At 45.9% G+C, this 70916-nt stretch overlaps 4 protein-coding genes across 6 annotated transcripts; 1 reads left to right on the top strand and 3 right to left on the bottom strand.

Moving 5' to 3' along the window:
• Nucleotides 1–4300: 4300 nt before the first annotated feature.
• Nucleotides 4301–13878, bottom strand: LOC117588402. Of its 2 annotated transcripts, none has more exons than XM_034279658.1 (2): nt 13793–13878; nt 4301–5516 (listed from the first exon to the last, which is right to left on the bottom strand). In XM_034279658.1, the coding sequence occupies exon 2, from the start codon at nt 5512–5514 to the stop codon at nt 4354–4356; it is 1161 nt and encodes a 386-aa protein (XP_034135549.1). In that variant the 5' UTR covers nt 5515–5516; nt 13793–13878; the 3' UTR covers nt 4301–4353. The 2 variants fall into 2 exon arrangements, with proteins under 2 accessions (XP_034135549.1, XP_034135548.1); XM_034279657.1 differs by lacking the exon at nt 13793–13878 and adding an exon at nt 5611–5801.
• A 10149-nt stretch (nt 13879–24027) lies between these two features.
• LOC117588616 (segmentation protein Runt) lies at nt 24028–26520 on the bottom strand. 2 transcript variants are annotated; one of them, XM_034280026.1, is made up of 2 exons: nt 25393–26520; nt 24028–25106 (listed from the first exon to the last, which is right to left on the bottom strand). In XM_034280026.1, the coding sequence occupies exons 1-2, from the start codon at nt 26108–26110 to the stop codon at nt 24163–24165; spliced, it is 1662 nt and encodes a 553-aa protein (XP_034135917.1). In that variant the 5' UTR covers nt 26111–26520; the 3' UTR covers nt 24028–24162. The 2 variants fall into 2 exon arrangements, with proteins under 2 accessions (XP_034135917.1, XP_034135918.1); XM_034280027.1 differs by having other exon boundaries at nt 25402–26520.
• A 24880-nt stretch (nt 26521–51400) lies between these two features.
• On the bottom strand, nt 51401–55500 carry LOC117588457 (probable cytochrome P450 6v1). Its single transcript, XM_034279743.1, has 3 exons — nt 54449–55500; nt 52280–53101; nt 51401–51883 (listed from the first exon to the last, which is right to left on the bottom strand). The coding sequence occupies exons 1-3, from the start codon at nt 54914–54916 to the stop codon at nt 51605–51607; spliced, it is 1569 nt and encodes a 522-aa protein (XP_034135634.1). The 5' UTR covers nt 54917–55500; the 3' UTR covers nt 51401–51604.
• Nucleotides 55501–68301: 12801 nt separating this feature from the next.
• Nucleotides 68302–69382, top strand: LOC117588416. The gene is made up of 3 exons (XM_034279685.1): nt 68302–68511; nt 68573–68982; nt 69047–69382. The coding sequence occupies exons 1-2, from the start codon at nt 68445–68447 to the stop codon at nt 68968–68970; spliced, it is 465 nt and encodes a 154-aa protein (XP_034135576.1). The 5' UTR covers nt 68302–68444; the 3' UTR covers nt 68971–68982; nt 69047–69382.
• Nucleotides 69383–70916: the final 1534 nt, after the last annotated feature.

The raw sequence follows: 70916 nt of genomic DNA, 5'->3' as shown, positions 1-70916 counted from the left end.
CTGGTGGCCGGAACTGGGTTTTCTATGCCACGGACAACATGCCGCGCAATTGATTTCCCGTCACTGACTTCTTTTTCGGGAAAACTCGCACTCCAAAGTGCATTACCGGAGGAGTAGGGGAAATTACACTTCAATTAAAGTTGTTGAGGTTGCGTTCGATGTGAGTGTAAATAAGTGGATAAGAGTGTCCACTTTAGGAGTGCAAAATAAACACTGGAAAGGGACTACTCAGGGTATGCATGCAGCAGGGATATCGACAAGAGATGAGAAGATCTGCGAAATACAATTTATAATTTAGTTCTCTATAACTGGTAGTTTTTAGTGGAAATTTATTGATAAATGGAGAAGAATATTTCGTAGTTCTTCTGTAGATTTGTGAGATTTGTCAAGGGTTTACATTCATGGCAAACATTGCCATAATTTCACCCAAGATATTGCTCTATAAATATGGGAAATGAATACTTTTCACTCCCTTCTCAGATGCTGTGGCTGCTCTCGGTTCCTTTCTTTAATAGTTGAGGGTGGGGTGTGGTGCTTTGATAAATTTAAAGTCGCCTCACATCATACTTATCCACAGATGCAGCCACAATAAATGTTCGCCGCCCCCTCCCCGACCTGCCACATGGGGCTGCTGCAGGGGTCCCCTACCCTCACGGCGCCACCCTTTGCTGACACTCTTCAGATTGCGCCAGCAAGGGGCATATCTTCCTGCATGTCTCGGGGCTGACAAGGCTCTCTCTCTCTCTCTCTCATTCGACGTGTCTTCAACAACCAGAGATCCTTTTCTCTGCCGAAGCACACACCCCAATGGCCAACGGCTGCTGCTACCCCCTTATTGCTGCCCCATTCTGTTGCGCTTTGTCAGCCATTCCAAACAACAACAACAACAACAACAAATGCAATCCCATCTCTGCCTCCCTTTTTCGTTGCACTTTTTCATCCTTTTTTGCATGCTTTATGGCGCACAAATTTTGTTTCGTTTCTTTGCTGCTTTTTGCGCTTCCTTGCAGCGGGGTTTCTGCTCTTTCTGCAACATGCTGCAATTGTAACGCCCCCCACACCACTCCTCCTTCCATCCACCCGTTCCACCCTGCTCAGTTCAGGGTCGCCTTTGCCCTGTGCCTGTGTCTGTGCCCATGCCCCAACCAATGCAATTTTTTTGCGGGTATCCGATATAGTTGGGTCAGCGCTTGTGGCCAGACCAGTTCTGGTTGCCAACTCCACCGAATGTGGGCAGATAGTAGAGGGAAGGGGAAGCAAGGGGCTGCTGCTGCTGCTGCTGCTGGGTGTTATTGAGTGCAAATAGCAATTTCGCAACAATTCTTCCGAATCTCCCAAACCATTCACTTACATTCCCTATCCCTCCCACTCTCTCTCTCTCTCTCTCTCTCTCTCTCTTTTCAAGCTGTTCTTTTTTGCTTTCAGCACTTTAGGCCGAGATTCGTCCTAGTACCTACCACGCCCATGCAACATTCTTTGGATCTACTGACTTGACTCTCGTTGTGTTGCACCCTTCCAAAATCCCCCATTTCAGGGCGCAGATTGCTGGGGAGGGGGGGGAGCTGATCCGGGGCTTTCGCACAATGAACTGTCAAAAATGTTGGCCATTTTTTGTTCTGTTTTTTTTTTGGTGTTTTGTTTTGGGTGCAAAAAACATTCCTGCAGTCGATTTTATTGGATTACGGTTTAGATTGCATTGTCGAAAAATTGCAGCAGCAGAGCACTGGAGGAGCAGCAGGCAATCCCTGTGCATAAGTGTGTGTGTGTGTGTGTGTGTGTGTGTATGTGGCTCTTGTTGTTTAGAAAACATGCAAAAAACTTAACGCCACTTGGCCGCTTGTCCTTGTCGTTCTTTTAGCCTTTCTGCCGTTGCCTTCTTTTCGTTTTTTTAGTTGCTTTTTTGGGTGTCCTTTTTGGGTCGCTCACTCTGCCACAATTTGTTGCTGCTGCCACTGCCATTGTTGTTGTGGTTGTAGTTGTTTTTGGGCATGCAACAACAACAAGAGCCACAATAGGCCTGAGCGTTAACGAATTGAAATTTGTTTGTTTGCTGTTTGCTGTTCGATTCCGTGCGCTTCCGTTTTTAAAATGTACGTGCAACAGTGCAACAATCTACGAGTTGTGTGTGTGTGGTGTGTGTGTGTGTGTGTGTGTGGCAGGGATGTGCTTGGGGAATACATTGCAAATACAAGTCTGAGAGAGTGCTCCCCGAACGAGTGAAATGCCCCAAAGAATACGAGCAGCAGCTCTGCTCTCAACATATGAAGAAATTTTCAGATATTTCTTGGCTAATAATCCTAACAAAATTCGGGGCTTAAATTTGAATAAACTGAGAAAAATATTGTTGAAATGGCAGATACATAAATGGTTCAGTTGGGGATTCCTTTCTACCTTGAGAGTTAAAGCGACAATCAATTTATGCTTGAAATTTGATACTTGATAAAAACTTCTTTAATCTTTCGCTAACCTACCCCTTGAGCATCCCTTTTTTTGCAGTGTTTTTAGTGCTTTAATTCACTGTTGTTTTACGTGTCAGTCTGTGGATTTAGTGTGGAGTGTTGACTGCCCTTTCTGCTGCTTTCCTGCTGCTGCTGCTGCCAGGATGTTGCTGGCTGTTGTGACATCTACAGTATCCGTTTCGCCCATGCCTCATTCATTTCTAATGCATTCCAAAGTAGGGAGAGGTGCAGCCGGAAGTGAGTTAGGATCTAAGCAAAACGTTTCATGCCAATCGACCCCAAGCCGATGTTTTCCTTATTAAATTGTGTGTTTTTTTTTGGCTGCAGGCAGCAGCAGCTTTTTTGGTGCGTTTTTTGGCACCTCTCACTTCTTTGAACTTTGGGTAGTAAATATGGGGAGAGGCGTACCAATTATTTCTTTTGGCTTCCTTGTCAAAGGATCTCTCTCTGAAATGTGGACCAAGCAGCGAGGACCGAGGCTAAGCTAATTAAATTTGTTAGCGCCACTTGGTGCGGGCCACCCCCATTGGCATTAGGGGGGGCTGAGCAGGAGTCAAAGGTCAAAGCCAAATGAGATACAGTGCGGCCGAGGGCGGAACATTTTAATTAAAAATTTCCACTAAGCAGCTGGATGGGTGGGGGGGATCAAAAGCTACTGCGGCGCTATCACTGATGCGGCGAGTGGCGACCACAAGCTGCAGGACACGTACGGCCCCCCACTCGCCACTGTGCCCAACCATTCACTGGCCAGCAGCAGCAGCAGCAGCAGCATATGCGTCAGATTAGAGTCATGTGTGTCGTGTGGCTCATGGGTTCGAAAGTGATGTGTGCACAGCGATAATCCTGCAAATTTTCAACTAATTAAATTGTCAAATATTTTTGTTTGTGCCACCAGGGCTGGGCAGGGAAGGGGGCGTGTACACCCACACACACGCAGGGATCTCGCGACTAATTTACAGGGCTAATGATGAAAGGAGAGACTGAAGCCCGGTTGCAGGTACAGACAGCTCTATAGGATATCAATCCTTTCTCTCCTTTCCATCGCCTTTGTGCCGTGCGGTCAGGCCCGAAGCGAAGAAGTTCGAGTCGGTCAAGGAGGTCGAGCGAAAAAGGAGTAAAGCAGTAAAGGAGTGAGAGCCGGCCATAAAACCCTCAGCCCATGCCACATCGCGAAAATTCTGCTTTATTTATGCACTTTGCATTGTGTGGCCAGAACAAACGGCAATTGAGTCCTGGTCTGGTTTGGTTTTTGGTCCGTATTCGGTATCGGAATCGGACTCGGACTCGAGGTTCGGTCTTGGGTTTTTGTTTGCGTTTGTGTTGCAGTTTATGGCGGGGCAACTACAAACGGAAAACGGCAACCCTTTCTATTTCTTTTGCTGTTCTGCTTTCATTGGAAATTGTTCAGTGCTTCTGATTACCCTTGCCCTGTCCGCCCAGCCCCCTCCCCCTGACTGCCTGTCCGGGCCTGTCGTCCTGGTGCGCCCTTTTTGCAACTTGTCAGTCATTCGAACAAAACTAATTTGCATGTCATTCCTTTAGCACTCTTGAAATTCGCGCACGAAATCCACTCCACCGAGGGCCCAGCGTAAAGTAACCCGCAACAGGATTCGATGTGGGAGCGTACTATTGGGCCGCCTCTCGGCTCGACAATTCGCCGAAATAAATACTATTTACAGAGCACTTTGCCACTAGGTCCACCTGCAGGCGGAATGGGCACAAGGCAGGGCCGAGCAGAGCCCCTCAAGAGCCCCTTTTTGGGGTCCGTTTTGGTGTGGATCACTTTATATATTTATTCTTAAGATCTGAACACGCGCAATTTTGATTTTGTTTTTCTTGCTTAACAAACACTGTGTGGGGGGGAGGGAGCTGCTACCTAGCTACCTAGATCTGGCTAGACGGCATCGCCGTCGCCATCCCGCTGCTGCTGCTCGTTTGGCAGCGTCTTCTCATAGCTGTCCATCTGCACCGCAATGTTGCCCAGACGTTCCTGAATCTGAAACAGTACACTGTGGAGAGGATCCAGGGGCAGTGCTGCTGATCCTTCCCCTGCCATCGGCTGCTGTGTGTCCTCCAAGCCGACAAGTTCATTGGCATTGCCGTTGTCAGAAGGCTCCACTTCCTCCTGTTCCTCCTGTTCCTCCTGTTCCTCCTGTTCCTCCTGTTCCTCCTGTTTCTCGGGTGCCTCGAGATCTTCGTTCCCATCAGAATCGTGACCGATTTGGGCAGCATCTTCGTTTACGTTGAATCCATGGGGTTCGGGTAGCACAGGTTCCGGGTCTACCACGACTTCGGCTCGCGCTTGGCCAGCATAAACGTGGCGTCCGCGTCGGTGTACGGGGCCGGCGGCTGCTTGCAGGATCTGGCCACGAATCTCCTCCAAGGCGAATGGACGGCGATTAACGTAACGCAGCAGTTGTCGGAAATTATTAAAAATATGACGATGTCTGGGTCGACGCACTGGATTTCCGAAAATCACATCCATGACGTCTGCATTCTGCTGTAGAACGGGTCTATCACCCGCTCCAATTTGGCCACGCATCTGTCGCAGTACCTGTGCGACATTGCCATCCATACCGCGGAAGGCCACACCGCGGCCCAAGTCGCCCCTGAGGACTCGAACGGCAATATTCATATGCCTAGCGGCGCGAGGGTGCAGCCAAAAGCCCACATCAGGCGGCGCCACCTGATTGTGGTTCAACTGATGGACTCCGGCCTGGCCCCATCCATGCCCCAGGAGCTCGCCATCGCCGCCTCCGATGCGAGCAGCCAACTGAGCGCGAGGTATCGCCGGCAATATGTTCTGCAGATTAAAGTCCATCCGATCACCGCCTCCCTGGAAATGCGTTGGATGGAATATGTGGACAGGCGGTGGCGGTCTCACAAGCGGTGGCAAGGTGAACGGACCAACGGTACGACGTTGACGGTTCATCATGGTATTCATACACTCATTGAGCTCCAGTGAGGCGCTGGGCAGCTGCCCGCGCCGGTCATGATTCAAGCTGGCGGCAAATTCGGCGACAATTTTGTCTCTTTGCTGCTGGTGGGATCCCATGGCTAAAAGAAAGGGAATTAACACTATTAATGGTCAAATATTTATGTAGAAAAGTTTTGAGCAGCAGTTTTCAGCGTTGACTGTGACTATGCTTACCCTTATTGCTCTTGTTAACAAACAATTATTCAAAAAACACAAAGCGATTGGGGTAAGTAGATAAACGCCAGTCGTTGGGCACGACTTAACCTTTTTTTTTAGCTACGAAACCTTTCAATTGGTATCTTTATCAACAAGAAGGAAGTACAAAAAGAAAAGACGATTTGTATCGCCGAATATCTAATTTGAGTTGTACTTTACAGTGACAAAACTATGTATTGATGACAATAACTGGACGGCCAGCATTGTGATATTTAATTTGAAATATTTTCCTGTTTGAGGGGGCAGGAAACTGGGAACATCTTCTTTTTTTTGATTGGTCTTTTTCTTGACCCATCCGTAAAGTGGCATATCACCTGGTGCTTGGCTTTGGGGGTTGCCATGGCAAGGACACGCTTGGCAAAAGGCATTAACGTGCATGGACAGGACATGTTCATAAAAGCAGAAGCAGGAGGGCAGAAGGGCAGGACGGCAGGGACATTCGAGACAGCCGAGTGTGCGAGTGGCCAACACAAATCATATTACAAAACTTTACACGCTTAAAAGCGCATGTAATTGGCTTTTGAAATGGACGCGAAGCCCCCTGCCACATCTGCCACACCTGTCACACCAACCTACCGCCACCCAGCAAAAGGTTAACACGTTCTGGACTCAGGTCTGGTGCCTTACCCCTTCGGACAATGGCCAGAGCTCTGATCCTGGGATGCTAATAACAATAAGTGTCGATGTCCCTTGCCTCCCGCTGTCTATTCTCCCGGTGTCTGTGAAATATGAGCAGCACCCTCGACGGGACCCACAAGCACAAGGACACAACGTTGGACAACCCTCAATGTTTTACACATTTTTTGCTCAGCTCCTTTATTTATTTTTTTTGCATTTCGTGTCCCTTCTTTTTTTCACCTCACTTGGGGCTTATTTTTGTTAAAAAGCTATTCAGGGCCAAGTAAAACATTCGAGAAATGTGCAAAGGAAAATCCAATGGAGAAAATTAAAGAGATAAAGATGCATATTGCAAAGTGATTGAGAGCAGATTGGACCAAGAGTTAATAATGTAGAATAATACGAGAATTTCGCATCGAAAATTGTTTATAAATAGCCAAAGAAGATCTGGAAATATAGGGAAAATCAAGGCAAGGAAAATCCCATCAACAACACAAATTACTTTAACTAGAAATTTAATGAAAAGACAAGAAGTAAAGCGCACATTGGAGTTCCCATAGACATTAAAATAACTTTCTGCATACATAAAGAGTTTGCAAAAACAGTCAAAATACTTTTAGCGATGATAAACGAGTCTTCATAATCATAATGTTTCCCTTTTCTTAAATCAAAGATATGGCAATTTTTGGGAAATAATTTCGACGAGTTTCCATCATTCTTCCCATCAAATCAGTCGTCATTCAAAGTAGGTTTTTGGTTTAATTTTTTGTTTTTTGCAGCCCAACAACAACAATTTAGCATTTCCAACCCTATTATGATTGGTGTTACTGTTTTTGTATTGTTTTTGTTGTTATCGTTTGGTGTTGGCGTTGTTATATCCTTGAAACTTTTTGCACGGTGCTGCTAGGCATGTGCTCGTTGTAGCTAGTGACGTATATTTAACATGCCGCACCGCAACTCCGAACCACCGACACCCATCATAACCCACACACACACAAGCTCCAGCTGCTAGCCTCAGGTATGAGCTCCAGTCTAGCACCAGCACCAGCTCCACCTCCAGCTGTAGCTTCAAACCCCATCGCAGCTCCAGCGCGGGGCTGCCCAAAAAAGCATGCTACGATTTTTGAGTGTTGGCATGTTTGCTGTCAGAAAATTGTCAGAATTGTATGCAACATTGCCTGTGGAAGGAGTGAGCTACTGTTGGGTGTTTGCTGGTTGTAGCTGTTGGTTGGTTGGTTGGTTGGTTGGTTCGCTGTGTGTATCGTGTGGCTATAGCTATTGCTATTGCTATCGCATGCCAGTGAGCTAGATTTTTCATTAGGCTTGATGATTGGAAAAATTGACAGCCGCTTTTCAAAAGCGATAACTTTATAGCGATGCATGTATCTGTGTGTGTGTGTGTGTGTGTGTGTGTGTGTGTGTGTTTGCTCCACAAATGCAACGCCAAATGTTTGGGCAGACAATTGACGAAAATCTATAACAGCAACAATGTACATACATACATACACATGTACATCTATGCATGTGTTTTATTTTGTGTGTGTGTGTGTGTGTGTCTGCTAATGCACATGGCAATAAACTTTAACATGCCAATGCATTTCGAGAGGCGATTCCAAAATGGAAGTAAATCAAAGATGATGATGATTCTGATGGCTCACAGGGGTTGGAGGGAGGTCACTGGGCGGTGCAGCAGCAATAGCAATAAACTTTAATGGGGCAGCCATGTGTACATACTCGTATAAGCAAAACGATAAAGTTGACTTTGATGTTTGGCCTATCGATTGGCAAAAGCTTTTGTGGCATCACCATTGAAAATATCGATATGTCTGCGATGGTTAGGAGTGGCCACTGCTCAAATTCTTAAAAAGTCTTTACAACTTTCGAGCTGTGTATAAAATATTTCCAAGATATTTACTCATTTTTCTTTTGGAGTTTACTTTCCCACCTTATCTTCTGTGGCATATGAGACACATTTTTTGCGCACATTTGCGCCATTCCACCAGCATTCCCCCAATCACATTGCGTATCTGCTGCCTCATTAAGAGCGTCAGCACTTTAGAGGCTAATTAAAAAGCGAAAGAGCACGCAAAGAAAAGGCTTGAAGCTGGTTTTATGTTTATGTTTATGTTTTATACTCGGCATATGACACTTTGTGGTTACAAGACAGACAGTTCCAGTCATCATCAGTTGATTGTCGAGAGGGTGCAGAGGGGGCGGCCCTGAGGAGGTGTCGGTGTGAGAAGAGACAGAATCTTACGAATTCTGTATAATTATTTTGGACTTACAAATATACTACAAAAATGTCACACATACTTATGACACAATGCAGCTAGAGGAGTTGTTGGAGTTGCACAGAACCCCAAAGAGAAGCATGAGGTCAAGGATCGAGAGTTCGGTGGCAAGCGCCCGGTGGCAAAGGTTTTTGATATCCTTATTGTTTTGTGGAATCTTTTTGCAAATAAAAATTAAAAATCTAATAGATATTCCCAGAGCTATTTTTAAATTCCCAATGATCCATTTTGGTATTCTTAAGTCCTGGCCCTGGCCTTGACACACATTTCCCCGTGTAAATGGCTGCCCGAGCCCATACTGGCGGATACACACAGATACAACACTCGTGTCTAGGCCCATCGCACTTACATTTTGTGCCTGTAACTGTTTTCGTTCTGTTGCGTTTTTGTTACCCCGCGATCTCTCGAGTCGAGTCGAGTCGAGTCGCGAGAGGTTATTGTTTGGTATCTAAAACGCGCCGGGGGGTCGTGCACGAAAACAAATAAAAACCAAACGAAAAAACCAGAAGGAGCGACGAGTACATTCATCGTAAGTGCGCTTTGGCAGCCCTGCATATGGCCGATAATGTTATATGCCTCCCCCCACACCCCACTCCAGGGCAGTCCTTCCGGAGTTCTCTAGTCCCATCCCCGTTTGAAGTGGTTGGTTGGGTTGGTACGATTTGGATTTGGATTTGTGATTTCAATGCCACTCAACGGGCCGCTGGGAAAATCGCCTTAAAAAGTCCATTTCGATGGTTCAACCGAAAGCGAAAGGCAGCCCAACCCCTGCCCAACATACATACGAACGTATATGTATCCGTATCTGTATCTACATGGAGATACACTTACATATGTACAATATGATGCGCTGGGTGGGAGAGCTGCGGAAAGGAAAGGGAAGGCCGAGCCATTGGCCATGCCGTGGGGTGGCTTTTTCATTATCATTTGCCGCTGCACATAAATTATTTATTGTTAGCGATTTTCCCAAAAAGATAACACACACACACACACACACACTCCTCTCTGTCTACTAGCAGGAGTCAGTACTCAGGAATGGGAAGGAGAGGTGGATGGCCCAGAAGCCGGGCGGGGAGGGTCGCACATCGGGCAGAGAGATCGACACTGAAACAGTTCTCTTCCTCTATGTGTAATCCTCCTGCTCATCTTCATTATGTTACACACTCTCTACCCAAATCGCTGGCCGGATGTAAATAAATATTTATAAGTTTGTTGCCTTTGCCGCATTATGCGAGACATACAACATAATCAACATAATATTAATATGATTCTGTTCGAGTAAATAGCCCAAAGGCAGGCCAAAATATTTCCACATATAGAGCGGGGCGTGAATAAGGATATGCGGAAGCGCGGAGGTACGGAAGGGGAGGAGCGGGTATGCATATGAATAATGCTACATGAATGCTATATGAACCACACACAAAAAATCAGTCTGGTTTGCAGTTTCGCCCCCACAAAAGGGAAACAAGAATCAAAGTTGGACCCATGAAAAACGGTATTCAATTTACGAAAGAATTGTTTCTATTCAAATCATTCACTCTGAAGAAGGTGAAATGCATTTCTTTAAAGTAACTTAAATACTTTCCACTAGCTGTTTTTTTTTTTGGATTTTTACCATCCAAATTATAGCTAGAAGGCACTCTCCATTCACTCATTCCCTACATCCATTTACAACCTTCCAATTTGAATTTATTTACACTATTTGCATGACTTTTAGTTTCATCCCCAATGCTTATGTTTCTTTAAAGTAAATTTCCATCAATTCTTCTCTGGTACTATGTACTTCAATAATTTTCATCATCATCCATTTGTCTCATTTATTAACCATCACTCCCAACCTCTCATTGAAACCTTTCCCCTGCAGAAATTTACATGTTTGACCTTTGGACTAACAAGTTGCAAATTTGTTTTCATTCATTTCCCAGTCCCAGCAACCCGCGAAAAATACTCGAAAAAATATAAGAGAAAACCAAAATGATTTCTCCACTGGCTCTGGGTGCTGGGTGGGAGTTCAAAAATTGGTAACGTGGGACGTGGCATTAAAAAAGTGCCTACCGTGACCGCCAAACAACGCCACTACATTAGCAGCTGCATCTGGGGTTACAAAAAAACAAGAAAAAAAACCCACATGAAGAGCAATGGCAGGAGCCAGTAGCCCCACTAGAACCAAGTGCCGCAACCCTTCCGTCTGTCCAGGCAAACAATGCCAAATAATTGGACTTTATGCAGAAGCAATACGCCAATTCTCACCCTCTCGCTCGAATGGGTGTGCCGGGTGTATGCCTATCTCTGTCTAGCCACAAGAGCGGAAGTTAACTTGCGTGCCAGGCCCCCCACTCAACCCACTCGACCCACTCGAATGGCCCCACCCGAGCACTCGATCCGCCTCACGGATTGCTGTTGCTGGCGGCTTGGCTCGTTCGGTTGCGGTTCAAATTTAATATTCACTCGCGCAAATAATCCACACAGACCCCGACAGATACACAGACAGTCGGACATACACACACACACACGCACACAAAATGGCGCTGCTAAGCTGACAAGAGGTGGGGGCTTGGGGTTGGGGTTGCTGGAGGCTGATTGCTGGTGGAGTACGGCCAACTGCAAACTGCAACTGCAAGTGAAGTGTTGTCTGTGGCTAGCCAGGAGCTCGGAATTCAGGATTCCATATCAAATGTGTGGATTGTCCATGAGCGAGATGCCAACAGGACAATTGAGAGAGCGAGAGCAAGAGATTTGGGGAGATGGACGTGGCTAGATTATTTATCATTTGTCTGTGGAGATTTCATTTACACAAAAGCCCCTCAAGCAGCCGCCAACAATGAGGAAGTGCATTAAACTTAATTTGCCTTGAACTTGCAGCGGAAAGCATATTGTAAAAAAAACTACACTACGAATTAGTCGAAAGATTATTCAAATTGTGTGGATTCTGTTTGAATAGTCTTCATTTTTCCAAGTATTTGTAGGCCAAGAACTGGCTTGCAAATAGTGCGTATAATGTTGGGAAATCTCTTCGAGATAAACATAGCAAATACAGTTGAGATATGGAACTATATCAGGCCTAATAATTGTGGGGTAAGAAAACATTCCAAGCTGAGGAAAATCCCATTTATGTCCATGGGTTCATATCTGCATTTAACATCCAGTTAAAGCTAATGAAAAGTGTGGAAAATCGAGTGGAAATTGATTTTTAAAATTCCTGAAAATACTTTAAGCAATCTTGCATTTATTCTGAAAGCAATCTGTGCCTCTCTTCCCATCCAACCAATTAGAGACTCCAAGCGCACATTTGTAGCAAATGCATATTACGCATACGCCACATGTGACACCTGACAGAAAGCCAGAGAATGTGAGAGTTGGAGGAGGAGTGAAACAGGTAGAACATTTGGCCATTAGTTGGCCCTAATTAGCCGCAAATTGGTGGCTCCTAGACCGAAGAGTATCTCGGTTCAATGACCAGGAGGCCCCTGCCAAGTCGGGTCGCTGAGCTGGGCCAAGCTGAAAAGTGGTCAGGACGTGTTAGGCCAACAATTAGGGAAAAGGTTGGACTGTAATTTGGTTTGATTTGCCAACTGAGTGACCGAAGCCAGGCCAGAGACCACTGCTCCTGCTGCAGTTTCTCATGGCCAAAAGTTCCTGCCCTGCCCTGCCGCAGCTCCTGCCAAATGCAACTCTAGCAAAACGGAGCAGCCCCACTCCCCGACCAATCTGCCACTGCCACCGCCTGCAATAAAATGCCTTCATGTCACTGTCGCGACTCTTTGTGTTGGCCTGTTGTTAGTGTTTGCTTCGTTTCGCTCGTTTGCTGTTGTTGCTTTTGCTGGTGTCGCTGATGCCTCTCGTACAACTGTCCAAGTGACAGCTGCCGCCGTGACTGTCAGTTCAGCCACCTCCCCGAATGAGCAGCAACAAAAAAAAACAACGTATAAGAAAGCCAGCGGTGAGTGTTGCAACGCGCAGATACCCACGAAAAAGATTCCACACACAAATGAAGCGAATGAGAAATATTAGTTAAATATATTACAAAATCAAGCCACATCCCCGGAGCAATAGATGCCATGGAAGCCATCCTTTATCCTTTATATATCCCATGTCCAACCTTCCACACATTACATGGCGGCACACAAATCCGGAATACCCTTGTGGTTCCCCTTGAGTAGCGTCTATGCAAAAAGGAAAAACAACACAATGGCAAAAAGAAAACCTCCAGCGTGGCTCAACCTCCAACTCGATCTGTTGTCCACCCCCCATCCACGCTCACTCTCTCTCTCTCTCTCTCTCTCTTTCTCTCTCTGCAGCAATGCGCAATCAGTTGCAACGCAATTTGATTTTGTCGCTTCATGGCTCATGCACCACCGCTGCCCCCCGCACGTGACACACCACTGCCACACTCCCGCACCTCAAGCCCATCCCCACTGGTCGTACACTGCACTCCACGGCCATTCCACTCCACCTCTCTTGGCCGCCATAAAGTGCACATGTCGCTTCATGTTCACAGTGACATTCATTCGCCGTCGAAGCGCTTTCTTTTCCACAGCCATAAAAACTTTCTGGCCCTGCATCCTGTCTACTGACCCTCTTCCTCTCCCGCCCATTCTTTCTCTCTGTCTGTTTTTGGGTTGTCTGGCCGCTGCAATTGTTTCACCTTTGATAGCCCCAAAACCTCCCCCCAATGTCCCCGACCCAACCACCCATCCATGGGCATTTTTTGGCCATTTATTTGACGGCTTCAAGTTGCCGACGTTGCTGCGGTTGCAAAAGTGCATTAGCCGCTGCCTGTCATTCATCGGATCAAGTGCTTTACATATGTGGCATGCAAGCCGCTGGCGCAGAGGGAAGGACACGCAGCAGTTTGGGGGGAAGCAAGGATTGGATTTTTGTCGTTGTTGTTGTTGTGCGGTGGCCATAGGCAGCAGTTTTGTTGTGGAAACTAAACTCAAAAATAAATACGACAATTACTCACTTCGTTTTTTTGGTGAATAAACTTCTTCGAGTGCGCTCTCAGGGATGGATTTTTTGGTGAATAATTCCAATGAAAGCCCTAACAAACGCCAAGAGATATCTGAGGCCATGAGAGCCAGCGAGCAGACTCCTCCCTCACAACCCACTCAACTGGCTCACATCTGTGGCATTTAAAAATTTCCGTGGGTACAACTTATAGGGAAATCATCTGGATCAGAAATCAAGCTGATCGTGCTCCAATATTTGTTTTATATTTATATTTTACTCACGTGTGTGCTAATTAACTCTCGATCGACAGCTTGCAGTTTGTGTAGATATTGCAGGAATATTGAATCAATATGTATCAATCTCGTGTTCTAATAACTTTCAAATGAGTTTGAGAATTTCTGAAAAGATGTATGAATTATTTCTCCATTCTACAGCGATGCTAAATATTTGTTAGTTATTGACAAAAAGCTGACCCATGAGTATGGTTGATGGACATAGAAAATAGTAAGAATCAAATATTTGTAGGGTATCTATCTTAATGTCTCGATCTTACTCATTTTTTGCTGAGTTCTGTGTGTCTCGCGGCACATTTTTTGGCTGCAGGGAAACCTTTATTTTGAACGTCTGAAACGTTAACCCCCAGCTCCCAATGGCGCTGGATTTTCTCTTTCCAATCCTGTTGGTGTTTTTGTTTTTGTTGTATATAATTGTTGTTGTTGGTTTTTAGCACTCAATTGATTTTTGCATTGTTCTTATTGTTGTTGCGTTATGGCTTCCCCGTCTGTCACTCCGTCTGTTTGCCTTGGGACAGTCAGTCGCTCCATGCGAGAGCTCCCCCGCTACGTACTTCCTGCAGATATTGTGGCAGTTTTTTTCGCGCTACAATCTCTGGTGTGGTCTGGTCTGCAGCCACCTTTATCCCCCGCCCCGCGCTCTGTCGCTTTCTCTTGGCGCATCGGTTGGGAAATACCCGAAGCATTGCGGTCGCCATATTGCGTTTGCATACACGCCCACATGCCAAACACAGCAAAAGCGGCAGCAGCAGCAGCAGCAGCAGCAGCAGCACAGACACTCACACAGCTACAGGCTATAAACACACACACACACATATGTAGAAAGCCATTGACAAGAGCGTATTGATGGCCATGTTTCATGCGCCGTTGTCAGCCAAATTTAATGCGCGCCGCAAATATGCAATGCCACCCCCTCAGGCCAACTCCCACTCCATCCACCACTGCCCCATTGTCACTCTGCCTCAGTGGGGTTTGTGTCCCCCTTTTGGGGTTCCCCTCTCCATCTACGTTCCATCTGCAGGGGCAGACAACAAGCGCGACTTTTCATTTGGTCATTTAATAAAATGCAGCAATGCCGCCGCCACCAGCCACCAGCCACCAGCCACCACGTGGACACAAAGGGGGGAAGGGGTGCGCACTTGCAACCTCTGCTCCCCCTCGCTTTCTGCTTTATTACAACGCTGGGGCAGCGAAATTGTTGTTGGATTTATGGCGGCATTACATGACATGATTAATGGGCGCCAATAGCAGCAAAGAACATTGGCCCAAGCGGACACAAGGGGTATGGCTAGAGGCAGTCAGTGTGGCAGGGAGGGAGGCCCCTTCTCTACGAAAAACCAGGACAATGGACATGCCAACAAATGTTGACCAGAAGGCGGACTTAAAACGCAGCAGCTCCAACCCAAGCATCCTCATGGCCATCATCGCCATTAGCATCAGGATCGAGCAGCATCCCGGGCACCCAAAATCAGGCATCAAAGCAGCGCCCTGCTGCAACTGGAAACCTGCGAACTGATGGAGAGATATTTGAAAAGAGTTGAGCCGAGGGCAGGCGTGGGTTAATGGGAAACGATGGGCCACACGGGCCAGGTCATTGGGCCTAGAACACTGATTGAAGAAGTCTTTTAATAAACTGGAAACCCTCGCAGCTGAGGCAAACTCAAGTCCAATAATTACACACAAAAATGGACAATTGATTGCAGCGGCCAATAAACCATTTGAACTGCAATAAATTTGCACATTTCCAGTCCCTGGCGTCTTGTGTTTGCTATGCTTCGAAGTGAACATTTTATGGCAGACACTCATCGTATTTTCGCTATGCAAATGCTATCCAATTAGTTTAAACTGAAGAGACAAACTCCTGCTGCAACTCCTCTCTCAAAAAAAAAAAGAAACAAAAAATACTCTCTCACAAATATGACACAGTCTGGCAGGGCGCTCGGCTGCTCTCCTCCAGCCAGGGCTGGCAGCCAATCAACCTCCTCGAACTGAGAAATCGAACTGGGAAATTGGGAACAGGAGACTCAGAGACTGGGAGACTGGGAGACTCCCCAGAGCGGTGCACATCCTCAATCCCCAATTACCTCGTTCCGCCTTCTCCTGTCTCCTGTCTCCTGTCTCTGTCGTTCGCTCGCTTTCGATTCGTTTATTCTGTTGATCCATCAAATTAAAAATGTAATGCTTCAACATTTAAACACCCTAATGCAGTGCCAGAGGTAGTCTCAGGCAGGGGGGGGCTGCTGTGGCCTCTGGAATCTGGAATCTGGGGATCAGGTGGCATGCTACTAATAAGTGCAATCAGTGATGATTCCTCCCTCCACCCAACCACACTGCAGCTCCTTCCTGCAGTTTGCCTTTTGTCTCCCTTTCTCTCTCTCTCTCTCTGGGTTTTTTATTCTGGTTTTATTTTGGCATTCGTCTAATGAACTACCCGGAGCAGGGGGGGTGGGTAGGGAAGGGAGCAGCAGTCAGTAGCAGTCAGGAGCAGTCAGGAGCCAGCAGCCCGTCCGACGCTCAAGTGGCATCAACGTTGTCATGATTTCTGCTTGTTAACATGACTACCGGAGCAGGACGGTCCCTATAGACGATGGACTGCTACCCCAACCCACCACACCCACCACACCCACCACACCCACCGCATCCCTCGCTCTCCCCACTTCCTCATTGGGTTTTCGGTTTTGCTATCTTTCGAATTTCTGAATTCTGAAAATTTAACTCTTAACGTGGCTCGGAGCTCTTTTTTGGAACGGAATGTGTCGACTGTCGACACAGGGGCATGAGGAATAAGGAGGAGATGCGGGGATGTGGAGACGAAGACCCAAACCAAAGGCTGCCATAATTCCTCGTCGACATGTCAACAGTGTGCTCCCTGGCTGGCCCCGGTATCCGCAAGAGGAACTGCAGGGAAAACAGAGTAACAGTTTTCATGGATGGAGCGGGACACTCTCCCCCCATGACAGACAGTTGCAGGGAGGCAGGTATGGAGGGACGGATGGACCGACGTGTTAGTTCATTTTGATTGCTAATTGGTTTGTTAAACAATGGCGTCGGGTGGGGTGAGGTGTGGGGCGGTGGGTTTTAACGAATTGCCCAAAAATTCAACGAGACGAGAAGCTGAATTTTGTGGCAAAGGATGACTCCTGGGATGGGTTTAGGTATATTTACACGTAATTCCATTTAGGATTTCGCTGTACACAGAGGGTTGCTCCAGTTGCTAATGAAGCCTCAGTTGAGTAATCATTTAAATCCATACTACGGCCCAATATTATCTTGCACTTATCGTACCAAATCGGAGTTGTCTGAACTGTCTCCACTTTAGCTCCGAAAGTGTGTTGTCAACCCTCGCTTTGAGTGCTGTTTGCATTCATCTCTAGTTAAGTAACTCCCAGGAGCTGGCTGTTGACTTTGAGTGACCGCAACCCAGATTTCTCATGCCCGAATCCGAGTCGAGTCCCAAAATGCGGCATGCGTCTCGTAAATCTTGCTACAAATTTGGCAACGTGCGAGGCTGCAGAGAGGAGGAGCACAGAGTTGGATGCATTCAATTAAGTGCAAGGCCGTTTAGGTTCGCGTTTTTACAGTTTAATTGTTTTGTTCTAGATGCGAATGCGAATGCGAATTCGGAGTGGAGCTGTGACTGTGGCTGTGGCTCTGGATGCGGTGGCCACGGTTATGGATATGGCTTGCAGGTAAAGTCCGCCGGCCAGGGCACTGTTGCAACAAGTGAGGCAGGCGACCGCATAATCCACAGCAACCACAAAGGCCACACCACCACCACCACGAGCAAGCAGAAACCAGCAAGCAGCAACAACAACCAACACACGGGGCTCAAACACCGATGCGCATTAATAAATTTCTCTGGTGCAAAAAGCGACCAAGCAGCAGCACAAAATATTGAAAAACCGATCTCTACACAATTGTCCATAAAGTGGACAGTAGAACTCCAGCCCAACTTTTTTTGCTATTTGCTTTTTGCTTTTTTGTTGCTGTGTGGTTGTTGGCGTATCGGCATTGTTTTTGCTGTGTTGCGACCACAGTCGGGATTAAAGCGGACAGTTGAGCGGACAGTTGAGCGGTCACGGGGCTCGGAGGCTCCCATTCGCTTATTGTGACAAATCGGCTAACGAAAGCAAAAAGCAAACAGCAGCCGACAGTCGACAGCAACAGCAACAGCAACAGGGCTAACAATGACTCAACTCGTTGATACTGACAACTTTTTAATCACTTAATAAATTCAATAAAATTAAATGCGGTTAAGCGTCCACCAGGACAACGGATAGCCCCCAACTCAAAAGCGAACCCTTTTACCTTTCCCCTGCCAACCATCCAGCCATCCATCCATCCATCATCAGTCTCGTTACAGTCAATCAAGCGTTTGACAAAAGTACCCCAAAGCTGACACCGAACAAAAGACTCGGAAAAAGGATTCGACAGGTGCCAGGCTGGCTCTCTCCCCTAAGCCCCATCAAAGCGATTTCAAATATTTATTTGATCCGGAGTAGTCCCCAAAGTGTTGTCCAATCAATGTTGCAAGCTTGCCAGGAACGGGTCCAGTAAAAGTGTTTTGTAGGGCATTCATTGGTGCGTCTTAGAGCTGCGCTTCAGCGGAGATTGGATTCCCTTTGAAGGACATTTAATTAGCGTGAATTATGTTGTTCGCAGAAATTTTAATTCAACAAATTAAGTGGACAGCACACGCAGCGCCAGGTACACTCTGCAACACAAAGTTGTGTGCAAATTAAACATGAAAGTTGAGTGCAGTTAGCACTCCCCTTTTTTTATTGTATACAAATAATTGTGTACGTAATTACACTTTGTGCAGCTTACATTAAAAACAGCAATATCCACTAAAAGAACTGCCCTTTTCGGAGAGATAACTGTCAAAATTAACAATGCATCAATACAGTTGAAAGTCGCAGAATAAAAGTACAAAATTCAATTAAGTGTGGAAATATTTTAAGTGTAGATGGCACAAAGCTTGCTGCATGGGGATGTGACTCCATTGATGTGACGGATCGTTTTTTGGGGTACATTGGAGCCTACTTTTCTGGAGGGAGAATTAGTTGGGGATTTAGTTGAGGAAATCTCAGCCAAGGGGGATTATGTCGCACCAATAGCTAATTGGCTGGTGCTCTTTCCCCGAGTTAATTTCATTTGGTTTCTACTTTTATTCTCCTCCAATTCCTGCCATTTTAAGAGCATTAGAAGAGCATTTGCCCGCCGCCGTGTGGCTGACGGGGGGGCAGAGACCAGGAAGAAGTCTGGCCGACAGACCTAACAACGGCTAACCGCGAAAGCCCCCAAAGAAGTAGAAGCCAGGGACTGGCAGAAATGGCGGGGGTGGGTGCTCGTCCACCCAGTGGGGCACACACACCTTTCAGCCATCTTTTGTGCGGAGCCCAAGGGTGGCAGAGGAGGGAGCGTGACAACTAACATTGGCATTTAAAATGTAATGCTTAAAGGGCCACTAAAGTTTGCTCAGACAATTGACTTTGGTCGCGTGACTTTTCAGATTTTGCGGACAGCACTTCAATCGCTAACGTCCCCTCTCCCCAGCCCAGCCCTTTTTCGACGGACCACCTACATGGGCCAACCTTTTGGCCACATGCAATCAGCGTTACCAACGCATTTCATTAGCACCTAATTGGAAAAAATCACCAAAAAAAGCCAAAGCCAAAAACAAAAACCAGAGAAGAAAGCGGAAACAGAGCAGGCAGACCAACTGTGGCAAGAGAAGCATTTGGTATCCTAGCAGATCCATTGATGCTCTAGAATCTCTTTTCGTTTATTTATTGTATGGTCATGGTTGCTTATCATCCGGTATCATCTGCAATTGATTGTTGTTAGACATTTTCTTGAGCATCCTCCAACGATTGGATGATCAATGTCAGCGTTACAATTTACGGACAGCGATTCCTCTTTTTTATTAACAACAAATTGAGCAACCATTGCCGCCGTTCCAGATGATATTCTTCCGCATTATGGCTGCAAAAATTCATAATTATGTCACACTATGAGCTAAGAAATAGTGAGTGGTCTTACATTTATGTACATACATTTGATGCTATAATTTGAATGGAAAACAATTTTAGGAATGCGCAAGCGTCTAGGCAAAGCTGGAATACCCTCCAGTCAGCGTATATTCCCATAGAAGAACAAAAAAGAAACAGAGAATCGAAAGCGGCGCTCATTTCGTTTGTAATTTGTTCGCGGAAATTGGAGGGACGGCCAGATTGGTGGGGCGGTACGAGTACCAGTATTGGGCAGCAGTAGGGGGAATGCTCCATTCAGTTCTTTCACCTCTCTCTGTGCACACACACACACACACACACACGCACATTGCTCTTTGTAATTTCTGGCCAACCATTTTCCATTTGCATTGGCCATTTTTATATTTTCGGCTCATTTCGCTTCTCTCCACTGCTCCACCTCCTACTCTCCTGCTTCTTCCCCTCTTGCCGTTTCGTCTCAGTCTCCACCGCCTCATCACCTTCTCCTCCGACGGACTTTAATGCCCTGACATTAACAAAGAGGGGGACACTATGATCGCAGCGCTGCGAATGAAGCCGATCATACCCTTTAAAATGTAAGAACTTTTTTTTTACTTTCCAAAATGTTGCAAATTAAGTCCATGCATTTTCGCTTAAAAAATTGAGTCAGTCTCATGGAACATTTATTTATTTAGTCTTGAATAATAAATTAGAATAATAAATTACTGAGACTCACTGTCTTGTGATTCTTTAACGAATCTTATGAATATATCTCAAATATTTCATATACAAAATACCGCGAAAAAGGGTATTCAGAGATTGAGTTTTTAAAAGAGAATTTTTGATGTTTTTGTTGTGTTTTTTTTTTTGGCTTTGTTTCGTTGCGTTTTCGATTCGTTTTCGTTCCGCGCGGCGCGGTTTTGTTTATCTTTGTATCTGTGTCGAGTATCTGTGTGTGTATTGGATCGTAGATGTGTGTGCGTGTGCCGGCGTAGGCATTTTTTGGCTTTGGCCCGCTGCATGCCCCAAACCGCCAACAATCACACAGTCAACCTCAGTCGATGGCAACAAGAGCAGCAGCAGAGAGCAAATGAAGCAACAAACAGCAAGAACAACAAATAGTCAAATAGTTTTCCACGCGCCGCATTTCACAAAAGAGGCGCCACACCACACCACTGCCACCTCAACCTCCACCTCCACCTCCACCTCCTCACCTACCCGATTTTCGCGCTACATCAACCAAAACAACAACAAAATGTAAAGAAAAACAGCGACGAAATCAAGAGAGAGCCCCCAGCCACCAGCCAAAAAACAACAACAAAACAACCAACTCGTAGCCGGGGCAAAAACATGAAGAAAAGTGTAAAACACATTGTGAAAATGTAAATTTTCCATTGATTAAATGCGAAAATGCAAGTGCCAAAGGAATGGCGGGGTGGGGTGGGGTGGTCTCATGCAAAAAGTTGGACTCAATAGTATTTTTTTGGTATCATTATGGGTGCCAACTATTTGCCCCAACCGAAAATATTCGACATTTTTACCAGTTCAATTGCACATTTTGATTCGATTCAGCAGTCGCCAGAGTCCTTACATTCCTGTTCCTATTGAGCGGGGGAGGGCCAGTCCTTCAAAGAGGACAAGCATCCAATTGAGAAGTGTTCGTGTCCTTCCATGGGAATAGTGAGCGCACTCTACAAATTTTGCGACGACTTCTATCATTATTCTTCAACAAGATTAAGTTTCTTTTAGCTTGATTTCCTTGGGAAAATATGAACTTATTAGAGAGTTCTCGTCCTCGTTGGTATCCAAAGGCAGTGTTCTTTCCATTGCTTCGTATACTTTCAACTTCCAAGTACGACTTTCCTAATCAGGGAACGAGTTTTTTTAAAACTCCTCGCCCACTGGGTACATGCCATTGAGGAGGACCTCACCAAGTGCAACACCCCGTTGCATGTCACCAAATTGAGTGTCAAAATTGCAGTTTTGTGGGTTGCCTTGACCAATCGAAGTGAAGGTCAACCCCGGCCATGTGTCCATGCGGCCTTGAGGAGACAACTCAACCATTCTTTGGCCAACACCTTGGCCAGCGATCCTCTAATGAGGCGTGCAAGATGTCGATGAAGATGCCGATGCCGTTGCCGTTGCCGTTGCCTGGCACTCGACTGTGCGGTTAATGGCCCCGACAAATCGCACTGCGGTTGGGCCGCCATCGAGTCCGAGTGGCACTGTTGGTGCCGATGTCGACATACGAAATGTTGGACCAAAAGTGAGTTGAGTTCGCTGGGCCAATTAATGCGACAATTGTCGAAAAGTACGTGAGTACTCGTATCGTCACACGCTGCGATGGCCGTGTACCACTGCCCATAATCACTAAAAATCCGCATTAATTGCCATCAATTTGGTTTCTGGCTACGTCCTGCGGTTACCCGGATGACCTTCGACGCACATAGGGAGTAGAGGACCACCAGCCGAAGAGGTTCCCTGCCACGGCAGTTAGGCAAACTCTAACCGGCTTATCTGCACTCTGCCGGACAGCACGTTGAATTTTTGGACAGATAACCAAATCGATTCGCTTAACAGAGATCTCTCGTGGAACGTGCCTGGGGGGCTTCACTTTTGGAGTTTCCCCCAAACCACAACAGTAGGGCTTGCTATCAATAAGTACTATAGATAAGTCCCGCTGAAGTGATCTTTCGATCAGAGGTATTCCCACAAACGTAGGTGCTGTCATCAAGTAGTTCTACTTAGTAATTTAATTGGGGAAATTCTCAATTTGTGGCCAATTCTTGACCACATTAAATCACCTTTTCTATCGTATTTTTCCGTTGTCTGCCGTTCGTCTGTGATAAGGCGATTTCTTGCGTGCTAATGGGAGAGGGTAATAAAGAATAAATTTAATACTGATATGGAAAATAAAATATAAAGAATGAGAAAATATTTACAAAAAATAGAAACAAAATGTTAGATTTATGCTGTTGTTGCTGGCCCAACAGTTTTCCAAGATAAAATTTTGTATTACCATTTGTAATTGTAACTAACTATTGTAAACCAAATAGAGGAAATATCGAATGAAACTGTTGAATATCATCAGCAAGTAGTATTAATGAAGACAATTCCCTGAATAAAATATATGGCAAGGCTTTTGCTAATAAAAATAAAAATAAAAAATATATCAGTACTCCTTTTGTTTTGATGGAACAGAAATTCCAGCAAGGTAGTTCTAATTATTAAATGAATATTTTCATTTTCCATTTTCACTGGCGTCGAAAATCATTTGGAATTATTATACATTGACAATATGGAAGCCACATTAAGATGCAACTTTGCAACATATTATTTACTTCACTCTGAAAATTCGGATTTCAATAGATTGATTGAGAAACTATCGCTGAAATATTTGAGAACAATTCCTGAAAAGTAATTAAGGAAAAACTCAGCCAAATGTTTTGTTTTTGTAAATAATTTTTGTGTGTGATTTTTGTTTTTGTTTTTTTTTTTATTTGGTTTTGGGGGAAATTCGTTTGTGTTAGATTTTTTTCTCTCGCTAAAACTTAATTCTAGACAAAAAAATTCTGTTCACTTACATCACTAGATAAACTTAAGAACTATCCAATAGCTAAATTCGAATTATCCACAAAAAAAAATAGATGTTTCCTCAAAAAAAAAAATGTTCTATATCTATGTACAATATTTGTGTGGTTGCTAGGAGGGGCAGGGGCAGGGTCAGGAGTGTATAAAGTGAAAATGAAAAATGATTTACAAATCATAAATGTTTCTTGGGATGAGTCGTTAAGAATTGAACTAAAGTTTTCCTTTCTCTATCGCTAAGTTACTTTTTATCGTTCTTTGCATTTGTTCGGCTTTGGGTTTTGGTTTTGCGTTTTGCTTTTGCGTTTTGCGTTTTGCGTTTGCTTTTCAACAGAGTTTTCGCTTAAGATCTTGTCGCTGGAAGATCTCGGGGAAATTCTTTGCTTTCTTGTTGTTTTTGGTTGTGCAACACCAGTCTGCCAGTCGGTTGGTTTCACGAACTCGGCCTACGATTTTATGAATCGAGCATAAAACTACGTCGGAGCTCGATGCGCCAACTTTCCTCTGTCTGTTGATGTCGGTGATCCTGGTTCTGGTTTCTGGTTTCTGATTTCTGGGTTCCGCTTCCTCCTCCGTTTGCCCGCCGGAGGCCTGCCGTTGACTGCTGTGGGCGTGGTCTAACTTACATCACTATATCACAATTTTTTTGCTTGCCGCTCTGCGCTGCTTCTCCTCTCCCATCCACTGCCCTGTTCACTCCACTCCACTCCACTCCAGTCACATGTTCGTATCACTTTTGTCGTGGATCCTGAGAGGGATCCACCTTCCTGCTGCCACCACTTAGTAGGGCCTCCACACGGTCTTCTGCTGGACAGCGGAATTCTTCAGCTTGGTGGCCGCCGGCAGCGTGGTCTCCGGCGATGCCTGTCGGGTGGTGGCAGCCGCCGCCGCACTCTCGTGGAAGAGGGGCTTGAGGGCGGAGGGCGCCTTGAGGTCGCAGCGCATGCGGAGGGGCACGGAGATGTGCTGGGCGAGCGGAGAGCTGCGGCTGGAGTCGATGGACTTGTCCAGGTCGTACTCTGACTTCACCACATCGATCTGCTCGTCATCGGAGTCGGCATCGGAGGCGGACTGCTCGTGGATGGAGCTCGTCTCGATGGAGGTGTTCAGCTTGAGGAGCACGTGCTGCTGAGTGGGCGAGGAGCTGGAGGGGCGCGACGAGGCCGGACTGATGTGGCTGATGCCGGTGGCGTCTCCGCCGTGGTGCAGGACAGCCGCTGCCGCATTGCGCGCGCGCAGACCCGCGGCGGCGGCAAAGTTGTACGGATGGAAGGCGTGAGGCGTGGACTTGGCATGGTGCTGCTGCTGCTGGGCTGCTGCCGCGGCGGCGGCGGCCACATGATTGAACGGGAACTGGGGCATGGCGTAGGCTGCGGCCGGAGCGGCTCCTGGCGGCGAGGGCATCATGGCAGCCGGTTGGCCAGCGGCCGTTGGGGCCCCGGACGGAGGCGGCGTGATCTGCGACACATGATGGTAGTCGGCGGGTCCCGCAGCACTGGCGCCGCCAGCCACACCACTGGAGGCCGCGTCTCTGGCGCTGGGCGACACAATGCTGGAGCTGCTCGAGGGCGAGGCCTTGGACAGGGCCGGATGGTGCACGGCTGCCTGAGCGGCGGCCTGGTGGCGGAAGTAGTCCGCATAGCCGTAGGTCATGTAGGCGGCATCCAGCCAGGCGGGGTTCAGCATGAAGGGGTTAAAGGCGCCAGGATGTGGATAGCCATAGCCTGGAAAGAGCAGAAAGCAAAGCAAAAAGTCAGTAAAGAAAACACAAGGCAAAAAGTAAAGTTTGTAAAAATGTCCAAAGGGAAGCGGCAGGATGGGAAGGATATTCGTTGGTGGCAGATCTCAACAGAGATGAAATGAAGTCAAAACAAAACCCGAAGGATCTTCGTTGTTGAATTAGAAACTGCTTTTAAAACCAAATGAAAGGAAGTTGTAGGTGTGGGAGTGGGAACTGGATTGGATTGGATTGGATTGAACTGAAAACGTAATGGAAACTAAAAAACTCACTTTGCTTACTTCTTGGCTCCCGCGGCCCGTCGACCGTCACCTTGATGGCCTTGCTGTAGCTGGCTATCTGCACTGGATATGTGGCGATTGTGATGGTCAGCGTGAAGGACTTGCCCCGACCGGAGCGTCCCACGAAGCGCAGATCATTGAACTTGGCCACCTGGTTCTTCATCGTGGTGGTGCAGTTGCGCAGCTCCCCGCAGTAGTTCTCATCGTTACCGCACTTGATCGACACCAGTGTGCCGTCGGGCACGTCGTCCAGGGCGATCACCTTGAAGGCACCCGGCAGCGACTTGTTGGAGCGCCAGTGGTTGGGCAGGGCGCTGCACAGGATCGAGGGTGAGCCGGTCTGGGCCAGCTCGCCGTGGTACTCCTGCAGCATCTCGTGTAGGCTGGCGAACATGTCCGTCATGGAGCTGGGCATTTTGGCGGAGTTGCCGCTGTTGTTCGCCGTGCTATTGGCGGTGCTGCTGCTGCTGCTGTTGGCGGTGGTGTTGGCGGTGGCACTGATGTCGGGCGTGGAGCTGCCGGTGCTGCTGCTGGCCGAGTGGGTGCTGGTGTTGGCCAGCGATGTGCTCTGTGCCATCGAGGAGGAGCCGCTCGAGCCGGAGTTTACCACAGCCGCCGCTGCGGCCGCTGCGGCTGCCGCTGCCAGCACTTGTGTGTGTGCCACAGCGGTGCTGTTGGCCACCATTGTGGGACCATTCGGTAGATGCATCTTATCTTTCGGTTGTTTCTCCAACAAAAAAAAAACTCTGCTCCTGCTGCCGCTTCTGCTGCTGCTGCTGCTGCTGCTGCGGTTGTAATCCAATGTTGTAATCCTTGTGTTTTGTTTTGTTGTGTTGTGTTCGTTGTACGGTACTTTGCACTGCACTTTCTTGCGAGCCGGCAATGTTGCCCGCTCTCGCAAAAACCGTTTTTCACTGGCAAAAAAAAGTTTCGTCGTTTTTGGCTTTGGGGTTTTAGTATTTGCTTAATGCTGCATTTAAGGAAATTGTTGTCTCAAGGCGAAAACTAAGACGCGACGGAGTGTGTGGTGTGTGTGTGTATAAACTCTCGAATCTCTTTCGCTCGATTCTCTTTTTTCTCAAGACTGTCTCTCTGGGGCGTTCTCGACACGGTAAAGTCGCTGAGTGAACTGATTCTCTGCTGCGATCGTTGCCAGTATTTAAAGTGGAATGCGCTTGTCGCCGTTGGCAGCGCTGCCCTCTGCCACGCAGCTCGCTCTCGCCCTCTCCTTCGCTCTCTTCCTACCTATCGCACCCTCTCGCTTGCACTACCTCCACCATGGCACGCCGCTCCGCTCCGCGCCGGCCTGCCTGTCTGACCTGCTCTTTCGCACATGCTGGCATTGTCCTGGCCCGTGTGGTTTGGTTGGTTCGCTCGCTTACCTATACACACAGCAACACGCTGGCCCACAGATACACGCACGCACACGGCCGCGCTCGGTCTAAGGGTGCAGGGAGCGGCGGCAGTCTGGAGACAAAAGGGGCAGGTATCAAGCAACCACCATTGCCGCAACAACAACCACAGTAAAAATTTTCCCATTTTTCCATTGCGGTATACAACTCGCGCACACACACACACACACACACACACAGCTGCAAACACACCACAGCAGAGGAAGGAGATGTCTGAGGCGTGTTGTTGCTGTTGCTGCCACTGCCACTGCCTCTGCTGCCGACTCTGCCACTGCCGCTTGTTACTTGTGGCCAGGGGCGCGCGGCCAAATAAAAAAAATGAAAAAGGCAAAGCAACAACCACATTGGAAGCAAAATAAAAATCTGCAAGAGAGGATGTACGAGCGAGAGAGAGAAAGGAAAATGCGCTCTTTCTCTCACTCCCCGAGCGAGAGAGAGAGAGAGAGAGTGAACGAGCAAGCCCAGACTGGAAAGCAACAAAAAATAAAAGAAAACAAAATCGCAACAAAGAAATGTGGGGGAAATAAAAATCAAACGAAGAAAAACTCAAAAAAATAAATGCAAAAAAGAAAAATCAGGAGAAAATGTTGTGCGCTCTCTTGCCATCCACTCTCTTTCTCTCTCTCTCTCTCTCTCTCTCTCTCTGTCTCTCTGTCGCTCTTTCGTTCGCCAGCCTGTTTGATTTGTGTGTCTCTTTCCGGCAACGGGCGGTCTGGGTGGCTGCTGGAAACAGTTTTTCCTTCGTTTTTCCTTTACGCACGCCACGCCATGCCACGGCCACGGCGGCCAAAGGAGCGCTCTCAGTCCGGCTGAGTTCCTTGCCCAACATGCAACAGTTCCTACTGCGCGCGTGTTGCTGGCACCCCGTCGTGGTGGTGTCCAGGGGCCTTGTGCGCTGTTGGAGGGGGGCCTATTGCCACAGAGGGTGGCACAGGTATGCATCGGTGTCTGTCTGCCAGGGACGGGAGCCCCGGAGGCTGTCAGGGGCGTACTCCTGCCAGTGTCTCTGGTCCTAAGGACTCAATTAGAGGGCGCACCGTCCATGTAGATCAGAAATACTTTAGTGCAAATGTATGTAGATCAATCATCATCTATAGATCATCGGGAAGGCAAATTATCCGCGAGGGTTTCAAATATATTAAAAGCAATCATTGATCCAATTGATCTTCAAATTTATTTGTGACACAAAACTTCCTTGGATAAAATTATTTTAACAAAGATAACAATCTACATGTTAATATCATAAATATGCAGATTTGTTTACTATTTTATAACCATTTACATATCTACTCTTTAGTCTCTTTAGTTGCAATTTGTTTAGTCATCGATCACTGCCCTTAAAAATCCTTCAAATTATACTAAATATTTGCTTAATGTTTAATTGATACTTTATCGATTCTTTGCAAATTGGTTTTATATTTTCAAATCTTGTTCATTTGCGGACAAGATCAAATTTCTGGCCCAACGTGAACCTCCGCCAACACCCATTGTTGTGCAATGTTTTCATATAATTCGATGCAATTTTCTCTTTATTCAAATCCCCAGCTTCGATCTCGGGTATCTGCGAATAGAGCCATCCGATCTGCAGATATCCAACTAACACACATTGTCGTGGCAATGTGTTCCTGAATACTATCTAAATTTACCTTAAACGATCTGCTGTGCACCAGCCCTGGCAGATTGCCCTAATCCTAATGCTGATCGGGGCGATTAGCCGGCGATTAGACATGTAAATATTTGTGTTCTTCAATGGCGCAATCGGGGCCTCTGTCGCAGATCGTTGATTGGATCATGTTCAGCTTAGGATCGAGTGCTGAGCTGATCTCTCATCCCTGATCGCATCCGATTCCATTCGATGGCAACGGAAGTGTCATACTTGGAATCGGAACTGCCCCTTCTCGGCAGGCGGACGCCTCTGTCTGCTGTGCCGGACAAATCAAATGCCTGGACATTCCACAAAAAATATCTGTGGAGCCCCAAAAGAACGTTAAAACGAGGCCAACGCGGTACAACCACAATGAGGAATTGCACTCTGGTGGCTTCCTCCTGGCGAAGGGAAGGAAGAGTGGCGAGTGGCGAGTGGGTGGTGATGCCGTGCTCCTCTGATGTGGTGTGGTTTGGTGTTTGGGGCAGCCACGAGTCAAGATGCTGCGGCTTCGGAGCCAACCAAAATGTCGCGATGTCGCTCTCTGTCTCTGTTTCTCTCTCCCACTCCCACTACCACTCTCTTTCTGTTTCTCTCTGTCAGCACACTTCCAATAAATCGCTGCCTTTCCCGGCAACAGCGGCGTCGACTCCTCTGCTTTTGTACGTGCGCGCCCGCTCGCTGTGAGGGCCAACAGCACAGACGACGGACTTGGCCACAGGTTACTTGCCAGCTTCAGCGTTGAGCGTTAGCGTGCGACAAGGACGCGCTGTCAGAGCGCGAATTTTCCAGCGAAACTGGGCAGCAGCTTCTGGTCATAGTCTGAGTCGAAGTCTGGGTTCCTTGTAGCATGTCCGGGGTGCTGGACCCCGCTGCGTTTTTCCTCGTTTTCCTCAATTTTCGTGGGCCCATTCAGCGCCCGCTGATCGATCGACGAGCGACGAGCGACGATCGACAGAAGCCGGAGAGCGCGCGCGTCCATCGCGACAGGAGGAAGGATCATGTCGCGATTGCGCTTCCTTCCACCTACCTGTATGTACCTCACGGCCTCTGCCATTACGCGCAGCTGTACCAGGAGCCCACTCCTACCCTTTTTTATGGATTTTTTGAACGCCCCACACTAAAGCAAAAAATTACTAAGTGATCGGTAAAACTTCGAGCAGGTATTGGCTGGTCCCAGGTCTCGAAACCACACCAAAGCGCAATCTCGCGACCTCCACGTAATCCTTTACTTACGAAAGTCAATCGCCGGGATTAGCCAGCACGCCCCGCAAATATTTTGGCCGATTAGCCGCCCCGCCATCGTAAACCCGTGCCGATCCGCGCACAAAAAATATCCCATAGTTTGCTACCTGTTTCTGGTAGGATTTCGCGTTTTATTTTTTGTGCATTTGGGGGAGAGAGGGCGGTCGGGATTAGACGGGTAGGTTCAGGGATCACCGCGAATGGATTAGCGGAGCAGTCGTTTAAGGTCTCGTTTTATTGGACTTTAATTGAAGCGATACAAGGCTCCGATGGGGAGTGGGAGCTGAAGCAAGAAGACGGTAGAGCTAAACGATTGATTGTCAGAGGACTTTGGACATATTATGATATCTGAAATCATCTTAAATGAAATCTCAAGATCAAATTGCATCGTCCATTACTTATCTTCAAGTTGCCAATTAATTAATTCATGTTTCGTACTGACGTTTGCGTAGACACTTTTAGGATCACTTTAAGGGATATTTGAACATAAAAAAAACACTTCTGCAAAGCGAATATGCTAATTCCATTGCATGATCTCGTTCAAGTTCTGCACAAAACTGAGGATCATCCACCATGAAACCCCATAAAGAGTGTTTATTTACCGCATGAAAGGTCGCATTGGGGAATGGCCTGACCCAAAGCAAAACCTCATCCCCCACAGGTCACACAGTGGCGATCCTCCCCTAGAGCAGAAAGAGTGCATGCCATAATGACACAGAGAGAACGCTCTTGATCCCACCCCAATCCAAGCGAGAGAGAGAGAGAGAGAAGCACAAGATCGCGTGTGCTCCGCCAACCAATGGAGGGATCGCCTCCACCAGTGCGTGATACGGGGTTGATTTATTAATAGAGCGGAGCGTATGGCCGCACTCGAGCGTGAAGAGAGTGATCGATGGATGTGCGTGAGAGAGAGAGAGAGAAGAGTGAGTGAGTGATCCGATGGCTCCGCCTCCCAGTTCCTCAACGCTCCGTTCAGCACAGTAGAGGAGTGCAGCAGCCACAGACCAGCACCGACCGCTGCCGCTAACGAGGCAACACTGATGGCATTTTCCAAAAAGAAAAAGAATCGTAGGAAAAACTCGTGGCGGCAGAGAGGAGCAACATCAATGGAAATTCCAGTGACGCAGGGGAACTGCCTCCACGTGTCCACCCACCTCCAACAGCTGTTGTTCCCCTCTGCGAGAGCCATTTTTTAAAACACCTCAATGCCGACTGCGCAGCCAGCGGGAGTAAAAGTAACAGAAACCGAGCAGAGGCAGTGGCAGTGGCAGAGCAGCGCTGCAGCACCAGCCAGGAACAGGAGCCAAAGCAGCGCAGCAGCAACCAAGCGACAGCGACGACGACGACGACGACGACGGTGACTGTGGCGTTGTGTAAGTGAATTGTGGTTTGTTGTTTTGGTTGGCGCTGCGTCGACGGCGGGCAGCAGAGCGACAGAGCGCGCGCGCTCCTTTTCAATTGTTTCACTCACCCCCGTCCTACGCCATCCTTAAACAGTATCCTGCAACTCTGTGAGTGAGTGAGAGCGAAAAAAAATTCTCACCACACCGCAGCAAACCAAACCACTCTCTCTCTTACCCCCACCTCCACCCACACACACACACACACACACACACACACATACACTCCACTGACACTGGAAAACGAGTGTTTGAGTGATTTTTTTTCGTTCGTTTTTTTGCTGTCTCTTTAGGGGGTGGTTTCGTGGTGGAATCGGCCAGGGTATGGTATGGGGGGAATGAGTGCGTTCCTTTGGTTATATTTTTGTTGTTGTTGTGTGTTTTATGCCTGCGTTTGCTTTGGTGTGCGTTTGCTGGTGTGGTGACACTCCCACAAAATTGTGTTTTTGGTTAGACGCGCCCCCCAGCCATTGGCTGCTCGTACGCCTCTGAAAGGATGGAAACGGTGCTGTGTGGAGAGGGTCAGGTCGGGTCCTACGGATGCGCTACCTCTTTTGTGGCACACTCCATCTCTTTTCCACACTTCCTTGCTTCTTACTCCATCCATCCATCGTCCTGTGGAGCAGCTGTTCCATCTTTTGGAACGTGTGTGGTGTGCCCTACATATTTTCGTAGGTCGTAGGACACATTTCTGTTTGTTCTTCTTTTCCATTTCCATTTCCTCCACATTCTTCTTCTGCTGTTCCTCGTGTTTATTTACTTTATAGCGATCCATAACCATTTTTTTGTTCATAGACGTTTTCTTTGCTGCTCGTGCCGCTTTCCCCTCTCTATCTCACGCCTCAAAGCAGAAAGCATTTCTCTTGGGCCCGCGACAATTAGCTGGAGAGGGAGAAGGATCTAGAGAGGGATCTCTGCAGCTGCCCAGCGTTGAAGTCCTAATGATCATTCTCTAACAATCGAGCTACATGTCATACACAATTTGTAACAAGAATTTCATAAAAAAGAAACGATCTCTAAAGATCGCTCTTTATATTGTTGATGTAGGTAGGGTCTTGTGGGAGGGGTGATCAGGAGGTGTGTTTTATATCCTGCCAAAACAAAGCCCAGTATGGTCATGTTTGTACATGTTTTACCTTTGAGCTGTTCAAAGGACACACTTTTTGGCCCCCAGATGGTTGTAATAAAGTCATATATCATATCAGCGGCTACTTTGAAATTCCTACTGGGCGACACCATTCAAATCATTGAAAATCTAGAAAATATATCAGGTACATAAAGCGTATTATTTTGTATTGATTGGCTTCCACATATTGCGCTTTTGATCGCGTTAGCCACATCTTTTCTGGGAATTTTTTGTAAGATTCAGAGGAGAATACTCTCTCCTTCGCCATCTGCTCTTTATCCGAGAGGAATATATTTTAATTAGCTCAATTTACTATGCTTCCTCCACTCCTTATCGCCACGATCCCGAGCTGCCAGTCACTCTGATATTCCTCTTTCCGGCGCCAACTTCTGAGTTGTAACTTTTGGCTTATATCACATTTATATAGCATATTTATATACAAATGCGAATGCATATGTATGGCTATACATAGCACGCTTCACACACACACATACACACATACACACATGCAGTCACTTGAGTTTTGATGGACAGACAATGTACAGATTAAAGCTGGAAATCCGTTAAGCCCGTCAATGCGCCCTTAATGCGCCGAATGCGACCCTCGTATAGCCCGCGGGATAACAGGAATCTGACAGGGTATCGCCTCGAGTAGAACCAGTTCGCTCATAAGCAGAGCGAGAGCGAGATGGTAAACTAAGTATCAAATTTCATATAATTGGCGGCCATTTTGATCGGTGGCACATCCGTGGACAGATGCCGCACATGCCTGGCTCTTTGCAGTGTAGCGTGTAGAGCGCCTGGAAATTGGGTGGCAATTGGTTAGGTGTTTCCCCTCCTATCTCCTCGTTTCTCCACAATTTTTCCGCAATTTTCTCTCCCCCCTTTTTGTTGCATTTTTCTGCCAGCCTTTCCCCAGCTTTTCCGCCAAAACAGTGGCTCTGTGCGAGGGGAATGGCCATTGATCTTTTGGCTTATCCCTGTTGGGACGCCTCTGGCTGGGGCATTTCCATGACAACTCTTTTATTATTTTTTTTACATCAACAATTTGCACGCTCTTTCTCTGTCGGTCTTTCCCTCCTACTGTCTCTTTCTGGCTGGAAAACCAGAGAGCGCGCGTCTTTGAAAATTGCTCTGGGCTTGTGGGCTGCTTGTTTCATGTTTTCCTTCTGCTTGGCTTTTTTTCCACCCCAAAAAAGCTAGACGCTCAGCGGGCGATGGGCCATGGGCTATGGGCGGCAATGGGTGGTGATGGCGATGGCGATGGGGAGGGGGGTTGAAGAGGGCTTGTTGAGGGCTGCGGCAGCTGCGGCCACAAAACTAGTTTGGCTTTGGCTTTGCCAGAGTGAGACAGAGACAGAGCTTTGCCACAGAGTCTGTGTGAGTGGTGAGAAGGGTGATAGAGTCGAGAGGGGGTGGGGGGGGTAAAACCATATTTTCCACCCACTTTTCTGGTTATTTCTCTGGTTATTTCGGTCGGGCCCGTCTTACCATCGAGGCGGCTGGCTCTTAAGGGTTGCAAATCAAAACGCGGTTTGTTGGTTTGTATTTCTGGCCAAAGTCGTCTCGTAACTTTTTCAAGCACGGAGCATTCTTAGAAAGAGACAGCCACACAGAGAGAGCTATAGTCAAAGGGTGAGTGAGAGAAAGGGGCGGTGGTACACACACACACACACACACACACACACACACAGTGAGTGAAAGAAAGGGGGAAGGTTGGCAGAACACGGGAAAAAAGAAATAAAAAAAAAAAACGCGTCAAAAGGGAACTCGACATTAAAGAGTTTTCAGCGCCATTATTGACACTTGGGTTAACTCCGTGAAACCCCCAGCCAGAGATACTACATTGATGCCCCACTGTACAGTGGAGTCGAGTCCCCAACCCACTTTCTCTCTCTCTCTATCTCTCTCTCTCACTGGCTTTGTCTCTCTGTTGCTCTCTGGAAGTTGTCAACTTGTTTGCATAATTGCCTTGCATTTTTATGTGGAACTTTGCGCAGTTTTTTATGCTGCCTCTCTTTCGCATTGGCTCTCTCTCTCTCTCTCTCTTTCTCTCTCTCTTTTTGAGTGTCTCACTCTTGGGGCTTTTGTGCGGGTGGGGTTGCGGGTTAAACCATTTGTTTGTCGTTGTTTCTGTGTTTGTGTGCAATTTTAGTTTGGGATTTTCGTGGCATTTTTGTGGCCTTTTGTCTGGTTAACCATGGTTGGTTATTGGTCAACACACACACGCACACACACACACACGGTCGCAGCAAGAGTGTGAGGGAGAGCGACACGCACGTACATTGAGCGGGTAAATGTGTGGAACCGCAAAAAAAATATTGACTTAAACCAAACTGCTTGATTAACTCTTTCGTAATTTCAATGCGAAACCATTTAACCAAAGGACAGCCAATTATTAAGAATTATGAAATGACAGATGGAAGATTCACTTTTTGAATGCTCTTGCTGATCTGTTGCTGCTATGGCAGCTTTACGCTATACCCTGCCAAGCATCCAAACTACTCACCAGTAGTAGTAGTAGCATGCTCTTCTCTCTGCCAGAGACCGCAGCCCCCTCATAAACGACAAACATTGCACGACTTTTTTACACCTTAACCGCAAAAGAAAAGGCAAGAGCAAAAAAAAAACAATACAAAAAAATTACCGTAAAACAGATCAAGGCAGGACAAAGGATCATCTAGGATATGATGCAACAATCGCGGCTAAAAAGTCAAGGCGCGAGACAAAGAGCCACAGGGCCGAGCCGTTTGTTGACTTCCATAAAACATTTGCTCCAGTTTTTTGACCAATTTTTAGTGCAGTTTTTTGTGAGCATTCCGTTTTTTCTTTGGCCCAACAAAGGACCCAAGCCCAGGGCGTACATCTAGTTCGGGGAAACTGCGACCCGGCTCGAGGATCCGCTGAGGCAATTACAGCGAAATGCAGAGCAAAAATCTTGACTTTGTTACAGTTTTTTTGTTGTTTGTTTGTTTGTCGCTTGTTTATTGTATCTTGCTGCCAGTGTCCGTTCCGTGGGTGTCTTTGTAGGCCGGAATCCGCAGTGTTTTATGAGCGGCTTGTTAAAAAAAATCATAAAAATTATTTAGATCTAGATCAGGTCGCAGGCCCAGGCCCAAGCCCATGCCTTCGCCTCATTTGAGGCTCATAAATCTCATCTCACGGAAAACTGACCTACAAATTGCACCAAAAAACATAAAGAAACAAAAAAAAACCGAGAAGGGACACAAAAAAAAGAAAACGATATTGGAGAATTCTGAGAACAAAGTGTCCAGCAAGGACTTGCGTAATAATTTGCATGTTTTTTCGTTTCCAACGACTCGAATTTTTTTTTCTCGATTTGCATCGCTGCTACGGTGTAGGGCCACTCGGCTTCATTCATGACAGAGTAGATGCTGGACTCTAAGGACCAATATTGCACTACAAAATTACCTAAGAAGTGTAAAGCGAGAGCATCATAAAAGGCAAGCGGACAAGCGGACAGGACAGCGTTTTGCTTACGTAAGAGCCGGAGCCGGAGTCGTAGTCGTAGTCGGAGTTCGAGTCGGTGGCAGAGGAGGGGATGCCATGCTGTGATTGTGTTCTACTTTTTTGCATGTTCTGCTTGTCCCTTAATAAAACCTCCATAGAAATAGTATTTTTTTTTTCAGTTTAAAAAGTTTGAGAGGAAGATACGAGTTCGCAGGGAGCTGCACGGGATTCGAAGTAATTGAGGCGTGTGGTGTTTTGCGGATCTTTATGATGGATTGATGCCTAAACGACTTCTGCTGACCTCATAAAAATTTCCCAAAAGAAAAACACAGCACCTAGAACGAGAAAACAAGTCCGTGAGGAAGAAAAAAATGAGAGATGCACTAAAAATTGGTCAGGAAACTGGAGCACAGGGTCCTCCTGTGTATCTCAGGGCATAGGCAGCGCAGCACACAAAAGAGGGAGAGAAACAACTGAGCGAGGCTGAGGGAGTGGGTGTGCAATTCATTTGCAAAAATGCCAGCGCCACCTGCTGTTTATTGCCAACATGTCGCGATTTTTTGCTGTCGTCCCCCTATACACATGTTCCGCCCAGATCTGCGAGGGGCGATGTTGGGTTCATTCTAACCCCCAGAAAACGAGAAGCCCGTTAAAGCCAGCAATGCCAAAAACAAATGAAGGAAGCGCACAAAGAGCATAGGCTAATGTTGTGTGTATACGAGTGGAACCAGAGAACATTTTCTGTTGTGTAAATAATTTGAAATTTTATTTGTCAACAAAAAATGACGAAATTGGACCATAAAAAAAGCGCGTAGCAAGCGATCTATGGGGCAATCCGAAGAGCGGCAAATAACAAAATTAGCTGCATTCTGAACAGAGTTTTCATCACTTGACAAAGCAAGTTCTGGTATTATTTAACCCAAAATAGACTCAAATCATTCGCCCCTTTGGCATCCTTGGAACACTTTGAATGATTAGTAGTTAGTCTATTCGATTTGTTGACCACAATCGGTTGGAGCAATGCAAATGCCCGGCGAGGATACATAATCACAGAAGGCGCAACAAATATAAAATATAAAAATAACCCAAAAATATAAACTTTGATAGATTGTATGTTAGGGATTTTGTAAATCGAATGGCCTACGATATCGACGTGTTTCTTTTGTGATTCATTGAAGTATTCCCCACCAACCACCAACCACATGGAAGTACTCCCCCGCGAGTCGTGTTTAAAATCCCCTTTACAGCTACAAAGAATGTAGCGCATAATCGCGAGAAATGTTGATGTTTCTGTAATTTGTTTGGCATTTGTTTTGGGTGCGTGATGCTCATTTGTTGGGGCGTCATAATATATGGTCTCCGATTGCATAAGGCCCTTCAGCCACCAGCCCACTCCAGGTATGGGTAATACCTCTTCGCTTGGGCTGTTTGTATGCTTAGCATGATTGCAGGGCGTGGGAGGGGACTCTAAGTTGGATGGTTTTTGTATGCAAAACGTTTCGTGTTCAGTTCGGTTGCTGTTGTTGTGTTTGTACTACCTTCGGAACACCCTTGTGTTATCCTTTTGGCCGGAATGGGGTCGGCTACGGGGAACGGGGTGGCTGCAAGTGCTCAACACACACACCCAATCCTTTTTCTTGGCCATGTTCGCTGACACTTTCGCGTTTGGGCTTTGTCAGCAACGTCCTTGCCGGCTGTCATTCCATTTTGCATTCACAAGGAGCCCAGAAGAGGGCTGGTTGAGGGAAGAGGACGGGGAAGGGCCAGGCCAGGAGCTAAGGCAACAACACTCAAACGGCACAAAAGGTGATTGCGATTGCGAATTCCGTTGACGTTTTTATGGCGCATTCAGTAAACCAAACAATTGGCAAGCGCGGCAATGGCAAACGGCAACGGCAACTCCTTCGCTCGTCGTCGTCGAATGCAAACAGACAGACAGATAGACAGACGGACGGACGGGCGGAGAAATACACCAAAGCCAACACACAGACACTTACCTTCTATTGTTGAACTCCACACGGAATACACGGACGGGGACGCGGGCTAGGAACTCCGCGACAGTCGAGCATTTTTCCGCCCAAAAGAAACAACAATGGCAAAAGGATTTGCTCAAGCATGAAGCGGGCCACACAACCCACACCAGCACCAGCACCAGCACCCGCACACCCTTCCTTCCATACGTTTTTTGCTTATCCACTTTTCTCTCCAGTCTTCTCTCCTGTCTCCTGTCTACTTTTGTTTTTTGTGCAAATTTTTATGGTTTGTTTAACAAAACGCAACGTTATATAAGCCCAGGAAGGAGCTGAGCTGAGCTGAGCTGAGCTGACTTAGCCAGAAACAGGAAAAGGGCAAATATCAACAGAAACCTCTGAATATGCACACAAGGATGAAAGGGCTGTGCAGGTCTAGCCGTTCTATCGGAAGGAAGAGGTGAAATGTGAGGGTTAAGTGTTAGCGGGAAAGTGTCCTTGACTCCTCGCCAGTTTGTCAGTTCGCCAAAATATCCGGCGAAAGTTGCAACAACAAAAAATTAACTCTAATGGAACTGACTTTCATGGGAAATCTATTATCTAGCCAATGATCATGTAATGTTGGCACAAAAACGAACACCGTTTCTCGTTCTCCTCTGCATTATGTCCAAGGCTTTCCACAAACTAAAAATGGCTACAAATTATATTTCATGGAACTTCCTCTGTGGCAAATTCTTTTGGCATTTCCAGAGACTAACTGCACGGCGGGAAGGGGCATTTTCCACACTTGCCACACTTGAAGACGATAAGGGTTTCGAGGCAGATGATACCGACACGAATACTGGCCCACCGGCAGCTGATGGGCAGCGGACATAAATCCAAGTGCAAGTTGCGCAAAGCCAAGTACAAATAATGTGAATCGGCTGTACAAATCGCGAGATATTTTTATCCCTAATAATATTGTTATCTTCTTGCAGAAGATGCTCTCAATCTTTGTAAAATGATTGGCCATGTACGAGTATGCCAAGCAGATATGTCAACTGTCTGTCCCTCCTCAGCAGGAGCATCATTAACATAGCACCCCCCATTCCCAAACATTCCCATGTCCATGTGTGTCCCATACTCAAGTGGCCACTTGGCTTTGGCACTCGTGTAAATCTACACAAATCGCTCGACAAATTTGCCATAAATCCAAATCATTTGCCCAGATTTCTCATTTCGCAAAAATGTCAAATGCACATTAACCTACACAAACAACAAAAGCGGGAAACTTTGAATGGGATAGTGAGGATGTCGATGTCGATGTCGATGTGGATGAGGCACCCGTCGTCGCACATAACTATATGACGGGGGATGAGAATGAGATTGCCAAACACCAGCAGACACACACAGACACACAGAAAATGGTCAAATGGAAGAGCCGTGCGAATTACAAAATTGAAAATATGACAACACACAACGGAGGGTCCTCAATGGATTGGATGCCGGACCTAGGACCAGGGGTCTGCTACTGTCCGGCTGCTGCTTAGGGCGCTCTTCCTGTGCTGTGCTGTGCTGTGCTGTGCTGTCCTATCCCATTCCATCCTTCCGGCCTGCCAATATTGTCAATGCAGCTTGACAGGCAGCAAGGCGAGGCTGATGCCGAAACAAAATCCGATTCCGATTCCTATTCCTATTCCTATACCAAGCGGAGAGCTGTCAGTCCATCTATATGTATGCTGGCCATCCATCCATCCATCTCTATGGCCAGGCGGCGGCACAGCAGCCCAACAATTGAACATATTTCGCTGACATTTTAATTAATTTGACACTCGTCCGCACGTTTTGGTTTGCAGCCCATAGCTGGCCATTGCCAGGGCTGGATGGATGTGGATGTGGATGTGGCCCAGGATAAGGGTATTACGCGGCATTTGCCACATTTTTTGCCCGCCATTTCCTGGTTCCTGGTTGCAACATTTAATAAAACTTAATCACAAAAATAAATGACAACATCGGCAAGGGAGGACGAGTGCCAATATAAAGCTGTGGAAATACCTAAACGGAGGATTATTCCCCCCTACGAGGGAGTGGCTGATAAAGAGAAAAGTATTCAAGAAGTGATTTAATCGATGGCCTTGAAAATTAATTAATTTATTAAGACATTCAAATTGCGAATGTGAATTGAAATATTTATTTAAAAGGCAATTTGAGAGGTTTTATTATTACTGTAAGAAAGTTCTGTTCGTATTTTCGAGTGTTGATTTCTTAGCCGGATTACAGCATTGTTTTCCATTTGAAAAATATCAATTTGAATGTTTTCAAAACTTCTCTAAACGCTCCTCCCCCCCACACACACACGCAGACAGCCCGATTGAACCCTTTTCAGGATGTGTTTAAAGTGTTTTGTGATCACTTTCGCTGTGATCCCTGAAAACTCGGTCACGGGCGCGTCCAAAGTCAGATAATTAAAACTTAAACCCTTTGGCATGGTCGCGCCTTCCTCAACACATTCGCAGAGGTGTGCGGGAGATCGGTTCTCTCTTCTCGGTGCATTTCAATTTCGCTTTTGGGTTCGGGCGAAGGACAGGCACACACACGCCCACATCGTCACCGAAAACGCACTAAGTCGGGGCCAGGGCCAGGGCCAGGGGCAGGGCCAGGGCCTGGGACGGGCGCAAATGTTAATTACCAACTTTGGATAGCGGAACCAAAGTAAGCCACACTTTCCGGAAAGCCGGACTAAGCCACACGGAGAGAGTCAAAGGATTAGAGCCTGGATCAGGTCGAGAAGTCACAGATCAGCAGCGATCTGTATGTCTGCCTCGCAGCAGCCCCGATATCGAGGCGAAAGGGGTGCGGCTTTGTTTTCAAAATAAACAAATTGCAAATGCACACGAGATCTGATCCGATCCGAACCGAACCGAACCGATCCGAGAAGAGATCGCGAGCGAGCGAGCAGAGCGCAACTGCAGGACAACGGTGGCAACGCCCCCGGGCTCATGTGTGTGTCCTTGCCGGCAACCGCGGGGGCTGCCTTAATTGCCTGCAACTAATTATGAATAGGAGGCAGCAACAGCAACTGCAACAGCAACACCAACAGCAGCACAGTGTCAGAGGCTCAAAGCCTCAGTTGTGGAAAGGAGTGAGAGAAAAGGAAAGGAGTAAGCTGTGCATGTCCAGGCGGTGGCAGACACAGACCTGCAGCCAGGATACTACTGTTTGTCCTTGCCGCGATTGTCGTCATTGTTGTTTGCAATTGTCATCTTTATAGATGATGCCATTGTCCGCTCAGCCGCCGCACCCGTTAAACTCGGCCGGATTAGTGGGAGAGCGCGAGAAAGGATTAAAGCGAAATTAGAAAGGATGCGGCAGGTAAAAGGGAGATGAAGAGCAGCACATGGACACAGCACCAGGGAGCGAAAGAGACAGCTTGAAAGTAGGAAATTTCTATGCTCGAATTCAGCGAAATTGTAGTTTTCTTTCCTTTCATTCCATGGATTTTATTCCTTTATGATAAGGATAATGTTTGTATCAAATGTGTTTAGTTTTAAACATTTTCCACTATGAATTCTACAATCTAAACTTGGGGAATTCCTCTGTTGAATATCCTTAAATTCGAAGACAGCAGGACAACCCTTCATCTACATTCAGCGCCCTGTGTGGCTGATGAATATTCAGCAGCTTGAAAACTTTCGGGGTACAAATTATATCACTCCCCGCCCCACCCACAGCGGATGGGGCTGTAAAAAGAGCGCGAAAGTGAAAGTGAAATTGAAATTAATCATGCGGGAGCGTTAAGTATTTGAAAAACTTGAAAACCTGTTCAATTATGCAAGCGTTGGAGCTGATGATGAACTTGAGGTGCTCCTTCAGCGCCACTCCTGCCACACACCATTAAGAGGGCGACAAATTCTCATCATTAATGCATGCCCCAAGTAGAGAGAGGGGGAAAAAAGAGTTGTGGAAATTAAAGCGCCCGTCCCCAGAGCCAAGTTTCATTGCCACTCGTGTTTGGTGTGAAAGGAGATTCAAGGACAGCTCGAACCACGTTAAGAACCTTACTGCCAGTTCTCAGTTCTCTCTGCTTTCGGTTCTTTTTTTTGGTTTTGGTTGTATTTTTTGTTGGCTCATAAAACTCCACCGCTTAATGCGGCGCTTGTCAATAATCAATTTTCGCTGAGCCGCTTCGCCTAATAATGCCAATTTATTTTCATGGCGTAAAAAGAGTGGAACCCAGAACCAGAGCATATCAACGGAAGGGGTTGCTTCACAAAGGGGTTATGGCCAGGGGGCAGGACAGGCACACACATGTACACGTGTCCTGGCAATTTATCTGTTTGATTTTCAGCTATGGAGAAGTCGCCTGGCGCTCTGTCTGGCCTTTGCCAACTAAGTCGCGTACAAATCGCTCAAGATAAGCGAATCGACATCCGTATGGGAATCAATTTAGAAGATAGCTCTACATATGCATCTATGGCATTTGTATGTATGGGAAAACAGTGAAAAGACAGACAAATAGAGGTATGGGAATATCTGAGATTTCAGATTATTTACATCGATGGAACTTGGTAGAAGAAATATGTATGTACATATGCAACATATATATATATATATGTTTGTAGCCTCGTACACATTGTAAGTCGCTCAAGATATGTTCGAAAATCGGTAAGAGTTAATAGAGATTTACACCGATATTTAGGGGGATTTATAAAATAGATGAAAATCACTCGAAGATGGAGTTTTAAGTGCATTGCAATCAATTGTAGAGATTAAATTCGAATCATTTGTATATGGATATTACTACCAATATTTGTACGCTGCACAAACATTTTTATTATATTTTAATATTTAATTTAATATTTAAATATAAATAAAGATACATTTCAGTATCGAGAGTTTCGCAGTTTCAATTATTTGCTGCATTAAAACTAAATCTTCTTTTTGGTCAAATATCAAACATTCATTCTACTATAATTTCACAATAAAATGTCTTAATGAAAGAAACACTCTCTGAGGAAACTACTTGCAAACAATCATTCATACTGCGTGCGAGTCACATTTTCATCTTAAAATTCATAAAAGAAGATTTTCCCGTTTTACAACTGTGTGGAACAAGGGGACAAATGTCTGATTCTTCAGTTTGAATGTCCCAGTCATGGGGTTTGGCTCGGGAGCTGCCGAGAAGTTGAGAGTAACATCTCCATTTGGCAGATGGGCCCACCCAAAATGCTGGCTAAACTCTTTTGTGGCCAGAATGGTGGTGGCCGGCAGCAGCAGTTAATCAATGGATGGCCAATGGCCAGGACAAAGTCCATGCAGGTGGGCCCTCCGGCAAACGGTCCTCGAGTGGCTGGGCCCATTGATGAGGTGACAGGGCCAAAAAAAAAAAGAAGAAGCTGAAAGAAAATGGCCAGGATATTGACTTCATTTGGCCACACGCACAATCCTAATGACAACAATTAGTCCAAAGAAAATGTAAGTCTGTAGAGAGAGAGAGGGAAATGGACACTGCTGGGTCTCTGGCGGGGCAAGTGCATCCAGTGAAGGGCAGCAGGAGACTCGACAGCACTCGAACAACATAATCAGAAACGGCCACGTGGGGTGCCCAAGATCACCAGCCAGCAGCAGCCAGGACCAGCCAGGACCAGCCAGGACCAGCCAGGGGACATGCGGCGAAGCGTGAAAAGAGTGAGAGGTACAAATGGCGCAAAAATTGCAAAAACGGCATGAGATTCGACTGCGACTGAGAGACACTTCAATTATGAGTAAGGTAAATATTTGTGTAAAAACAACGCAACAGGATATCCATTGAGGACCTCCCCCCAACCATCGAGACTGTGCAGGGAGAGAGAGGGAGAGCATTATCAAAATGTGCCCATGTGTGAGTGTGACTCAGTTTCTGGGCATTTGAATAACTCAATTTGACACAAGTCAATGGATGAGCAGCCGCCGGGCCACCCCGGAAGCCCACTAGAAATTCTACAAACGGCCGTAGATAGCCAGCCGTATGTGACTCTGCTCTGATGGTGGTTGTGCTGCTGCCAGGATATCCAGGATATCCAGGACTACTGCTCTGCAAATCATTGCAATCCCTGCGTGCAGCTGTCCTTCTCTGTTGACAGGAGTCAGCGATTGTGAGTGCGAGTGCGCTGCCTGCCCTCCATTTACGGCTAAGGATCAGTTTTGGCAAGCGTCTGAAATTGCGTAAGCCATAAAAATGCAGGCCAGGCCGGGACAGAAAGACTTTGGCAGAGTTCTGCGAACAAGGAGCCCCTAGGAGTACTTCGCGTGTCAGTCTAAAAAACTGCACGCAACTAGAAGTTCCACAAGTCCCATAAAAAAATCACAACTATGTGTGCCCAAAAACGAAGCAAAAACAAAAAGGATATATCCATCCACACGCGTGCAGGCCGCATATAATAAAACCAACAAAAAAAAAAACAAACACAAATGCCAAAAGAAAGAAAAATCATGCAACAGCAGCCTCAGGGGGAAAATTCGCGGAAACTTGCACCCAAAAAATTGACAAAAAACGTGAACAAAATTACGCAAAATGCAATCGCGTGTGCCGCGCGGTCCCTTGTAAATCAAATAATAAAAAAATAACGAAATTTGCCTTGGTTTCGGTATGCCTTGAGTTCAGTTTTTTAGAGTTCTGTATCTCAGTTTTTTTCTTCTATTATATTTTTTGGCTCATTTTTTTAGCGCGAAAAACGAAAAACGAAAAACAGAACCTCAGCAAAAAGTCGCTCTTTATGGCTTGAGCAACATTAGAAGGATCAGAAGGTTTATGGCCGAGGGGACTAGATGATGTAACCGTCGAAGGAATGCGCCCTCAAATTGCATACACCGTGTGGGCCGGGCCATAAAGCCTTGGCCAGGGCGGCTAATGAAGTGCGACAGGGAGCTGGAAAGAAATTCCATAAAAATGGAAGCAGTTTTTTGCCAAAATCTTCTGGTGGTCATTGTTGGCCTTATCCTTTTTGTATTGTTCCCAATTGCTGGCTCAATGACAGCATCCAATTAAAACACTTCGCAGAAATCCTATCCGGCATTAGGCTAATCCTCTCCTTTAAGCCACGGCATCAAAGGCAGCAGAGGCAGATCACACCCGCCTCGTACGTGGCGGCGTATGTGCCACTGAGGTGATTCCCGGCTGCTGTTGCACGGGGGTCTAGTGCCGTTTGACATTTCAGATAATCGAATGCAAGCAACTCTGACCTCTAGATGCTGAGAGAGGGGGGCGCAAAACAACCCTTAAGAGTGTGTGTGTGTGAGCGAGTGTGTGCCTGGGAGAGCCGGAGCCATATAATTAGTGTAATTACCTCAACAGCCTACTAAATTTGAGAAAAATGCAAACAAAAATTAAGAAATCACAACATTTATATCCCCCTGTCAACGAGGCCAGGTTCTCGCTCAATGCATTCCGTTCCCCCTCGGTCCACACAGAGCCTGACAATGGGCAGACATAGAATTTCAAACTCGGGCCTGCCGCTGGTGCTCCTTTTTACCCGTCCCCCCGTCCGACCGTCCAAACAATTGAATCGACAGGCATCTAATGACAGGGTGGATTGCAATTTTTCGCTTTAATTTCAGTGCCAACTTCTGTTCGGTTCTGCATTCAGCATCAGTTCAGCAGCTCGTTCCCTTTACGGTTTCTGTTTGCCGTGAGTTCTTTCAGAAGACGACGCATAAATAAATGAAACTTTGCAGTTGCATTGTCAGCATTCTCAGCCATCCACAGAGATTCGTTATAAATTATTATATGTGTGTACATTGCCTGCAACTTCCGCCTTAGATCTACCCCTTCCATGCGAGTACTGGCTAATTGTGAGGCGGCATCAGGCAGATGATGGGCAAAAAAAAAAAAAGAAGAAATAAGCAAAACGAGCAAAACGCAATCATTAGCGCTGCCTGCACAAAAAAGTGCCCATCATGCAGAGGTACAAATGCGTGCCTGTCTTTTGGGCCATTTACATGGAATTCTCGGGATCCTTTGCTTGCAAATATTTTGGCTCAAGCATAATTAACGCCTAATGAAAATATTTTGGCTGCGGCAAAACTCTTTGAAATCCACACAGACAGGAGCTTCAACCATCCAACAGAAAATTACCAGCATTGTCTCATTTTCTCTTTTCATTTTTTAGTGCGAAAAGTTACAAACGAAAAGATTCCCGCTTGAGTTTTGAAAAATGTTAGATTGCATTTTGTACTATGAATAAATGTTTTGATAATATTCGAGACATCACAGACTGGCCATCGGCTCATGAATTAATAATTTAAAGTAATCTGCTGTTCGAAATAAATTTAAAATTGCAGTAACATTTTTTTTTTGTAATATTTCAAAGCCATGCAGCAGCGATGGCTTCCACGAAGATTGAAGTGCAATTTCCATTCATTTTGTACAAAAAAAAAGAACTAACTGTGAATTCCAATTAAAGTTAAATGCACTTGGGTATGCTTTGGTTATGTCTTTCTATTAGCAGCAGAAGACGCCAGAGAAAAGCCCATGAAATTTACCGGACACAGGCCACAAATCTTGATGGTCTCTAGAAGTTATCAGGAACGTTTTTCCGAGGTCTGGGGGAATGGGATGGTGTTGGTGTTGGTAGCCCATAGCATTACATTACTAAGTAGCAGCAGAAACAACAAAGCCAAGAGGAAAAGTCAGCGGGGAAGAGGCCAACCGGAGGCCAGGGCCAGAGATTGCATAGAGCGTGGACTGGATTGGAGTGGAGTGGAGTGGAGTGGAGAGAGATATCCCAAGGCGTTGGCATCGTTGTCGGCATTGTCATCAACACATAACTGTCAACTATATCGTAGTTATAGGGGGTTGGTTCTTTCAATTCCGCTCTTTCCCGGTGGTTAAATTCAAATGCGTATAGTTTCAGTTTCAGTTTCAGTTGTTCGGGGAGGATTTGTGCGCTCCGTGGCAAATGACCCACAACAGAGACATCGTCATTAGGACATCAAATGGGCCCAATGGCAGCCGTGAAAATCGTACAAAAATCGTCCAAAATCATCAAAATGAAATGCATACAAAGTGAAATTTAACAGTAGATACAGCATTATGTATGCAGATTTGTATGTTGATGTTTTGTAAGAGTTTCAGAGTATTCAGACAGACCTCGGGATGACATATTTTATGCATTTGGCATTTGGTTGAAGTGGCGCCGAGCCGAGGCACAAATAAATAAGTAAAATCCTGCATAATTTATGCATTTAATGTAAACAGACAATTTGGCGCAGATTTCCCGGAGATTTCCCAACCGTAGAGGTGGTTGCTTTGGTCGCCATTGAAGTGGGAGAGCCAAGAAAATTACGTAACGGCAACATAAGGTTACCAGTGCGAGGGCAGATCGAAAAGTTGCCCCCTTTTTTTTATTGGCAAAGTTTTCACCGATTGTTAAGAATTAGTTGCTTATGAGATGACGGTTCCTAAACACAAGAAATAACTTTTTAGAAGCAAAGAAAATATAAACAGGAAGAGGAGAGTTTTTAAGGGTGTCTCCTGAATCTCCTGATATTTCATGTCAAGGTGCTGCAAAGATGGATAAATAAATGCACAAGAACCATCAGTGGCCAGCCAATAAACTTGCTAGTCAACCCACTGTAAGTTTTTAGGGCTGCTGTTCAAAAAAATGATTTTAGTTGACAGCCAACAGTCAGCGCCGTGTCAGAAATCACAAGAGCAGCAACAGGAAAAACCGGAGAAGGAAAAAAATGAAAGAAAACCGTACAAGATATTGGCTGGGGGATGGGACTGCTACTGGGACTGAGACTGGGACCAAAGAAGAGACGACGGGGCAGGCCAGGGCGGCACTTGATGAGCAAATCAGGGCCCGAGCCCATGGTTCATTGACGTAGCAAATTGGAACTTCCTCTGGGAGCAACCAAAAAACGAGAGCTGAAGAGAGGGCAATGGCAATGGCAATGGCAATGGCAATGGCAATGGCAATGGCACTGAAGATGATGATGATGATGAGACTGAATGAGAATGATGTAACTCCCCGAAGGAGTCTCTTAAGTAGCGCCAGGTAAGCGGGTGAGCCAGAATGGGCTACACACAATGGAATGGCATAAGCGGAAGTGCAGCGGGCTGTGGAAAGTATCTAAGAGATGCGCATATTAATGGCACTGATTGTGCCGCACAGATAAACGAAACGAAACGAAACGAAACGAACCGAGGAGTGGAGAGCAGAGAAGAGAGCGGCTACTTGAATTACATTTACATGGCCTGACATGTCCGATGACAACCAACCCGTCCTAAGCGCATTAAGATGCGAATCGAGACGAGCATCTCCTCCATCTGGATCACTTGCAGCATTCCAAACCATTCCATTTCATGTCATTCATTCATACATACATATGTACACATGTACATATGAACGATCTCACCCATTCATAAAAATCAAACAAGACGATCTGTCGCGCGCTTTTGTCCAGCATTTACCCTATATACTCGTACTTGTCATATTATGACAATGTTGGATGGGTTTATTTACCTCGGCACCGACACACAGACTCTGGATGCGATGGATACCAGGAGATAGAAATGTGCGAAACGATCATCGGCAGCATGGAGATGAGCTCGTAAAAGAAAAAACAGCGCCAAATACAGAGCACATCAAAGACGATCCATTAATAAAATGAAACTGCACTTTGTTGCAGCTACTATGAACCGGATGGCTGCTCCGCAACAGAACTGAGACAATTAGGCAATAGAAAAACTGAAGAAAAAACTGTACAAATAATTGAAAATAAAGTCAACTAATAAACTACCAGAAAACTGCATACAAAATCATAAGTACTCTCCTCGAAAACCATCGATTCCATTTTGGTTCTCGATTTGCTTGCTCTGCTGCTGGGGCAGTGGGACCGACACCGACACCGACACCGCCGCCTCCACCATTCCCTACCCTACCCCGTTCATTAATAATTATTAATCATAATTCCCCTTAATGGCGGGCGTTTAAAAACTGTTCGAGCGTCTTAATTGGTTTTGCTGCTTGGCTGCTTGGCTGAATGCCGGATTGTCGGAGATGGAGGGGCGGCCACGGCCACTGGCACTGGCACTGGCACTGGCCAACTGCTTGCTAACTGCTTTCTGAGCCAACTTCCGCTGGCGAGAGCCAGCCATTTGACATGTGCATTGGATGATTGAGCTGCAGTGCGAGTATTTCCAGTAATTTGGGCTCATTAAAATGACTTCGAAAGACGGGGGGATAGGTGGAGAACTCACAGAGGGACGCTGCAAGTGTCATTCGAAAGGGAGCGCGCGACATGTGGGAAATGAGCAGTAAAAAAATATAAAACGAATGGTAAAAGAGATGAAGAGGAGCAGAGAGAGAGAGAGAGAGGGAGAGAGGAAAGGAAATCGAAAGACAATAGAATTGCGGCGGCGGCTTTCGGTAATTGTTGGCGTTGGTCATGGTGAACCGTAACAACAGCAACTGTCAGAGGCCGGTCCCAGTCCTATGGATAGGCACCGCCGCGAACATATGCATGCATGTACATATATCGTACTTAGGAATAGCGAATTCGAACCCTACAAGTGCCCAGTGCCCAGTGCGCTGGCTGATCGAAGCGGAACACGTGCGTGGGAGCAGAGGCTCTAATTAGGGCCTTTAAACAGCTGCCTCTCCCTCGTCTCGTTTCGTTTCGTCCCGTCCTGTCCCGTTCAGTTCCTCCACACTCCTTCTTGACCCTTTCCACATTCGTGTCTGTCTTCCTTTTTGGCATCTTTTTGATGTTTGCGTAGGTTTATGTAAATTATCCCTGAGGGCCAAGGTCCATGTCCATATAGACCATGCTAGAGGCGCAAATGATTCCTAGAAGGCAGCAACTGTAGCTGCAAAGACAACTCTTTCCCTTCATTCACTTTACCAAAACGCAGGTTATATTCATTTGCATAGGAAACACACACAGCTAACAGAGGAAAGAGATCTAACGTGTTTATATGTGTGTTTATATGGCAGGGGAATGTGCACATATTTATCCAGGGCAGGGTGACGCAAAACATCTGAGAACCGAGTTCCACAGAATATTCAATTTGGGCTTTGGCAGTCCCTCAAGAAGCTAGAGAGCCATAGGCTTATAGAATCCTCCAGTAAGTCTACGTTTCAGTTCAATTAAGATTCCAAATCAGTAAACAATAACCCTCATACTTATTATCTAGCCTAGTTATTCCGCCAGTTCCAGGGCAGGAGACAACATGGGAGAGAGACTGAACTGGAGTTGGACTATTGGTAATGCGACTGTGAAAGAGCCTTCCTACTGCATATTTGCTTTTGGAACCTCCTCTCACTGGCAGGATTGCTTTATGACATTGCCGTAAACCCTTTTAGCGGCGTGCGCGGAAGGACCAAACAACACAGACACTCACACATAAGAGAGTGAAACAACAGAAGAACACCATGAGGAAGAAGCTGCTAAAGTAGAGGAAGAAAAGGGACCACCCATGCCCCGGCCCCCGCTTCGGCCACTGTTGATTTTTCGCGGTCTAATAAAAACAGCACAAAACAACAAAACCAACAAACCAACTAAATAAAAGAGTTTGTGCGGGGTTTTCCGCTCAAAGAGTTGAGGCCGCTCGCGGCACATTGCACTCGATTGCCGCCGCTCACTTTTCCACGGAATTCACGAAAACCCTTCGGTTTTCCGCCGTAGCCACCGCCACTGCCGTTGCCGTTGCCGTTGCCGCCCGCCCGCTCAACCACTCTGGGTGTGAGCATTTGCATAACGCCGCTAACGCTAACGCAGAAGCCAGCTCTGCCAGCGTCAGTCAGCGTTGAATGGAGCTTTCGAGTGGAGACCAACAGCTGTGGCTGGCGGAGCTTTCGATTACTGATAAGAGGGGGGAAATACTCGAGAGCGGTGATTGAATGAATAAATGTAGGAGCACAGGTGAGCGGGAGCAAGGTAACTACTTGTAGTGCCCCGCGAAACCGGTTCACACTCGATCCGATCACTTGAGTTTTGGACTAAAAACTAGCATTGAGCTTTAGGGTGGACATACCTGATTTGTACCACCACAAAAGACCATACGTAGAGGACGTATCCTATTAAATGAAGTCACAAATCAGATCAATCCATTGGATCATGTATGTTCATGGGCATTAATTGTGTTATTTAAAATGGACTAGAAACGTAGCTTAGATGTGTACATATATATTCAACATATTTAAACTCGTTTTTAGAATTAACAAAATTAAACATATTATAAATACATGCATATGCATTTATATTTAATTGATATTAAATTGATTTTAATTGAATTTAACTTCTCTAAATCTTGTGTTTCCCTGCTTATGGTCTTAAGTCTTTCAGCTTAGGCCTTTGCTCTTTTAATATTTCTGTTTATGTTTGTCTTCCCCTTTCCATTTATATATTTTTTAGGTCAATTTTTAAACATCTTTTTGGTCCACTCGAATGCACCACAGAGCACTTGGCCAGCCCTGGCAGAGACAAACAAAATACATGAACGACTGTTTATGAGTCTTGAGTGACTAGTCTGGACCCAGCCCCAGTCCCGGGCCGCCCCACGCGATGACGTAGTCTCCCATAGTGCAAACGGAACCACATCGAATCGAACCCGCCCGCCGATCAGGCCACCCGGCGCAAAAGCAAAGCCAAAGCCCAAAGCACTCGCACTCGCGCGCTGATAAGCTATCAGCCATTGCCGCCCCCCCCCTAGACCCCTTGGTCGTGGGTCCCGCCTTCTCGATGACAATAAATAAAGATAAAATGCATAACATTTTCGTTGCAAAATACAAAAAAAAAAGAACGTAGCAAAGTTTATTTGAGGCATGCCCTCGTATATACAATGTGGCAAATGATGACGACGACGAAAATCACGATGATGACAAAGATCCCCCCGCTAACGATGAGCGCGGCTGGCGGGTCGGGTCGGGTAGGCTTCTGCCAATGATAGGGATGATGATGATAAGGCGGCGCTATAAACATTCAGCGACCTTGAGGTAAATGCGGTGTTCGCTGGCCAAGAGCGCGAACTTGGCATCAAAGCTGATGCGCTCGACAGTCTTCTCACAGAACTCGACCCGGTGCTGTCGCAAAAAGTATATGAGTCCCAGTTTTATCTGCAATTGGCCAATCTGCGTGCCAATGCAATGCTTGGGCCCAGCGCCGAACGGCAGATACGACATCGGGGCTTGATGCGATTTATTTTCGGCGCTAAAGCGTTCTGGATCAAAGCGTTCCGGATCCGGCCAGTACTGCAGAAATAGAGAGATTCAAATTAATTTGTGACGGATTCGTAAAATAATCCCCCCATTAACGTTGTGTAATTCTACTTTCTAAACTAAAACGTTAAACGAACAGGTTTCAGATAATTATAGAGCAGCTTGACGTGGCCAGTTGCTCCTATAGACACTTGTTGGTTCTTGTTAGAAGTTCCTAAACCCATCTAAAATATAAGATAACAAATTTCTATAAATTTTTGTGGTAGCTGTTCTCTACACTCGATAAGATTGGGGAAAACCAATTGGAAGCAACATTTTGACAACCATCTTAATGGTTATGCCCTCATGCCATCAACAAATACTGACGAGCGAAAAACAATAGCTACATGGGCGCTAGATATTTCCCTAATTTTGGGTCTGACATCTCACCTTTGGGTCATGGTGTATGGCCAGATTGGATATATAGATGGGCATGCCGCGGCGGGCATAGCACTCGGCGTGCGGACGGAGCGAGTAGAAGCGTTTCTTGTTAATGGGGGTGCACTCGCGCTCAAGCAACGGCACGATGGGGTATTTGCGGAGTGTCTCCTCGACGATCATTTCAAGGTATTGCATCCGGGTGATCAGCTCGTAACTGAGCGCTCCGGCCGGCGACTCCTGGAAGGTCTCGCGTATTTCGCGCCGGAGCCGGGCCTGCATGAGAGGCTGCTTGGCCAACTCGTAGAGGGCAAAGGACATGCTGGCTGAGCATGTCTCGATGCCAGCCACCTCGAAGCTGGCCGCCTGGGCGGCCAGGAAGTCGCGATGGTGAGTAAAGTGGGACTTGTCCTTCTGCAGATCCGCCTCCTTCTTGAGGGTGAGCAGCATCTCGATGAGATCGTTGCGCAGGTCGCCGCCACGCTCCCGCTCTTCGATCACCAGCTGGATGACACGGCGCAGAAACTCCGCATGCGGCTCCGTGAACAGTCGGGGCCGTAATAGCGGCACCAGCTTGGGCAGGTAAAAAATCACGAAAAAGTCGATTATTCGACGCACATTCGGCCGGAATATGTCTTGACAGTGTGAACCAATCTCCGATTGCGTGCTCCGCAGGCTGTACGATCTCAGTCCGAAGGCTATGCTAGCGATCATGTCCGTGTTATACAGGTCGCACACGTCCTTAATGTTCACGATCACACCGCGTGCGGATGCGTCGCTTCTCCGCATATCTCGCGTCAGTCTTTTCAAATACCACTCCAAATCGCAGCCAATCTGAAAATAAGAAGGAACTATTAGAAATTTGACATTTAAGATTCTATTTCAATATCGTATACGCTCAGAATGAATCATTTTTGATGCCATCAAGTTATACTCTTGAAAAAACTTGCATATGCTGGATTTTATGGCTCAAAAACTACGAGAACATAAAGTTTGAGATAAGATTAAGCTACATTCAAATGTATAAAGATATAATAGATATTACATAGCTTTACTAAGGTCAATCTATAATATCTATCTTCATGGCATGACTCTATCTAATAGCTACCAGGGGAACGAAAGGGTATCTATAACTTGCTTACTAAAGTTCCCCTTTCATTCGTTGCTCTGAATGTTTTCAACAAAGGCTTTCCTGCATGGGGTTACTTATATTTTGATCATTGTGCAGAGGAACAAGTTTGCCATTACACCAGACAGCACGATTATAGTTTTTTTAAGGGTTCACGAAGTTTTTTTTGGTTGCTTAATCTGAGAAACTGCTTTTGGCACTCTCCAATAAACTTTCTGTTGCGTTTCCCCAAACTATGAGTGTTTTATTGTTTACTTTTAACAAACACAAAAAAAAGTAACACCTGTTCATATGACACAGGGCTACAAAAATTTGAATTTCAAGTGTTTTTCGGATCATCCAAAGGTATTTTAAATTAATATTTTGGAAGCACAGAGAAAATATATGCATGGTAGAAATGATTTTGCGAATTATGATACAAATAATTAAGTTTACCTAATTGTTATGTCTCTCGGCTTATAAAATATTTATAAATCGCATCATTTTCTCTTTTCAAATTTAGAAAATGTAATAAAACTAAAAGTCTTTCCAAATAATTTTTTAAAAAAGAATGGCGATTACAAACTCTGATTAAGTCTTAATTAAATTATTACAGAAATTCGCCTGCTATACATATTCAAACCGGAACTGGGCTTTTTCTGTTATCGAGCATCTACTGTTTGGTATGTATATATTCTTTGCGGGCAGCATTCGATACTTTGTGACCTTTGATAAGAATATTTGAAATCAACACAAGAAAAAAATATACACAAGAAATGCAAAAAAAATACGTGTGATGATAAGGCGAAAACTTTAACAGCCTGAAGAGCCTCTTTTTTATCAGCGTGAAATGGCACCACTACACTTCTATGGCAATTTTTGGTGTATATCATAAATAAGTTTTCTGTCAGTTCTTTCCGTCTGACACACATATTGTCTCAGCGTGAGAATATATGCTTCCGCACCGTGAATACTAATTTTGTGGGACAGTGTAGGTTTTAAAAGTTCGAGGGGGGCGACCAACATCGAATGTTAGCCTCTCTCACTTTGTGTCTCCCCTTTCTGTGACTCACCTCCTCCATCAGCGAGAACATTTGCTTAATCTTCGCCCCCGTAAAGGCAGGCGACAGCCTCGTCCGTATCTCCCGCCACTCCGGCTGCTTGGCGAAGAAAAGATTGAGGGAGCCCATCTTGTCGTGCCGCAGATCACATTTGGCGAACCGATTAGAGAAGCTCACAAAGTCCTCGACGAGGACGGTGCGCACCAGCGACAGGTCCCGGATGAGGAGTGCCGGCTGGTGGAACAGATAGATGCCCACGATGGGCTCGTTGCGGAACCGCTCGTCGAAGTAAAAGCGTCGCAGCTGCAGTGCGAACGATTCCTCCAGGCGCAGCACCTTGCTCAGGTTTCCCAGCAGATGTGCCGGCTGCACAAACTTAACGCGACGCCGCTGCCAGTAAACATAGGTGCGACGCGACCACACGAACACAGCTGTAAGGATGGTGACGATGGCCAGCAGAATGTTGGTGGAGTATACCATTGTTGCGGCGGCGGAGAGAGAAGTGATCTCTATGCTGCGAGCTCGGTTGCTGCTGGCGCCGACTTTGCTGCGACTGCGAGTGCTGCTACTACGTGGAATTCCTTGTATGTGTGCGCGTTTTAGGCGCGTTTTTTTGGCAATTAAATAAATAAATACTTAACACAATTATATCACATTTGTAAAAAAAAAACCACTAAACGCTAACTATGCGACGAAGAAGTAGCAGCAGCGCAGTGGAAGTAGTCGAAGAAGAAGCAGCAGCGTTCGCAGCAGACGAAGACAAACGACGCAAAAAGAGTCGCACAGAAAGAGACGCAAACGGACAAACACACACACACACGAACAGATAGAGAGAGTACAAAAACGCGGAACCGGAACAAAAGAGAGCGTTGACCAAATAAAATAATAGTAATAATAGTATTTATAAAAAAAAGCACTAGTAAGCACCACAACGACGCCGGCACGACAGGCCCCAAAAAGCAACAGAACTGGCCGAGATGCCGACGCCGCTGCCCAGCGAGTGGTACTGCTATCAACAGGCAGCGGCAGCGACGCCGGCAGCATATCAGCAAAACAACAAAGAAACAACAAAAACACAAAGCAAAACCACAGCAACCGCAGCGGCAGAGAGTAACCTCAAATGCAGAGAGTAGTAGCAGAGAGCAGCAGAACAGTTCACAGTCCACAGGCAGCCGACGCCGATGCTGACGCCCCCATCATCCCATGCTGATTAACCGCAATCGTGTTTGCGGGGGGCAGAGAGTGGCATTGCTGTGATCGCAGAGAGACAGAAAGAGAGAGCGAAGCTGTAGAATTGAACTCGCGACGCGGTGCTTAGCTTGGGGCACATGGCAGGGCCACAGTGGGATCAAAGTCGAAAATACTGTTGCCATTTTCTTAACAAACTTCGACAGTGAAAATTAAATATCAACAATATTAGGAAAATTGTTAAACTATATAAATTCTAGAAATAAATAAATTTTGTAAAAAAGCACTGGTGTTAAGACGTTTGCTCTACTGTACGATGTACGTTGGGCATGCAGTAGAGAGCGAAATAAAATGCGAGCTGCAGAATTGCAGACGCGGTCGCTGTTCTGCTTTGTTTGCTGGCACATGGCAATCATTCCACAATTGAATCAAAATGGAAAAAAAAGACAATTTATGCAAATGTGTGCATAAGTAAGGAATTTTTGCAATTATTTTGCAATGGGATACAGCAGAGTAATAGTGTTTTCCATACGTCTGTTTGTATGAAAGCACACCCCCAACACTTTTTCCCACTGTACAAGAACCGTAAAGAGCACAGCACAAAGTAGACCGCAAATAAAACTGACGATTAAAAGCAAAATAGCGATAACAATAGCAGCACAGAGACGGCGACTGCGTCCGCTGGTGCTCCACGTGACGACGTTCCCAACGACAGCGACAGCGACAGCGAAGAGAGCGCAAAAAGTCGATTTAAAAATAAACGTGCGATTTCTCTTCAACTTTTTTGTTGCTGTTCACCTCTTCTCTCTGTGCTTATTCTTTTTCTTCGTCTGCAGTGTTCAGCTGATTTTGTTTTTCTTTTACGCCGGCAGGGCTGCCAGAGCACACACTACCCCGACCAGGGCTGGACTGACTTTAAAAGCAACACTGAGCGGAGCGTCATTGGGCGCCAAGTTTGATTTCTGTAAAAGTTTTTAATCACTTTTCGCCTTTTTCACTTATCTTTCATCGTAGCAGAACGAACCACTATTGTACATCTCTTCCCTCCATGCAAAAACGGACATCAGCACTTCCTCTTCTCCCCTCGGACAACAACATATTGTGCCTGCATTCCTTCTCCCTTCAAGGACAGGAAAAAGGAAGCTCCATTTACGACAATTGACAGACATTTGCACTTTCGTGGAAAACTTTCACATATCTCAAGATTTTTCCGCTGCTCTCTACCTCCCATTTTCCACTTCTCATTTTCTGATGGCTTTATATCTGCCATTCTCTTTCACCTCCGTTTCTACACGGATAAGAAGTGTGCCGCAGTTACAGTTACAAATGTGCAACATTTCCGGTGTGGCGCCGCTTGGGGGTTAGCCAAAAACTGTTTTGGCCACATTGATGGCTACATGTCGTTGAGAGAGGGGGAGAGAGTGAGTAAGAAGTGGTGTGAGATATTGGCCGGGGGCGTGTGTAAAGGAGTGGAGTCTTGCTTTGATTAAATTTCACGCACGACCGCCACTTGGCCAGGGCTTTGGTGGGGGGAACAGCGGTTCCGTTTGGATTTGGGGACTTTTTGGGCAGAGCGACAGTGAGAGAGCACACACAAACACACAGAGCCACGCGTTCGCATTGACATTTACCGCTGCATTTCGATTTGCATGTGCCTTGTGATGGTTGTGTTGTAGGGGGAATGGAATAGAATGAAGTAGAGGTAACGATACCCTAGCACATGAAGGTATAACTATTTTAACTTCATCTTAGTTCAACAATCAACAATCATTATACACGTTCTCTTTATACAAAAATACATCGATTGATGTATGATGATTGAATAACTTCTAAATGTTGTAGTATTGCAGCTCGTATGAGTAAAAATGAAAGTACAAATGCATGTACCCATCACAAATACTTTTGTTTATAGCGTAACTAACAGTTTGGTACGTGAAGTTGGCATTTTCTCTCCTATTTGCGATGTCGCCTTGTCGCTGCTTCGCTGCTGCTGCGACGCTGGCGAAATGTCAATAATCGTTGTTGCTTATGCACATAACGGCTCTGCAAATACAGGGGCGCACTTGTCACACACATCCCATCCACTGTCCATACCCCCTGGTCTCATGGTGCACATTCACCCACACCGTGCACCCCATCAAAATCCGCTGAGCGAAAATCAAAGCCGTCTCAATCAACAAACAAAGAGACAAACAAACAAACAAATAGTGAGTGAGTAACAAAGAGAGAGCGAGAGAGAGGGAGAAGAAGACAAACATTTGTGTGCGCTTTTCCCGCCCAAGGAGTGGGTGCGTGTGGAGCGGGCGGAACGGGTGGCATTTGCTTTTCCTATTTAGTTTTGGCTGCAACTTTGTTTTCCTTCCATTTACGCTGTTGACATTGGAAATCTTTTAATTATTGTCACGCCTCGCATACACCCTTCCTACCATCCTCATAGTTTCCCAGCCGCCCCCCACTTGGTGTGGGAGTGTCGCCAGGTGGTGGTGATGATGCTTCAGCATGTCGTGAGGATTATGTGGTGATTAGTACTGAAAAGGGAGAGGAACTGAGACAGTGGAAGAAGCTCTTCTCAGAGCTTGGGCGCTCTCTCATACTTCTGCGCTCTCCTACCAGCCACCACACACAATAGTCTCCTAACTGATTTTCCGAGACCCTTGCCTTTACTGTAAGAAAGTCTCTTTCCCATATCTGTTCAAACGCTTCATTGGGTTGTGTATTCCCACATATCGGTGCGATCTCCTTGGCGATCTCTTAGATCCTTTCACCTGCCCGCATTCCATTAGGATGCCGCACTGACCAGCGCCTACCGCCCGCCCATGTTCCATGATCCATGTTCCATGCATGGTCCAGTAATCCCTCTATTTCGGGGGCAAATCTTTGCACATGTGTGCCGACGCCGCTGCGCCCCTTGATGTTGCACCGCCATTCGTGGTGGTGGTGCAGTGGGCAGGGGAGTGAGTGTGTGGCATGGATAAAGTGCGCAAAATAGATGCGTAATTTGACGTTAATGTTACGCTAATAATAATCTGTCAGCCGGCATTAGATGGGTAGATGGGTAGATGTGAGATCCTCAGATTCGGATTCCTCGGATCTGATCCTTCGGCAGCTGATCTTTATCGAATGCACACGCAAACACACACACACAAAAACACACGAACAACACTCCCTTTTGATGCCGATCGTGTAATGTGCTTAGCTCTCCTTTGGACCCACTCCACTTCTCCTTTTCTCTATCTCTCTCGCTCTCTCGCGGGCATCCTTTGCTGCCGTCTTTGCTTTCTTTTCGCTCATTGTTGTGTTTGCCATTTTGACGGGTTTCGATTACCGTTGTCCTTCTGCTCCCTTGCTCTCATCGGGCTGCTCTGCTCTCTCATGTGTGTAATCCACTCTGCTCGTTCGTTGCTCAATGTTAAATGGTGCGCGCCTAAGTTGAGTAAATTTCCCCAAAGGCCCTAAAAAGGACTTTTGCGCACTCTCTTTGTCCCATTTATTGATACATACTGTTTTTTATGCCCTTTGGAAAGAGTACTACTATTTACACCAGATGTTTGTCCGGAGCACCATGAAGAAGAAACATTTTTGGTTCAAATCAAAGATGCATTTTCTCTGCCTCCAAAGCGAACTGGCTTTGGATGCATTTCATTCCAAATCTACGAACTCGTTCTTTTAATTACCCTTTACAAAGTTAAGATTACTCTCTTGCATTTTGAATGCTTCCCAAGAGGGCAAAAAATAGATATCCTTGTGCAAGGACACAGTTTCTGTTCTAGAGGGTTGGACCTTGACTGTCCGCAACGCCTGAGCCTGCCCATAGAGTCAAAACCCAACAAATGCAAAGTCAAAACGCAGACCAAAACGCAGCCACAACAGCAAAAATATATTTTAAAAAAAATCCCAAGACATTAAAAAGAACTTAGAAAAGTGTGAATCCTTTCCAGGAAGCCGCCCAAAAAACGGCAACCAAATTGAGCGATTCCAGCGGCGGCCCTGCACTAGAAACCTACAAACCTAAATAGATAGATCGGGTCAAGTTCTCGGTAAAGAGTTGACCTAGCCCAAAACATAAAACAGAACACACAAAAAACATAAAAGAAAAATCACAGAAAAAACTGGCTCGCAAAAAATGCCAGAAATACGAGGATACAAAAAAGTGGACAAAAAATAAAGGAAAACACAGAAACGGATCGTAAAACGCGATTCCTGGTAGCCTAGGTAACGGTACACGCAGTGGTTCAACTCTGCTTAAACCCTTTCCTGGACCGGGCGGAACAATTGCAAATTGTATTTGTAGAGCGAAAAGGGGTTAAAAAACAGGCCAAGGGTGGGCGGGTTTGTTCTGCTGCAAGGATTCGCGATTTCCAGTGCTCGCTGCTTCCCTTACTTTAACTGTTGGTGCATCGGATAAATAAGGATATGTTCAGGTATCTACAAATATCTGCTTATGTTATGTTCATTATCCAGCTCCCTGTGATTCTGTTAAGTGAACCTCTTCCCACATTTAATTTGTAACTCTGCTGTGTTAGTCCTGCACCGTATTTTATCCATTATGGTGCCTGGTTCTGAGCTGTTAGTCATGCTGTCCCTCTCTCGCTGGATTTGCTCTGATTTTCCACTCTGTTCCCTACGCTTCTTTCAGCTCTGTTTTTTTCACTTCTTAGCGGATCGTAAAGTAATAAAAACATAAAAATACGAACGACCGAGCAGGACGTATATTAGAGAATGAGCAAAACTGTAAATGTGAAACTGGAACTGGAACGGGAACGGGAACACATGCCAGGACGAAGGGTTAAAAAAATGCGTGCACTTTTTTTTATGACTCGGTCAGCGAATGAGTTAAACAATGCCCAAAATAGCAATCGATTTTCTGGTTAATTTTTATCTTACCCTTGCTTTTTTTACCTCTTTATTTTCGGGACTATTTTGCTTTACATTTTTGGCTTGGAACTTGTTTACTTTACATTTCGATATATTTTTTGGCTTGCATTTGTTTTTTTCAGCACTACTTTAGTTTCCTATAAAAATAACTTTATTTTTTTTTATCGGGAAATTGTAAAAAATCGCTTGCCGGGGACAATGATAAAATTGTTGTTGTGCCTTGTCTTTGGTGTGTGTTTTTGTTTCCCATTTTCATCTTGCAGATGAATATTTTCAGCATTTCGAGGGCCGCTTAACATAAAGGAGCAATTACCATTAACCCTTTTGTGGGCCCTTGACTTAACCCCGCGGCACTTGGTTGACTTTCCAAGATGCCGACCGACAATAAAACTGTCGCATAAGTCAGATCCGTGCCGGCTCTAAACAATGCCAGAGAGCACCGCCGACAACAAAAATTATAAATATTAATATTTCCCTCGCTTAATATCTTAACCTGCTGTTTGCCTGATGACTTTCTTAATATCTTAACCTGCTGCTGCTGCTGCTGTACATTTCTTTGATGATCCCTCGCACTCCGGTCTTCTGCATTTTTTCAATTAATTTCTTTTTTCTCAGGCTGTCCAATGCGCCATGTGTTTCGCTCTGTGAAAACAGGGGAAGATACTGCTCCGGTCAGACAGAGCGAAGAGAGGATGATGCAAGGAGAGGCACTGAGCAGTCAGAGAGGGACGGACTGCACTTGGGGCAGAGCCTCGCCTCAGAGGCTTCAACATTTTTATGGGCCCTAACAAATTTGTACAAATTGCTGTGGTATCTCTCGTCGATGGCTCTTCCTCTTCCTCTACCTTTCTCTTTCTCCCTCGCACACTCTCTCCCTCTCACTGCGTTCAAGCCATCTCCCTCTGGCTATTAGTGTGGTCGTGTTGAGACACCAAAATTGGGCCAAACTGTTCTCCGTGTGGCTCCATGTGAAAATGCCACTCGTCTCGTCTCTCAATCGGTAAAAATCACAAAACCAAGAGGGCACAACAACAACACAAGTTGTAGGGGAAAATCGCTGAATGACCATGGAAAAGGAAAACCCATCGAAGTTGTTATGCTCTAATTAAATTTATTTCTATTGATGGAAATAATTGAGGAAAATGCCCCAAGTGTTAGGGCAGTAGATACGCAAAGAGGAAAAAGCCAAAAGGTGAGCTCAAGAAATGTTAGAGTGGAGTGGAGGAAAAGCCAGAGTTTTGCTGGTGGGGAAATCGAATAGAGATTTAATCTAGTAAAGGTAGTAATTATTTTATTTGATGTATTTTCCATTGCATAAATTCATCTAAGAATTTGTAGCAGGAGACGCTTCGATCCTTTGCGATTATCTGTACAAGACCTAAAAACAAACCTTTATTGTATTATGTATATGAAATATTCATGAATTAGTGTGAAAACCCTTTAAGAACAGACAGACAATCACATGGTTTGCTCTACATACGCTGCCATTTCCTGCCACAGTCTTGGTCCACGCAAAAGAGTTCACACGGTGCATGGAACCGGGCTCTACCCCCAACCTGCCGACTGATTACACTACGCCTGTGAACGCCTCAATCAACATGTCGTGGCCATGTCTAAGCCGATGGAAGCCATTCTGGCCAACATTTGGCCACAACTGCAAGCCCACAAAATGCAGTTGGTTTTGTCTGTGTTTGCCCAGTCGAAAAGTGCAGCAAAGTTGGGTTCCTCTCTCAACGACCACCTTTTGTAAGCCCTAATTCGCCTCTATGCTCCATTTACCCTTCAGCAATCCAAAGAGAACACGAAGAGAGGCAGGACGAGCACTTATTTTGGGTACCATTGTGGACGACCTTGGGGCCATGTAATGAACAGTCCAGCCTTGTAGCCCTCGCTCTGGAAATCTTCTTAATTAAGGTGAAATATTAATGCACTCGAATCCAGGGCGGTTTCCTGACTTTATTTAATAAAATCAATTTCGTATCATAAATTTTAATATGCCACATGAAGCACGTGGAAGCAGTGCACGAGGGTAATGGCAGCTCCTGCTCCATCATTCGGGTGCCACATATTAATTCCAGTTTCGCACTCCTCGTGCGTTTCACGGACATGCCGTAAATAGTTGCCAGCATGTTGCATGGCTGCCACTGCCCCACCGTCCGTTCTCACATGCCACTGACCCACCCACTGGCTGCTGACGCGTTGCTGCATTTATTAATAATTATAATGTCTGCGTTCTCCACTGTATGTGGATCCTTTTTTGGTGTGGGTTCGGCTCCGTGGTTCCGGGGTTGCACTGGGGGATGGGGCAGGGCAAGGTCCTGCCGTTGCCGTTTCAGTCCGAGGTCTGGTATCCTCCGAACCGACCTCCGGCATTCATAAATCGCAGCTCATTTCGGTGTGGCCACGGAATGCACACGCATAATTATTTCGGCCTGCAGTTTTGGGCTGTGGCCTCGAATCTGGGCTGTTGATTGGGGGGGCGGATATGCGATGTGGGCGAATGGGTACAGCAGGGGAAGCATATCTGCATGTGGCAGACAGGAGACAGCAGACAGGAGTGTGTGGCAGAGAGCCGCATGGATTTGCATTGCCCAAGTTTAGAGTGGGATTCAGAGGATGCGGCAGCCATCACAATGGTGTGGACATGCCCATTCTTTTGCCTTCAAATTAATTGAACTTTGAAAGGAAATCTGTGGAGTAGATTTATTAGATTTGTCTTGGAAATTCTATATGAAATCTATTAAATAATAACCTTTTTCGCTTCCTACTTTGATTATTTCTGCATTTAAAAATAGGACACTCTGCGTTGAGGCTCTTTCCTCCGCAACAATTTAGTTGTAAATTTATAATACCAGAAGCTGAGATTAGTTTGGATAGGTCTCTCCCTCCGTTACCCTCACTTATCCCCTGTGTCTGTGTGCGATTTTTATGCGCCCCTAGAAGGAAGAATCAAATGTAGAAGTAGCCAAGGGCAAACAAGGGATGAGGCACAGGAGTCCCGAAGCTGATACTGAAACCGTGGCTAAGGATGTGCTGGGGGGCAATTGAATTCGAGGCGCGAAATTGCGAAATTAAATTTGCAGTTATTGCCCAACCATGGAGAATTGGTTAGCACAGTCTGTCTAACGGTATCGATGGTGTCTCATGCCCCCTGCCACTGCCACAGCCCCAGTAATTGCCACAGTCACGGATTGAGTAAGACATTCCCTCCCATTCGGAAGGCTGAGCATGGGAATGAGCCCGAAACTGCAGTGCAGATGTATCTCTGTATCTTTGTATCTGTCTCCGGGAGCTGCTGCTCTTTTGGCTGGCACTTTTATGGCATTTTGGCTCTGCATTTGCATTCAAATGGCGCCATCTGGCTAACCCCAAGAAAAGAAGGAAGCCCATTTGATAGGCCTCTAAAGAATGAATAATAATAGTTCTAAAAGATGGAAGAGGGAAACGTGGATAGTAGCAGGAACAGGACTGTTTTTGTTATTTTATTGCATTGAAATGATTGAGAATTTGCTGAAATTTCATGAGATTCATGAAGTCTACATCTTGGCTATCACAAGCTTAGACAAAAATATGAATATAAATAAAAGAAAAGGGCTAAAAGTGGCATCGCATTTTATTTAGGAAACAGGAAAATATTTTCATAAAATTCAGGTCTACCCAAAAAAACTCTTTGAAGTGAAGCAGGATATATTTTCACGCGTATCTCTCAGACATCCTTTTGGCTGTTGCCTGCTTAAAAGAGTTTCATATTTGGTGTTACCAAATATTCCCTCCATTTATTTGCATCCTCCTGCTCCGCCGCCCTGCCCTTACTCTCTTTCAGTCGTGTCTCAAAGTGAATCGCTGAAATTGCCACCAAAAAGCAATTGTGGAGAGGAGAAATCCATTTCAGGTTATCCGCGAATTTCAATCAGTCCCAGGCGGCCTTCATTGACAACCAAATGGGGATTGGGATTTTTGTTGGTTGGGAGCGGGACTGGTTTTCGGCAGTGGATAGTGGGGGGGAGTGAGGACCGCATAAAAATAAACACAAAGGGCATACGTGAGATGCCAGTGAAGTGTGCGGGATGATGGCAGGGGGAGGGTGGAGGGTGGAGTGTGGAGGGTGAGGGAACACACGCTCCACTCGATTTAAAGGCATTTGGAAAATATTCTCTCGGTGAAAAATTGCCGGAATAAAATCCACTTAAGCAGCTTTGACAAAACTACCAACGAAGTTGATGAAGACTCTTTGGGTGCGCCAGTGCTTTGGATATTTTAGATTTGGAGGGTATAAAGAGGCAGACTTACAGCTAGAGACACAGACACAGATACAGATACAGATACAAGCACAGCTGGCTAAGATTTATGGCATCTTTTACATGCCAACCCGTCAGCCCCCAACTCTGGAAAGAGTTGTGCTCCAGTGGCAGAAACTAGGGAAAATCTCATCAAATTTGTTTAAATGCCCATAAATCTCAACGGGCAGCTGCAGCCTCTAAAGCGTGGCGGGGAGGAGCATTGACGGGAGGAGGAGATGGCGATGATCGGGCTCAAGCTTCATGTAAACAATCATTAAAAATCATTAACCATTGGCGCCACTTTCTCATAATAAACGGATTCGGATGCTCATAGTTACCGAAACTCCACAAACTGAAACCGAAACCGAAACCGAAAGCAGCAAAAAAACTGCAGTTCGCATACACAGATGCGTGTGTACATCCATGGATCTGGGAAGCCTGGCATCAGATGCAACTTTGTTTATGCAATGGCAGCGTGAGAAATTCGCCACGCCCGCCCCCCTTCTAGCCCTCTTCTGGCAGCCCATAAAAACCGCGTTAGCCATAAACAAAAATCGAAGAAAAAAAGAATTCCAAAACAGAAATTATTTGGTTTTCTGGTCATGCCTGAAAGAGCAAGGCGCCAACTACAAGATACAGCTACGAGTGCGAGAGTACAAAAGTATCTATCCAACAAAAAATGCACAAATCTATCCCCCGTACTCGTATTCCCCTCCTAGTCTATCAAAAATCCGAGGCTGCCAAACAGCAAACAGAACCAAAATTTTTATTGGAAACATTTTTATGGCTCGGCGTTTTTATGGCCTCAGGCCTCCAGTAAAAAAAGGGAGAAAAACGACGGGGAAAATAGAAAAACGAATACAAAAACCATCGCGTAACAAAATAGCAAATTGAAAACATCCAAAATAATTAAACAACAAATTGCGCACAAAACCAATAAACAAAATATAAAGCAAAGAGAGAGACAGAGGAGAGAGCGAGGTGGGGAAAATGGGAACTAAGGAGGGATGTTTGGAAGAAAACGGGAAACGGGCAGAGATAATCAATCAATTGGAGTGTGGGAGGAGTGGCCTTGTTAGGGTATAATTTCATGAATCTATATGATAAATGGGGGTACTCCGTGGGGTTACTCAAGCTCAGAGTTCAATGGAGTTTATTAAAAGGAACTTGAGGGCTGCTGCTGCATAATTTATGACATTTATCATTGATCGAAGTGGCTTTTGGAAACTTTACTTAAACGTTTACTTATTTATTGTATTTTCACCTCATCTTAGCATACAAAATTGCTTAGGAAAGTGCAGTTGAGTATTCAGATAAGTTTGATTTCAGATTAGTTCTGCCACTAGCAAAATGATTATCTACTTTTACCAGAATGGAATTACCCATTCAACTAAGTTTTATGTTTGTTAAAGAAAGTCTATTAACATATATTTTATATGTTACTCCAATGCGCAGTGCGAGTGCAGCTTTGAATCGGATTAAAGCTTATCTTAGGCAATACTTTCGCGACACTATAATTCCCAACTGGGTCTGCCACCGCGATAGTGATGTTCCGTGTGCTTTGGGCCCTGGGTATTCAATTAACACGATGGCAATGAATTGCTGTTTGCCTTCTGCTTACTTTGGCGAGATGTCGTCTGATCCCCATAGTTTGTGCTCTTGAATGCACTGCAACGATTAATGGTATGTATCATTTGGGCTCATATTTTTTTCTGGGTAGCATAAGTTAATTCATGTTCGTTGGAGCATGACATTTTTTACACCAATACATTTCACATTTCATTGGAAAAATCAAAGCCAATCTCTAGCGCACTTGCAGCCTATTTTTCTCGTGGAAAATTCAACATTATGCCATCCTTACAACAAATTTAAAACTCCCTCAATTCGAGTCAACATTCACAGAAAAGAATCAGATGTGCGTAATAGATGCGTCAGCTTAGAAGCTACTTACAAGTATCAAAATAAACAAGAAGCCGCAACCACATCCACATCTCCAGCTACTCCATCCACAGCAGCGTATTATAGCCATATACATGGATGGCTCTAACCAATCTCAATTGTTTCGAGACCCACGCCGTGGCAGTGGGTGTGGCTGTAGCTGGAGCTGTAGCTGTAGCTGTCCCGAAGATGGCTATAAATCTGAGCGTCAAACGGGGGACGCGAGCGACGGAATAATCAGAAATCAATACAATCTGCGTAATATGTTTTATGCGTTGACTTCTACTGGATCTGCGATTTTCTGGCCTGGCCTGGCCTGGCCTGGCTCTGTCTTCTTTGCCATTTTCCAAGCAATTGAGTTTGATGATGCCACACATAGCCCCCACTCCTGTCTGCCGCTGCTGCTCTTGCTACTCCTTCGATTAAGCCGCAGCCCGAGGGCCATGACGTGACTTTTGCCGTTTTCTTTTCTGCTCTCCACGATAATCAAAAATCACGCACACAATGGATCCTGTAATAGTTGAATTGAATTGCCCTTTGCCAACTGTGCGGTGTGGGGTGTGGAGAGGGGGTTGTGTTTCCAGCATGTCCTTGGTCTCATCCTCCCCCGCAACAAACACCAGACCCCTTCCCATTCTACCATGTTGACTTTATTGGCCTCATTGCAGGAGGCGACGACGAGGACGTGGACGAGGACGGCGACGACGACGACGAGTACGAGAAAAAGGATGAGAATGACGATGAGCTGCAACACCCATTTCCTACACCCTGTGCCCCCACCTCAGCTCTATGACATGCTTTGACATAGCAGCGCCCCCACAGCACCACTCTCCGCCACCCCAAGCGAAACGACCACGCCCCCCATTCGGCCGGGGCCCAAGACAACCCTCAACGGGGCACATGGCATCATTACACGGCCGCGTCGCACGCAAAATTGTGCGAAATTTGGTGAGCCGCGTGTGGCAAGTCGTGTGGCGGATTCAATTCGCAAACTTTCCAGCCCCAGAAGTACAGCTACAGATACTTTCACCACCCTTCACACACACACACACAGACCAAAGGCCCATTCCCTTTCCTTTTTGGGCAGAATTTAGCTTTGTTCTTTGGCAGTCGGAAAGCATTTAAAGAGCGTTTTGGGAAACGCAACAGCAGCAGCAGCATATGGAAGAGCAGTGGGAACGAAATTTATATTTGTATTTGATACTTTGAAAAGGTCACGAGAAAAGCACACAAATTATATGGGTATAGTCAGATGCGATGCAGATTTTAAATAAAATAATTTATAGCCATATGCTAGACTCTAGCGAACTCCTTCCATTTCCTTCTAGTCGTGACAGAAGTATTTTCGGTACACGAAGTTCCAGTTACCGCAATACTTGGGCACAAATCGTTTTATTTTTATCTTAAACCAATTGACTACAAAAGAAGAGCATTCATAATTCCGATCTGTACATATACATACATTTATTTCCATTGTCGGGCATCTGAAAAACTCTGAATTTGTCCTTCAAGTAGGCTGCGGCTTTAGTATTCTGTTACTTAGCTCCCTTTTCTGGCTTAATTTTCAGTTCACGTTCTGCCTTCGAAGTGGAATAATCTCATCCGAAAAATTTGAGCTAACTAAATTTCCGGAAAATTATTTAATTTACTTTTTTGTTTGCTTTGAAAGATTTGCTTTGCATTTTTAATACAAATTTAATTGTTTCTAGTTTCTTGTGTGCCTCAAAATGATAAAGAATTTGGGCCAATTGTGCCGCAGCCGCTGCGGTCCCCTTCCCTTTGTGCAGCAGACTCGTAAGTGGAAGCCTACAATTCGTAGTTAGTGTAATGGCAAACAATATTCGGTGGTCTACAGCCACCATTCTGGTGAAGAACTTTTCGAGTGCCCCAACTTGGATGGGCCGTGCTGCTCCTAAGCCTCTGTATTTGACTGCCGCTCGTTACAAGAGCACCAACACTAAATGGACTACGCGCACCGATAAAAAGGAGGATGAGCAGGAGGACAAGAAGGAGAAGAAATTCAAGCCTATGGAGCCCCAAGCCCGTCGCTTGCAGCTGAACAAAAGCGCCCAATTCGAGCGCTACGATTCGGGTCCGGTTCCGGCTCAAAACAATAAATCGATGCAAGAGTCCCCTGAAGAAGAGAATCCTTTGGCCCAGAAGCAGAAGATGGAGCAGAAGTTGAAGAATAAGAAGATCACCGAGAAAATGCAAGAGCTGATGAAGGCTCGCGTTGCGAATCCGGACAAGTAGCTGCACCACAAGGTGAGTGGTCACTGCCATTTCCAGGAAGTAACAAACTCCTTTGATGCATAACAAACTCCATTAGATACCAGGACCACCGCCCCCCCCATCGTCTACAGATACATATACATATACACACAGACATTGTCATTGTCATTGCCCGGCTCTCCGCGGACATTCATCAATTGTCCAATGAAAATATTGACAAGTTTTTTACGAGCTGGTTGAGTGATCTGATCTGATCTCTGTGCTGCTCTCCGCTGATCAGATGTGTCGTCCCAGAGTTCTCTTGCCGCATCGTTGGCCACTCACACCCCACAACAACCCAGGCAATATGGAAGTCCCGTAAATTAAAACATCAGACCCGAGGCAATGACGTCGTAAAGAAATAAATAAAACATCAAACACTAAGAGTAGAAAATGGTAAACGGCAGTGGAAAATCTATTGACTCTGGGATGTGGGATGGGGGGAAACAATGCCTTGGTTCGAGGCGACAAAAGGACATCTACCGTTTGCATTGGGTGATATAGGCAGAAAGGACACGAAAAGGAAGACATCGAATGTCAAAGTCTCCGCTTTGTCTGACTGCAACTGGGCGCTGACTAGACAAAAGGGGGCTGATCGTGTTGGAAAACTCTGGCACAACAGAGAGAAGATGAAAAAAAAAGGACACTGCGAGTGTATCCCTCTCAGCTGACTTCTGCCCTATCTGCTATCAAATGCTATCTGTGTCTGCCCGTCTCTCCGTCTCGTTTTCCTTCTATTCGAATGAATCCTTTGTCTCCCCGAGGCCAGGATCAATGAAAACGTTGAGCGGTGAGCGCTCGGCAATGAATGAAAATGCTCGATCCCTTCGGCGAGGCTGCGTGGCTGTGACAGTTTCTGGCTTGACAAACAAACGCAATGTTATCCATTGTCGCAAAATGCTACTAAGAATTATGTTGTCCTCGACACAACGGCAGCCAAAAAGAGAAAAATTCTATTAAATAAAATTAATGTCCTTTTTTTTTGTAGTTGCTGCTGGCTCGGGGATCCGACTCCGACTCCTGCAGCGGATGCAACGACAAATATTTGTAAACGCGCCCTTTTTTTTACCTTTTTGAGTTTTCCAGTGCCTTGCCCAGGGGGTGTGCTGCCATTGAGGGGGCTCGTTGTTAGAGGGGGGAGGCCGGGCAGCTGAAGTGCGGCACCACACGCCCAGCCATTCCAGAGGAGAATGGATGGTGGATGGGTGCTGGAAAAGTTTGAAGTGGAAATTCGGTTTGAAAGAAAACTAATGGGTAGGTAAATCATAATGGAAAAAATAAAGACACATTCTGAATGTGACACAAACACTAATTATGTAGAATTTATGTACATATGTATCTAAAATATGTACAACAAAATAGTGTCATTTTTGTGCTATTTTTGTATATCTGAAACCATTTTGGAATACCATTTAAAATGATTAAAAACTGTTTAAAACTTGAACCCACTTTTACTTCACTCTTTCCATATTTTACTTCCATTAATTTTACTCCCTTGTTGCGAATCGTATTCTATGTATCCGGGGTGTTCAGGGTATATCAGATATGTACATATAAATGTACTTCGCTTCGTGAGCTTTTTCCTGCTCAAAATGTATGAACGCTTCCCATTTGGATTTGGCTTTATTTCTCTGCACTCTGCCTATTATTATCCACACACTATCATCGGACAAGAACACAGTCATAGCCGGTACAAAGCCATCCCACATAAAAGTAAATGCTGCATGGGGCAAGATGACACGCGGCACTCACCACCAGCGGCAGCGGGAGCGGCATGCACCAAGCACCAAGCACCACCAAACAGACGACAGAAGCCGCTCGTGATATTATTATAGAGGTTGAATGTTGCTCTTGTTGATGATCATCATCATCATCTGCGGCAGGCGGTCACCAACCAAAAACGCGCGGCCTTCCACACACTCACACAT

The sequence above is a fragment of the Drosophila guanche genome, unplaced genomic scaffold (assembly GCF_900245975.1).
Source record: "Drosophila guanche unplaced genomic scaffold, DGUA_6, whole genome shotgun sequence".
NCBI lineage: Eukaryota > Metazoa > Arthropoda > Insecta > Diptera > Drosophilidae > Drosophila > Drosophila guanche.
The sequence above is the reverse complement of the archived record's forward strand: the minus strand, read 5'-3'. Positions and strand labels throughout refer to the sequence as shown.

What these genes read in the sequence shown, in the direction of transcription:
- LOC117588457 (XM_034279743.1), bottom strand. Translation starts at nt 54,916, where the DNA reads ATGGTATACTCCACCAACATTCTGCTGGCCATCGTCACCATCCTTACA. An exon ending in TGTTCTCGCTGATGGAGGAG is followed by an intron (nt 53,102 to 54,448) that starts GTGAGTCACAGA and finishes TCTTATTTTCAG; the next exon opens with ATTGGCTGCGATTTGGAGTG. An exon ending in CCATACACCATGACCCAAAG is followed by an intron (nt 51,884 to 52,279) that starts GTGAGATGTCAG and finishes CTATTTCTGCAG; the next exon opens with TACTGGCCGGATCCGGAACG.
- LOC117588416 (XM_034279685.1), top strand. Translation starts at nt 68,445, where the DNA reads ATGATAAAGAATTTGGGCCAATTGTGCCGCAGCCGCTGCGGTCCCCTT. An exon ending in TCCCTTTGTGCAGCAGACTC is followed by an intron (nt 68,512 to 68,572) that starts GTAAGTGGAAGC and finishes GGTGGTCTACAG; the next exon opens with CCACCATTCTGGTGAAGAAC.
- LOC117588616 (XM_034280026.1), bottom strand. Translation starts at nt 26,110, where the DNA reads ATGCATCTACCGAATGGTCCCACAATGGTGGCCAACAGCACCGCTGTG. An exon ending in GGAGCCAAGAAGTAAGCAAA is followed by an intron (nt 25,107 to 25,392) that starts GTGAGTTTTTTA and finishes TGCTCTTTCCAG; the next exon opens with GCTATGGCTATCCACATCCT.
- LOC117588402 (XM_034279658.1), bottom strand. Translation starts at nt 5,514, where the DNA reads ATGGGATCCCACCAGCAGCAAAGAGACAAAATTGTCGCCGAATTTGCC.